The sequence below is a fragment of the Protomyctophum bolini genome (genome assembly GCF_963924005.1).
Source record: "Protomyctophum bolini genome assembly, chromosome: 1".
Taxonomy (NCBI): Eukaryota; Metazoa; Chordata; class Actinopteri; order Myctophiformes; family Myctophidae; genus Protomyctophum; species Protomyctophum bolini.
Window position 1 is genome coordinate 27,243,282 of NC_137862.1, and position 72,089 is coordinate 27,315,370.

The 72,089-nt window shown below is 42.9% G+C and overlaps 3 protein-coding genes across 5 annotated transcripts in view; 1 reads left to right on the forward strand and 2 right to left on the reverse strand.

Moving 5' to 3' along the window:
• The window catches only part of znf280d (zinc finger protein 280D), a 19,710-nt gene extending 18,904 nt beyond the window's left edge, over positions 1-806 (reverse strand). For both annotated transcript variants that reach the window (XM_080759603.1, XM_080759602.1), the window contains exon 1: positions 666-806. The gene's annotated coding sequence lies outside the window, so the exon portion shown is untranslated. The remainder of the gene's footprint in view (positions 1-665) is intronic.
• A 9,838-nt stretch (positions 807-10,644) lies between these two features.
• Positions 10,645-41,942, forward strand: shcbp1 (SHC SH2-domain binding protein 1). 2 transcript variants are annotated; one of them, XM_080765397.1, is made up of 13 exons: positions 10,645-10,928; positions 12,344-12,553; positions 13,384-13,499; positions 14,232-14,440; positions 16,981-17,076; positions 21,914-22,144; positions 24,811-24,988; positions 25,739-25,859; positions 29,491-29,622; positions 33,450-33,568; positions 37,813-37,899; positions 38,514-38,625; positions 40,398-41,942. In XM_080765397.1, the coding sequence occupies exons 1-13, from the start codon at positions 10,799-10,801 to the stop codon at positions 40,820-40,822; spliced, it is 2,166 nt and encodes a 721-aa protein (XP_080621523.1). In that variant the 5' UTR covers positions 10,645-10,798; the 3' UTR covers positions 40,823-41,942. The 2 variants fall into 2 exon arrangements, with proteins under 2 accessions (XP_080621523.1, XP_080621524.1); XM_080765398.1 differs by having other exon boundaries at positions 40,401-41,942.
• A 14,837-nt stretch (positions 41,943-56,779) lies between these two features.
• LOC308319862 (DNA-directed RNA polymerases I, II, and III subunit RPABC2-like) lies at positions 56,780-57,226 on the reverse strand (the record flags this gene model as incomplete). The annotated part of the gene is made up of 1 exon (XM_080770089.1): positions 56,780-57,226. The coding sequence occupies one exon, from the start codon at positions 57,224-57,226 to the stop codon at positions 56,780-56,782; it is 447 nt and encodes a 148-aa protein (XP_080626215.1).
• Positions 57,227-72,089: the final 14,863 nt, after the last annotated feature.

Here is a 72,089-nt window from a genome sequence, read left to right on the forward strand (position 1 = left end):
TACATATTTCAATCAATCAGAGCATTCCATTCTAATGTTCATAGATACACACAATAAGCCATAAAGGTTGCATAACATAACATCTGGGGCACGATGGAATGATCACATTGTATTACAGCTAAAGGGGTGCGTTAGCCTCTGGTCCATACTAGCCTTCAGACTCAGAGCTTGTAGGGGTGCGTGTGGTGTGGCGCGCCAAATATAGCCGATCTACAAGCTCACAACGAGTCGCATCGCGACGCGTTGTGAGCTTGTAGATCGGCTATTTCCGGACGAGCAGCACTATATAATTTAAAGCTAGGTTAGTAGCCGTTAGCTAGCGCAGTTCCACGGCAATGCTAGCGTCCATGCTTAATATGGAACGTTTCCTCCTAGCGCTGCATTAAATACAGCCGAATTCACACGTTTGTGCACCAAACAAAGCTCATTTCTGTCGACATCCTCCCACTTTTGTAAACATAAGCAAACGCCAAAAGGAACAAGAATAGTCCTAATAATTATAGGCTAACGTTAGCATTAGCAACACTTTTCGAAGCTAGGTCTACTAGCATTATTTGGGGCAATGGTGGCTGCTGGGTGGGTAGGGTAGAATGCGTCTTATTGTGTCCCTAGTCCGTATCTAGTCTCCATCCTCCAGACAAAGGAATAGCGTTCTAATTTCTTACCTCGCTCATTGCCCGGTGACCCGGCGGCGCGAGGTACGACTCAATGCCGAGCGAATAACGTTCCTTTAGCCGCCGCCAAAAGAAAGTAAGAAACGCATAGGATTCAAGGTTTGTGGTGTATTTTTTTTGACCCACCAGGCGGCTAGATAGACTCTCGGTTGGCCAAGAGAAGTATCCTAGTAGGAAGAGAAAAAAATAAAAAAAATAAAAGCGGGGAGGAGCTAGGGGAGGAGGCGGAACTAGACGCTTTCTGGCGGAACCAATCACAGTGAGGAAAAATTAATTCCATTCGTTTTGCTGTTTGCGTATCCGGTGTGGGTAATACGGAAACGGCCTAATAGGCCTATATTATTGCGAATGCACTGAGCACTTACTATGAGACCCAGCGGATCATGTCTGTCTGTCTGTCTGTCTGTGTGTGTGGGTGTCTGTCCCGCATAACCATATAAGGAGTCCCCAAAGCAGCTATACTTCCAAATATGGAGTGTGTTGCATCAATCACAAACAAATCACTCAGCTCCATATATGGGCACAAAAGGGGCCAGGTCCACATAAAACTTAACTTAAAAAAAAAAAAAATCTTAAAAAAACCCAAATATGTACGAGCTGCGTTCGCTTCCCGCGTTTGCGCGTCTTACTGGTATTAGTACATTGTATGTGTTCGTAGAAATGAGCGGATACAGTAGGCGGGCTTTAGACCAGATCTGAGGATAGCCCAGTGAATAGAAACTATAGGCCACTGTGGTTCCCAAACTTTTCCATGTCAATGACCCCCAAATTGACACTCATTCGGACCCCCATTTGAAGAGATATGCCAGGGACACCCATAAGAGAAGATTTTTTACAGCTCTAGCGTGCAGTGATTCTCAACCCGTTTAATTTCAAGAACCCCTTGTTTGACATGCATTTCTAGGCTAGTAAAGGACACCCTATTTAATGGCATTTCTTTCTCTGGGACCCCCAATTTGTAAATGGAACCAAATGGACCCCAGACCCGTAATGGTCCATTTGGTTCCAAACTTATTACAAATTTAGCTGGGGAACCCCCTGGAACTGCCTCATGGGACTCCTGGGGGTCCCCGGACCCCACTTTGGGAACCACTGAACTTTTATAGGCATGATTATTATACATTTTTATTATTATTTTGAATGGCTTTTATAGGTATTTAAATACCATATGGTAAGTCTTTAAATAAATACTTTTTGAAATGTCTATGAGGAAAATGAACAGGGAATCATTTCCTGGGCCCTGGTAGAGGGCGGGACTGCGACGCTCTATGGAGATGTCATCTATAGAAAAGCTGCTCCTTCAGCTCTATGGAGATGTCATCTATAGAAAAGCTGCTCCTTCAGTCCTCAAGCCCTTGGATGAAGTTTATCATTCTGCTCTGCGATTTATATCTGGTGAACCTTACAGAACTCATCACTGCATCCTATATGACAGAGTGGGCTGGCCTTCCTTGGCCGACAGGCAAAATAAACATTGGTAGGCCTATCGGTTTATTTTTAAAGCAATTGATGGGACTTGTTTAATGTTTCTGCAAACACAAACTGCCAAATGAAACGCCATTAACAATAAAGAGACCATATGACGTAATGAGGCACATTATGATGTAAATGTCCCCTTCATTGCCTTTACAAAACAAACATTGAAACATTAAACCTGTGTGAAATGAGGGGCGCTCTTGTCATCGTACATCAATTTATGTTAGCGGACATTTGACATTGCTACATAAGGTACATAAGGTGGTCCCTTATTGGCCAAGTTCTCTCACCAACATGTGATTGGTTAGCCGATTAGTTAGTCGTTTACATATGACGTACGTTTTCATTTCAATGTCAATGGCGTTTAATGTTTGATGTTTCATTTACGTCATATTTAGCGGAATTCTTGAGACGGGGGGGGGGGACAACATTTTGCAGACTTTTGACCAGAATTCTCTTACTGTGGTCAATGGCAAATAATTGAGATGTGGGGAGACAAAAGCTGTTAACCTTAAAAACACTCGCGCATTAGATATAAATATGAATCAATGCAATTACTGTATATGCATCATATATGATGCAATTCCCATTGCACCCGTTGTCATATTATCGTCTATGATGTCATTATGTCATATCATGTCAGGGATCTCCTTATATGGGCTAACCACTGATCCAAACATACTTGGCATGTTTGAAGTTGATTGGTCAGACGGTTCTTGAGATGCGCATAGGATAGATATGCAGATACAGTATGTGGAGGTTTTTCACATTTTTAGAATTTATAGAAGGATGTATGCGTCTGTGACACCGGACAGATTCCTGGTCTGACATCACATGTGTTGGTGGGTCAATTCCATATTAAACAGTGGCACAATGTTGCATTATCATTATCATGTCGAATGATGAATCGGCCAAAGCAAATATCACTCAGATACCCAAATACAAAGCCACCAGGGAATCGTCCCTCGGGAGCTTTCATACCTCTCGGGGCAAAAGGCTATGGTGGAGGTGGAATGAACAAAGCACCTAATGCTATGCATCCCACAACATTCAGACGCTCCTATACTGTCAAACCAACTGGAGGGCATCCTCCCGCTGGGGATTTCATAGCTTTGGGGTCAAAGCGTCAAGGTGGAAAGTCCATAGCACCTGCTGTTGTAGAACCCAAGGGCTTAACTACCAGTCAAATAAATATGTATTCCCCTCTCTTATCTTCGAGCATATCCACCATAGACAACCACCCCAAGCTTTCCCCTACACCTCTGAAGGCACCTGCTGGTATATTGCGGACAACACCTGTAGGCTTAATAGCCAACAACCGTAAAAGAACAACTTACTCTTTGCCATCTTCTGGGTTAAACACCCTAGCCAAACGCCCCAAATTATCCTCCACACCCCCGGGGATAACCCTGGGCCAGCCCATTGCTAATGCTGCAGCTTCTTCGTACAAGAGGGCAATGATATCACCCTCCATTAAAGAGCCATTAGTGGTTCCTGTTAAAGGTCCCCCAGCAGTGCTGCAGATTGACCTGGTCCAGTCCTGTGAGGGGTCATTAGACCTTCTCTCTGTCCAGCGCCTGTGTGAACTCCTTCTCTCCGTCGCGGTAGATGACAACTTGCCAGTTGAACTTGAGGATGAAGCAGAGAGCCATGAGCAGAGAGCCAAGAAGAGCCAAAGGCAAGATATGCAGGGGCAGCTCATCACAAGGCTCCGGAAAATGTTGTCAGGCCCTAAGGCCGATGAACGGAAGACATGTGAAGTTCTGGACTTCTTCCTGCAGAGACTCAAATGCTCTCAGGTGGCATCAAGAACCCTAGCCATGAAGGGCTTGTCTTTGTTGCTGACAGAGGGAAGGCTGAGAGATGGACAACAACAGTGGGATCAGCTCATGGAAGAGGACTCAGCAAATGCTAAGCTCTTACCAGGGTACCAGTGGCTTTGGCAAGATCTCCCAAAGCTTCCATTTGACACTGTGAGGGGCATGGCATCTTCCGCACTACAGCAGGCCATTCACATCGAGACGGATCCACAGACCATCTGTGCCTATGTCATCTACTTATCCCAGCATACACCAGTGGAAGAGCAAGCATCACATACTAAACTGGCTCTGAACATGGCCCGGCTGATCATTGAACGCTCCACCATCATGTTTTCCAAACATTCCTGTAGGCCCGAGTCTCACGCAGTGCTCTCTGCTTTTCTAGTCATCTTCTCCACCTACATCAACAGGATTAGGAAGACCAAGAGGACGAGGAAGACCAAGGAGGCAAAGGACCTCTATAGCTGGTCAGAATCTCAGGACCAGGTAGTGTGTTTACGCTGGACTACAGGGGAGACTGCCACAATGCATATCATGGTCATCCATGCTATAGTCATTCTACTGACCCTGGGTCCACCTAAAGGAGACGCTGAGTTCTACAATCTGTTGAACATTTGGTTTCCTAACAAGAAGCCTCTCCCGACTGCTTTCCGGGTTGGCAGCTCAGAAGAGTCCCCTCTGTTGCCCGATTGGCTGAAGTTGAGGATGATCCAATCGGAGGTTTCTCAAATGGTTGATGCAGCTCTGCAACGCCTCGAGCCTCAGCAACTGCTAATGTTTGTCCAGTCCTTTGGCATTCCGGTATCAAACATGAGTAAACTCCTGCAGTGTCTGGATCAGGCCGATCCACATACCTTGGAAAAGAACATCATGAACAAGCAATACATGGCCGACCTGGTGGAGGTGCAGCATAAGCGAGGTGCCACTGAGGGGTACACTTTCCTCACTCTACTGAGCAAGAGTGCTGAGAAGACTCTGCCGCTACACAGAGATGCAGTGGAAGTGAGAAAGGCCAGAGTTGCCACGGAAGCCCCCCATAGTTCTGTTAAAACAAGCACAGCCAATCAGATGCCTGTGATTGGGCCTAAAGATAATCTCACTTGCATGATGCTTCAGATATTCTCCTTAAAGGCAGACCCCTGCTGGCAGACAGCAGACAGGTCCACTTCTAAGAGTCCCAGCCAGCTTTCCATGGCTTTGCAGCAGGCTCTGATGAAGGAGTTGCTCCGTGCCAAGCAGGGTGACATTCAGCAGGCTGGGTTGACCTTTCGCCTCCTTCAGGCCATGGACACCTTGCTCACCTCTGATGATGGAAAGGATATTGTCTTGGCAATGCACCACAGCCATGCCATCTCCTGTCTGTTGATGCATCAGCTTCGCCTCTACAAACGACTTGTCTCTCAGGACATTGCTTTCTCGTCACTGTTTACCAAGGTCACTGAAAAGATGATGACCAGGTTAAATAACCTCACTGTGGAGGCTGGACCACTACATACCCTGCTCAAATCATTTGCTGTTGAATTTAATCACAAACACAAGCATAGTGATACATACAAAAGTGTACATAAAGGTTTCCTTCATTTGGCCGAGACTCTGGCTAATCGCAGTGACACTGAGGTTCCTGTGAGGACCATCATAGCCATGCTAAAGGAAGGTCACATATGCACTGCAGATGCTGAACTCATTGGCAAAGTGTTACAGGGCCTGATGGAGGTGAAGTCACCCTATTTGGAGGAGCTGCTATCCCTGCTAATGACTAATAGTACACAGAATGGGACAGCTGGCTCTGCTGCCATGATCATTTCACTGCTGCTCCAGGATTCTGAGGAGCGACCTTTGAAAAAAGAAGTAGATTCTAATAATAACTCTGAGCTGGTAAAAACAAGACTGAGTTCAGGCCTGTTGGTTGATTGGCTCGAGCATCTCGACCCAGAGGTTGCTTCAGTCTGTCCAGACATGCAGCAGAAGCTACTGTTTGCTCTCAACAAAGAACGAGGCACACCTGCATATAGACCTTACCTTCTGGCTCTACTGATCCATCAGTCCAACTGGACCACTCTACTGCAGTGCATCAGTGCTCTTCTCGGCAAGCATAGAGACCAGAGTCTGGACCCTTCATCTGTCCTGGAGTTCCTGTGGGCCTGCAGCCATATCCCACGTATCTGGCAGGGCCAGAAAACCATTCAAAAAGAGGACAAGTTTGTCCTTCAGCTGAACCCAGAGGAGCTCATCAGTCTTGTGGACTTGATCCTACTGGAGCCAGAGCACAGTGGATGCAACTCCTCCCATGACACCTTCAATGACAAGGCCTCTAGTTCCCTCATCCAGTCCAGAGTGCCACTCCTTAAGTCCTGCTGCAATGGAAACTTGGAAAACGTCAAGAAAATATCAGAATATCTCATTAACTCGGGGGACAGCGCATTGAGCAAGCCGAGCCAGATCCTGCTGCTTCAGATCTACCTGCACTTCCCCGAAGTCATTCAGCATGACATTGTGATCCCACCTTTTGACATCTTGAACAGTGAGGTGGTTGCAGCAGATGGTACTACCAGCAAGCTTGACGGCTTAGTCCATCACCTGATCACATTGCTTGCTGATACGGAGACTCCTGTGAAACGTATGTCTGATGCCAACCTTGCCTGTCGGAAGCTGGCAGAGTCCCATCCTGTCATTCTTCTCAGACACCTGCCTATGATTGCAGGGCTCCTCCACAGTCACCTCAACTTCCAAGAGTCCAAACAGCAGAACCACCTAACGTTCTTCACAAACGTACTGGCCATCCTGGAGGTACTGCAGCCATTTGTCTTCCACAGTGGCCACCGACAGGCACTACAAGACTGCCTTCTCTCATTCATGAAGATCATTCAGAACTTTAAGAAAAGCTGCTCTCATTTGGACTTCATCAATAACGTCTTGCAGTTCACAGAGAAGTATATCACTATGGATGAAGCTGCAGCCATTCCATATCTTCAGAATCATTCTGACATCTTGCAGGGTCTGTGTTCTAAACACCCACAACTGGTACAACTGAAGACCCTTTTGGTTAGACTCAACGTGCCTGTGAAGAGTTCTTCCTCAGAGATTGCCACTGATGACAGAGATGATGACTCATCCATAGGTTCCTTACCCAACTTTTCAATTTCTTATAACCCATATGAGACATGCGAGGACTACTAAAAACATTGTTCGATATATATGAATATATCATTCACACCACTTATTAGCCCTTTATAGCAGCACATCACTGCTTTGATTACAAACTGCACACCTAGTAACCTGTTATCCATAGGCCTACTGTAGCTAGTAGGTACAGACCGCACAGAGAAGACCATGCCTGCATTGTTTTTATTTCCAGAGAAAATGGGACGCGAGTCCGTCCTTATACTTAACAATAGCAGAACATACCGATTTAAATCGATAACCCAAAATTAATGTTATGACTCACAGGGTGTCTTAGGGGTATAAGTATAGTGTAACATATAAGTGGCTGGGTGAAAAGGTGTTGATTGTGTCAGGCATAATTTGTGTTTATATTTTAGTAAAAGCTAGAACCAAAAGATAGACTTGACTAAGTGACAAAACAAAAGCCGCCTGCCTACTATCAATCGACTCCACCAATATATGGCACCCCCCTCTATCTATCTATAAGGCTTACAGTTTTATATTGTTGTGTTTTATTAATTAATACTTTTTGTTCACATACAGTATGTTCTAACTTCTCTGCATGTTTTTACCTTGCTTATTGTAAGTCAATCTGGATAAGAGCGTACTCCTAAATTGTGCATTGTGTGAAGGCTGCATATCGCCCTTAACTGTCTTAACGGCTGTCAAATTGGGCTGAAACCTTGGACACATGGAGACAATGTTCATTGATCACATTAATTAATTTGTTTTCTCTTAAATATCATTGCTGTTAGGAGAAGGACTATTTGTGTGCCTTTTATGGTATTTATTTTAGCCCAACTTAGTTAGTCTGAGTAGGCCTACAGCACACCAAAGCCGTGTTGATTTTGTCGACGAAAATTGTTCGTCGACTACCTTTTTCCACTGACTAAATAAAAACTAAGCTATGACTAAATATATTGACAATTTCGTCAATAAATAAAAACTAGACTAAAATATTAGGAAGGGACTAGTGGACAAGTCATTTTACATTTGGTTTGCATGCTGAAAATAGCAGATCGGATATTTTCAGAAAGTGTAAAATATATCATTACAACAGCATCAAGGCCGGCCAAAATACATTTTAGTCAACTAAATCTACTGTAGATTTAGTCCACAAAAATCGCATGACACTCGCATGAAACATTCCAGGTGACTAAAATATGACTAAAACTAAATTAAGTTTCAGTAGGCCTACCAAAGACTATGACTAAACTAAAATAGAAATTTGCTGCCAAAAACAACATTGCACCAAAGGTGCATGTGTTATTTGGCCTCCCCAAATCCCTACACAAACCTATACCCACTCCTCCCTCAACGGACAATGTTATTATGTTCACGTTGTTTCGGTTGATTCAATAAATCACACTTGTGTGAAGTGAGGGGCGCCTCACTTACATTGTACCACATGTTGTCACATGACGTTTACTGCTGTAAAAACAACATTACAAGTTCATAGACTTGGCTGCCACAGATATTTGTTAAAAGTGCTTTATAGGCACTGTAAAAATCCATAGACTTGGCTGCCATAGGCCTATATGACGTAATTTCATAAGCCAGACATTGGAGGGCCGGGGTCGATACAAGTAGCTGAAATGAGTTTTCTCAGATGGGTGGCCATGGCATCTCCCTTAAAGATGAGAAGTTCATGCGAGAAACTCGGAGTAGACCCGTGCTGCTTCTTTGATTGGAAAGGAAACATGCAGCTTAGGTGGTTCGGGCATCCATTTAGGAAGCCTCTCGAGCTTCTCCCTATAGGGAGGTCCTCGATGCACGTCCCACTGGAAGGAGACCCCCAGGAAGACTAAGGACCAGATGGATGGATTATAGACATATCTCCAAACTGGCCTTGGAACATCTCAGGACGAAGTTAATGTTGCTCGGGAGAGAGAAGTCTGGAGCTCTCTGGTGGAGCTGTTGCCGTCGTGATCTAACTCCGGATAAGCAGTTGAAGATGCTGGATGGATGGATGGATGGACAGATCTATGGATGTCTTGAGAACCTGCTAGCAGAAGTGCAAAAACGGTAGCCTGGCTAATAAGCCAGACTCAAATCACACTGTCGTGTGGTAGGCATTTTGTTTTGCCAACGGCTGATTCGGTCTGGCTTATTAGCCAGGCTACAAAACGGTGCCCCCCACCACCCAACACAGACAGACGCAGATAGCCAAAATGACATTATCGCACTGATAAAGACAACAATATAATTATTAGAGTTCTAATTAAATTTAATTTATGTTTTGTAATAATAATCTAAATCTACAAAGTAACTCGAAATAACAGGCAAACGTTGATCAAGATGACCGTTGTTAATGGTATGGTCACATTATGCCAGTTATGAAAAAATGTCAACATATGCAAGTTAGCATCCGGCAGTTTATAATACTGGGAACCCATACTCAACATTTCTAACATAAAACCTGTGTATACTCAACATGTCCAGGTTCACAATGGGGCTCTATGGGCTGGCAATTAGACTATTATGGGTCTGTAACTCTGAGAGTGTACTGGAACCAAATGGACCCATTACGGTAATTCTTTTACCCTCTCAGAGTTAAATTAACATTGATTTTACAATATAAATTGGGGGTCATAGAAATTCTATGAAATGGGGGTCCGTAGACTAATTCATATCATGCTCGGGGTCCTTGAAATTAAACGGGTTGTGAATATCTGCTAGAGCCGTAAAAATATTCTTTCATGGAGGGTCCCTGGCCGTGTATCTTTTCAAATGGGGGTCCACGGGCTAAATAGTGTAATTTTTTTATTGAGAAGAAATATAGAGAGTTCAGGTAAAAATACAGTACAAACAAGGACGAAAAACAACAAAACTAAAACAGGACAAGTGTACAGAAAAACAATACAATACAATGACATACAGTAAAACAACAATGTCATCAAGTTTCAGGGAGAAATGACTCATACAGTTGTGATTGATTGATTGATTGATTGATTGATTGATTGATTGATTGATTGATTGATTGATTGATTGTAGCATTTTTATTCTTGTGAATTTGATCTATTCCTTTACTCTAAATTACAATGTGCTATTACAGTAATCCAGAAGATGCTCCACTTGATTAAAAAAAATGTATTAGTTTATAGTTAATTCTTTATAGCCTACACAAACAAAAAAATCGCTAAAACTTTACCAAATTTTACCCACTTTATTTTAGAATTGAAAATGCTCCTCAGTAGTCAGATCCTAAATCAAGTAATCAAGTAAAAGAGTGGCGACACGCTTTGAGTTCCAAACCTATCCATCCCATTGAGATATAATGAGCACTTCCGCATTCTATTGTTATAATGGGAGTCAGACCTTAGAGTAGTCAACGCTAGTGTCGCCCATAGGTGTCGCCACTCTCTTACTAGATGACATCATCAGCGACGTCTGAAAAGGGAAAGCAGCGTCCCCGCTCATTGGCTCCCGAAGTACCGATTGAACCGGGGGAAGATTTTTGAAAGTATTCGGGTGGAGCTGCTAGACTGGAGGCTGTACTGTCAGTGTAGCTTCAAGCTTGAGCTTCACGGTTTGTTTGTTTGTTTGTGTGATCCAGCGAAATAATACACAAACAAACGGAAACAACACACGTTATAGTTTAGTAGTTTGTTTGTTGATCTCTTTTATTTGCTTCCATTTCCATTCGATCCAACCCGGGTCTGTTTAATGGCTCCAGAGACGATGGCGACAGAAGTGTTGGAGTTGTTTAACATGGACTCGTACGTGAACGTCGAGCTGGACACTGACGACAGCGAGCCTGTGTTGGAAGAAGAAGCGCTAGTGGGAGCAGCGCAAGGTCTGTTTTACAATCCATTATTTTATTTTATTTTAAATATTTGTTATCCCACGATTTTCTAACCCATTTTTCACCCCCGTGTCAATTATCTAATGTGATCCTGGGCTCTACACACCCTCCGCCAACCTGGGGAGAGGAACGGACTTGAACTCAGGCTTCCTTTCTTTATAATCCATTATTATTATGATTATTATTACTATACAGATATTTTACATGATTTTAGCTGGTTCTTTTTGGTACGTTGTTTACTTGACCAACACAACAACAACAACGTCTGTTGCATTTGCTGGTTGTTAACCTCATTACCCCATGACGTCAGTTTTGTTTTGTGACACGACGGTTGTACTTGTAAGTAACGTCAAGTAATTTTAGTTTTTTATGAAAATGGGGTGTTTGCATTCTCTGGAGGGACATGTTGTTTGTGTGTTGTCATTTTCTATTTTATTCACTTTTTTGAGGGGCCCCTATAGCTATGTCAGGCTTTGAGGGTTTGTGTAAACACAAACATTGTCCTACACAGACATTGTGTGTGTGTGTGTGTGTGTGTGTGTGGCCCCTTTCGGGACCCTTGTTTACCTTTTCGATCTTCCGAAATACAGAAATGGTACGGGTCGGTAAACAAGGTCGCAAAAAGGTAACCCTACGGACCGGACCGGCAGACAGCTTGGAACTGGATTAGTCTTTATTATTGTCCTTGAGGGACATTAGCTTTCACAGTCTGTTCATAATAGAAACGCATAACAAACATAATGGAACCTAACAGGTCTATTTGGTTCCATTTGTACACTCTCTGAGTTAAATTAACATTGATTTTACCATATAAATTGGGGTCTCAGAGTTAGATCTGCATTAAATGGGGATCCGTAATAGCCTAATGCATGTCAAACTGGGGGGTCCTTGAAATTAAACGACTCAACCACTGCTAGAACTGTAAAAAAAAAACTTCTCTTATGGGGGTCCCCTGGCATATCTATTCAAATGGGGGTCCGCGGGCTAATTAGTGTCAATTTGGGGATCCTTGACATAAAGACACAGCAACATGGACAACCCATTCATAGAATCTCCTAATACATCCATACTCCCTAGCTAGCACACAACATGTCAACAAGGCAGTTTGCTGACATGACAGTTGACTACTCATGATAAGGTGATTATTCCCCCACCCACCCTTCCTTTTTTATAGTGATGCACCGAATATTCGGCCGCAGAAAAATATTTGGCCGAATATTGTCTAAAAATGCATTTTCGGCATAGTGTATGCAATTCAAAAGTGCTGAATAAATGTTTTATGGACCCATATAACAGTGGTTATTATTTAAGTGAAGTTTTGCCATATGTCTTTTGCCATAATGACAGCAATGGTAGGAAAATACCTAATCGGTTTTCTATATTCGGTATTTTTTCTTTCTCTACAGTCCTTTCTGCGAGTGCCGATAGAAGTGATGCAGGAGAGGAGGAGGAAGATGAAGACAGTGGAACAGACTACCTAAACATTGAAACGCCAGGCACTCGGTTGCTAAGAGCCGAGCGTGATGTCGGCAGCAACTCCTCGCTGCCTGATGTCTTCCAGACAAACAACCTTCTTTTCTACGAGCGATTCAAGGCTTACCAAGACTATATGCTCGGTATGTACGGCCCTCTCATCGATTTGAACTTGAAGCATTTTGATTTTAAGTATTTATGAACAGTTTGCAGTTGTGTGGGTACAATACATTTCACATGAAAGCACAACTCGATTCAAAGGCTGTCACTGTTGATGACACACTGATAAAGCATTACACTTGTTTACAACAGGGTCAACGGTCCACCCTTTTCAATTCATCAGAACATTTAGAGACGTACTGTACAGATAGGGAAACTTTGACAGAAAAAGACTCGCTCACCGTATACAAAATAGAAGTAAAACTCCTTAGACTGAGACTTAAGAAGTAAAACTCCTTAGACTGAGACTTAAGAAAATATTTTTAATTTTATTTCATCATGCTCATATAGTGCTCTGTGCTCCAAGTGCAATTAAAAAGCAAACGTTCGGTCCTAAGACCTTCGTCAGTGCTATATCATTATCAGTACAGATATACACTTCTATATAACATCTCTGAATAGATCTGTAAGTCGTACTGTAAAGTGGTGGATCTCACCCCTACAAATTAATCGGTATATTGGCTGTGGACCCCGATCTGAAAAGATTATGTGCCAGAGCATATTTAGCATTTTTAATTGTTAATTTTTTTTATATATTTTTTAAATCTGCTGGTTAAAATGAAATGAATGTTATAATATATATAATATAATAATATATAATCATTTTGCCTCACGGATACACATGGGGGTCAACAAACCATTGTTTTCTCCCAGTATCCTATAAGTGTGAACTGTGAAAGCGTGATAATTGTACTTGTGAGGCTGGTGCATGCATACATGACGTATGAAGGTAATGTGAGTGTTGCTTGTGCAGGTGATTGCAAGACATCAGAGGTGTGGGCCTTCATAAGTGAATACCTGGAGAAGGTTGTGGAGCCATGCGACTGGCAAGCCCTGTGGTCTACGCAAGTCTTTGACATACTGATAGAAGTGAGTGTGCATTCCAAACCAGTCATATGGTGTATAGGTGTAATTCATCATAAGCAACCTTCAGAAGACATGCAGCAAAACCCGCGACAAACAGTGACCAGCCTAGGTGCATGTACCCCTCGACCATGCACCTAGGCCCAGGCCCGCTATGGTTGTTGAAGCGTATCCTATCCAGTATCCAGCCAGGCAGCCACACAGAAGCATACTCCATCATGTGAATGTTTGTGGGTGTTGTGCAGTGTTGATTTTGACTACCTTTTTCCATTGACGAAGACTAAATGGAAACTGAATAAAAAACTAAGCTATGATGACTAAAACTAAGACTAAATATACAGACAATTTTGTCAACAAATAAAAACTAGACTAAAATGTTAGGAAGGGACTAGTGGACAAGAGATCCAGTATAATTCATTTTACACTTGGTTGCATGCTGAAAATGGCAGATATACGAGCTCACGACGCGTTGAGAGCTTGTAGATCTTCTGAATCTGTACAAAATAGCATCTGTCATTACGACGGCATCAAGGCCAGCCAAAATGCATTTAGTCGACTAAATCAACTGTAGATTTAGTCGACTAAAATCTTATATTTAGTCGACTGAAACTAACACTAACACAGTCCAGGTGACTAAATGGGACTAAAACTAAATTAAAACTATTCAAGAGACTAACGACTAAAACTAAAATCTAAATTTGCTGCCAAATTAAACTCTGGTGTTTGTGTTGTCCTCAGGTTGAAGACGTGGACTACAAAGAACTGAAGGCCAGCGTGAAGCTGGCTCGGCCTCTCCATTTCGAGGCCAGAGGCTGTGAGCTGAACGAGGAGTCCATGAAGGTTCTGCTGGACGCCACGCAACACAAGGTGGCGCTGCAGGAGCTACAGGTGGTCTATGACGATTCCGGGGAGTTTGACCAGACAGCCCTCGCCATTGAACATCTCAGGTAGGGACTGGTGGGGTCCCTGGAACTACATATTTTCAGATGGGGGTCGGCGGCCAAATACAGTTTTGGGGGTCCTTGACATGAAAATGTTTGAACGAATGACATAGAAACATGGGGTTTTCAGAAAACTGTCAGGATTTAGAAGACATTTGTAGAATCGTCCTCGGGTCTAAATGGGTTGAGCCAAAACCACACCAAAGGGTTGGGTTTGGACAAAAGGGTTTTTAAGGTAGAACACACAAATGCAACTCAATGAGTTGCATTGATGTGGTTTACCTTAAAAACAGTTAACTCGACCATTTGGTGTGGTTTGGGCTTAAGGCTTCGTAATCAGTAGCAGTCAACATTCAGACTTAAGTATGTGTAGATGAACAATAATAGAGCTATTATAGTGATGGTAAATATATCATCAAATATAAAATCAAATGCATATTTATCAACATTCAAAACCCCAAATTGAGTAATACAACATCAATTACGTTTACTTAATACAATTACAAATAGTTTTCATTTAAATCCTCTCCATATCATGCAATCTTATTTATTATTATGTGTTACCACTAGATGGCAATAGGTGTTCATGGTAGCAATTCTACAAGTGAAGTTGAAATGGCTGGTGACAGTGCAGTGTTGTTTTTCACAGCACATTTTGATTTTAGTTTTAGTCATAGTCTTTTGAATGATTTCCCATTTAGTTTTAGTCACCTGGAATGTTTTAGTCGACTAAATCTACAGTTGATTTAGTCGACTAAAATGTATTTTGGCGGGCCTTGAATCGTAATGACTGATTTTACACTTGCTGAAAATAGCAGATCTACAAGCTCACAACGCGTCACACTGCAAGCTTGTAGATCGGCTATTTTCAGCATGCAACCAAGTGTAAAAGGACTTATACTGGTCTAATATTATATTTAGTCTTAGTCATCGTAGCTTACTTTTTATTTAGTTTCCATTTAATTTTCTGCAGTGAAATCAACACTGTGCCTATTAAATCTAATAAGAATAAAAAGCCTCATCATTTTGGTACATCATCACACATTCAGTTTAATTGTGCAGCCAACAATTGTTTTTTGTGTGTAAAATCTCTTGAACACCTCAATTATATATAAACAAGAACATCTACATTACAATAAGAAATCAGAGGATAGTGTTTATCTTTTTCTAAGCAGTTTTTTTGCTGTGTAGTGGGTGTTCGTCATTGCATGGCTTCAAGGCTCAAGCTGAGGTTTTTCTGAAGGGAACGGCAAGAAACAAGATGGAGAATAGGATGGTGTTGTGTAGGAATGAGGGGCGTCAGACGCATTCCTCCAGTAGAACAAAAGGTTATCAAATCTAAAAGTTAACAGCATGACATTTCCGTCCCAACATTTGGGACATATTGTAATTTGACATAGTCTGTAGTCTGTAGATAAAGTTCATATCAAAATTATCTGAAGGTCATACAACTTTGAGATACATTTTTGACTGACAGAAATAACAATAGTTTTGACCTTTTTTAGATGAACATTGAGAACTGGAGTGCATTTGTGCATACTATTACTACATTGTCAGTGTTAAATGAACTCAGGATTTACTGTTTTCATTTGGGGTCCCTGTCCCAAAGGTGCATCTAATGGGCGTTGCAGGCCTAACGTTCCCCAAACGTTTTAGCTCGATACACAAAACAGAACTTTCATGTCTCCCAAATTCAAAAGGTTTGGGAATCGCTGTTTTAGATCAATGCAGTAGATTCCTGGGTTTCATTTGACAGAGACTGTGTGCGTGTGTGCGAGAGAGAGAGAGACGGTACTGACAGGCAGGCACCCGGAAGGTGGTGGACGTCCTGGACAAACGGGCTCGACTGCCTCTGCTTTCGACTTTCACTTTGACTTTCAATACCCTGCACTTTGTTTAACCAGACCTGAGGATGAGTATAAACCAAACTTTTTCATGCCAAGGATCCCAAATTGACACTAATTATCCCCGCGGACCCCATGAGAGAAGATTTTTATGGCTCTAGGCAGTGATTCTCAACCCGTTTAATTTCAAGGACCCCCAGTTTAACATGCATTAGTCTACGGACAGACCCCCATTTAATGGCATTTCTATCTCTGGGACCCCCAATTTATATTGTAAAATCAATGTTAATTTAACTCTGAGAGTGTACAAATGTAACCCAAATAGACCCGTTACGGTCCATTCGGTTCCATTTGTACACTTACATTTGTCCTAACACTAACATTATATGCCATTGACAATGAATGGACAATTTTGAGTGTTTGTGCAAACCGAAACATTGATGACTAAGTGATTATAATCTGGTTTATAGACAGAACGAGGGTGTCACGACTCACGAGACAAGACATGGCCAAAGGCCATTTCCTGGGTTCCCCAGCCAAAAAAACATTGAGAATGAACCACTGTTCTAAAACCACGATATATACACAAGACGTTATCTGTACTTTGTTGCCACATTTACATGGCAAGGAAGAGACCTTGGGCAGCAGCAGAGAAGATAAATGTCATCTATTTATTCTCTTCCATTTTCGTCTTCTCCGCAGGTTCTTCTGCAAGCACATCTGGAGGAAGTGGGACGAAGAGGACGAGGATGACGAGTTTGACTACTTTGTCCGCAGTCTGGAGCCTCGCCTCAGACTGTGAGTGCAGCACCTGTGTGTTTGTGTGGCTGACCTGAGGGGTAAAAGCTATCTATCCTTATATTACAATTTAGGCATTTAGCAGATGCTCTTAATCCAGAGCGATTTACATTAAGCAAGAACAAAAAAGCATCATACATCACATAAAATCACATAAAAAGCATTTATCATGAAACATGCGTAAGCTAAGAACGTAACAGTGGAATATCTATATAATGAAACTATACATATAAACTATGTCCCGGCGTTTTTAGTGAGGGTACTTCCAGCTTCCCTGCGTTGGCTGATCTGAGTGCGCGGGAGGGTTTGTAGGGTTCAATCATACTTGCAAGATATGGGGGAGCCCATACCTTTGGTTGCTTTGAATGCCAGCATCAGAGTTTTGTATTCTGTGCGGGCAGCGACCGGGAGCCAGTGGAGGGAGCGGAGCAGGGGGTAGACATGTGAGAATTTGTGGCTGGTTGAAGACCAAGCGAGCTGTGGCATTTTGGATCAGTTAGAGAGGCTTAAGTGCACATGCTGGTAGGCCAGTAAGGAAGGAGTTACAATAGTCGAGTTTTGACAAGACTGTTGTCACTCTGGATTAGGAGCTGGGCTGATTCCTGGCGTGGGTGAGGAACGGTCTAATTCGTCGTATGTTATAGAGTGTGAACCTACAGGATCGAGTGACAGCTGTGATGTGAGTTTTGAACAAGAGCTGACTGTCCAGGACAACACCAAGATTCCTGGCTGTTGGGACAGACGTTACCAGGGAGTTGTCTACGGAAATAGTTAGCTCCTGCATAGGGCAGGACTTAGCTGGGAAGAAGAGAAGCTCAGTCTTGTCTGGGTTCAGCTTGAGGTGGTTGGAGGACAGCCACTGTGAGATGTCAGCCAGGCATGCAGTGATGCGCTCTTCCACCTGAGTGGCAGAGGGGGGGGAAGGATAGAAACAGTTGTGTGTCATCGGCGTAGCAGTGATAGGATATATTGTGAGCAGAGATGATAGTGCCAAGGGATTTAGTGTACAGTGAGAAAAGGAGGGGACCAAGTACAGATCCCTGTGGGACCCGGGCGTTCGGGGGGGGATGATAGCAGACCTTTCCAGGAAACCTGGTAAAATCGTTGCTGTCGGGAGGACACCTCATAACTCATTTTTTGAGGTTTTGATTTTTTTTGGTGCTATTGAACACCCTTTCGAGGGTTTAGAAAATATTGAACCAATGGAAAGTAGTAAAAAGTGCTTTGGACAAAACCTCTTAACTGCATTGGACCCTCAAAATGTCTGCTAAAGCAACTAACTCCACCACCTCTCCCCCTCTCATGGAAGTAATTGACAATATATAGGGGCAGTGGTTGCCTAAGTGTTAGAGGAGCGCCCTTGTTGCCCGGACGGGCAGGAACATTATGGGTGGGGAAGTGATTGTCATCACTCACCCAACACCGCTGAAGTGCCCTTGAGCAAGGCACTGAACCCCCAACTGCTCTCCCTGGAGCTGCTTAGTGGCCAACAGTATAAGACTGTGGTTGTACTGGTCAGCTCCCGTGTGTGTGTGTGTAGGGCGTTGCTGAAAATGAGCACCTGTGCTCAGCTACTTCCCTGGGTCACAACACCAACTTTGATGTATTGCTTTGTTTTTAAACTATAAGGTTTTCTTTATTTCGTGAAAAATTAACATTTTTAATTTCCTGAAAAGTGAACATTTTGGAGTTTCCTCCCGACAGCATAATATATATATATATGTATATATATATATATATATATATATAGCCCCTAAATCCGTAGACGGAGAGTTCAGTCACATTGCTGCAGTTCAGCCCCGCTTGATTGACGTTTCGTTTTTACCTCGTGGACCAAAAGCATAAGAATATAAAACTACACCCGAATGAGGCAGTTTAGTTAGAGCTGTCTGTAGTTGTACATGTTGACCACTTGAGGGCACTATGTCCTAGGAGAGCACACACATTATGACACTGCAAAGTTATTTCTCTTTTATTTATGTTTTCTCTGATGTTTGGTTTGGGGCTAGGAGGTCGTGGGGGGTGATGATGACATAATGCTTACTAAGGCTGGTGATCTTCTTCTGGATGTGAAGTTGTGAACTTCCCATATGCTCCGTTTGAGCCAAGTTAACCCATTTAGACCTAGCTAAATTCAATTCAATTTCAATATTCAATTCAAGAAGGTTCTAAAATCACTTCTCCTAACTACCAAGTACTTCCCATACGGTCTGCTAAATTAACCTGGTGTACTCAATGTTCTCCTATAGCGGTTTGTTATACAGTACATTTCCGTCCTCTCACTGTCCCTGTATTTTATCTGTATTCAAATGTTTAAGATCTGCATGTTCAATATGATTGTTCTTTTCTTTAAACAAACAAAAACAACTATGAATGTATAAATATGCCTGGAGAAGCCACTTGCAAGCCCCTGGAGGGTTTTTAGGCTTTCTCCTTCACATTTCTATTGACCTTGTGTATCATTTCCGAAATATTTTTGTATGTGAAAATAAACAAACAAACAATCACATAGTGTTTAAAACACCAAAATGGGTTAAAGTTCTCAGTCGCCACGACTGATTTCAATCATTTGGATTCTGGAGATGCCAGCATTTCTTCTTATTAATGCTAAGAGGCACCACATTAACCACCGTATTCTTATTCATCACTATTCGCTGGAAAATATCAGATCTGCGAGCTCACAAGGCTGCGACTCGTTGTTGTAGATCAGCTAATTCTCCCTCAAAAGATTTGGTGTAGGGAGAAAATAGAGATGACCTAGTACAGAGCCAAATGTCAAAGTATTTCCACGTGCTGAAGGTTTAAGTGGTTGTGAAAAAGCATATTAACAAGAATCCAACATATTACAGTAATTGAAACGTTGGTGTATAAAAAATCAACATGAATTTGTATTAACACTGATTGTAGTCTTATAAAGTGTCTATAAACATGTTGTGTAGGGGGGTCCCTGGCTGCTTCATCTCTCTCAGCTAAGGGGTCCTTGACCTAAAAACGTTGAAGACCCCTGTACTGTGTGTACAACACTGGGATTAGATTCTTCACCTTGCCTTCCTGTTCTCTGATACTTATGATCTTGTCTTTCTCTCATCACTTGTTTTTTCCGCTCCCCTGAGCATTATGTTCCCTCTGTGTCACTTTTCATTTCAATCTGTTTTTCTCATTTGACTACTATTTTGTCTTTTTACTTTTCCTGTCATAACCTTCTTCTGTGCTTGTCAGTTGTCAAAATCCCCAGCCTCTCTCTCCACTGCTCTGAACGTTCTTGGTCCTCACTGCTAGGGCTGTGTCACGATCACGAAACTTTAGTTTAGATTTAGATTAGTTGTCATAGAAATAATTGTGTGATTTTATGTAATTGTTTAACTTAACAGTTAATTACTAATCTAATTAATCGAAACGTCTCTGCTTTTGCATGTGAGTAACAGACAAGACAGTGCACTTTCCATTTGATTCTATTTCTCATACAAAGATGCCATTGTCTGGCCCTGTATCACAATTTCGCAAATGGTCAAATAACTATTTGATTATGGAATATAATATGCCTTTTGTATTCTTTCTGTATATCGGCAAAGTGTAGATTTTTATCTTAGACATTGAGGGAAATTCAGCGCGGCTGGTGAATCAATCGACTTATGAATTAAGTATTGATGCATTAATTGTTCATTCGTAAATTCCCATCCCTAATTTGCACCTTTTTTAGGCTTTGTAAGCAAAACTTTCAGGTCAGATATATGATAAATAACGCAAATATATAAAGAAATGTTCCAAGAAATTAAATCAAATAATGTATTAGACAGCCTTTATATTAAAACATTTTATAGCCAATGTATAAGCAGAGCTCATCTAACGCATTGCGACACATTGTCGGCTTAGGTGAGCTGTTAACAGAGAAGATTGTGTGCAGATCTTATGCCTGCAAGGCGAGTGCTGGATATCAGGGCAAGGATAAAAACATACGCACACTGTTTTATAGCTCCAAAGAACGTAGGACAGAGGCCAGATTCTACAAAATGTCTTCCAAATCATGACAAACTTATGTTTTTATGTCAGTGGTTCTCAAACTATTTCATGTCAAGGACAGTCACAATTATATGTAATTGGCCGCCTACACTCATCTGCAAATATGTTGTTCCAGGGGACCCCCCCCCCCCAGAAGCAAAGATTAGAATAAAAAATGTTCGCTGTGAAAGAATATAATTATGTTAAAAGAATTGCACATGTTTTCACGATTCGACCCACAACGTTTCGACCCTTAGGTCTTCATTCATTCAATTATGATTCGTTGAGCCTCCCAGTTTGAACATTTGTCAAAATCTTTCATATTTGTTGCCCACACATGCCCAAAAATAGTGTTTTGTGGACGACCACGTAGGAAATAATTATGGAAATGTGACATTTGTTGTGACACTGACAAACTAGCAATAGAATCCATGTTTAGAACGAAGCTTCTTCTTCTTCGATAAGCCGTAATGCTCCCAGATATTTCATAAAAGCAACTGTTAACACTTTTCTTTTTTGCTAATGACGTGTTTAGACGTACTTCAAATAGTCTTTACATTATACATTCTAGCCATTTGAAAATAGCCCATCTACATGCTCACAATGCGTCGCGATGCGACGCATTGTGAGCATGTAGATCTGCCATTTCAAAAGATCTTTATACATTTGAAAATTTGTGAAATGGGACATTCTGCATAGTGAGTACTTTCTACTTTTAAGTATATTTTGATGCACATACTTTTTACTCAAGTACATTTTGAATTCCCAACTTGTATTTGTAACAAAGTAGTTCTACGTACATTACTTGGAGTAAAACAAAAGTACATTTTCCCCCCAGGTACTATGACATCCTGGAGGACCGCGTGCCCACAGGCCTGGTGGCGGAGTACCACTCGCTGCTGTCGCGCTGCTCGCAGCGCTTCCACCAGTTCTCGTCGCTGCGCAACGACCTCAACAGTGACTCTGAGTCGGAGCTGGACAACGTGTCCATGGTGGAGGGCCTCCGGCTCTACGAGGAGATGGAGACACTCCGACGCAAGCTGCGCATCATCGAGAACCCACTGATACGGTAAGGGGAAAAGAGCTGTGCATCACCGAGAACCCACTGATATGGTAAGGGGGAAAAGAGCTGTGCATCATCGAGAACCCACTGATACGGTAAGGGGGAAAAGAGCTGTGCATCATCGAGAACCCACTGATACGGTAAGGGGGAAAAGAGCTGTCCATCATCGAGAACCCACTGATACGGTAAGGGGGAAAAGAGCTGTGCATCATCGAGAACCCACTGATACGGTAAGGGGGAAAAGAGCTGTGCATCATCGAGAACCCACTGATACGGTAAGGGGGAAAAGAGCTGTGCATCATCGAGAACCCACTGATACGGTAAGGGGGAAAAGAGCTGGGCATCATCGAGAACCCACTGATACGGTAAGGGGGAAAAGAGCTGGGCATCATCGAGAACCCACTGATACGGTAAGGGGGAAAAGAGCTGCGTGTCATCAAGAAGTTAGAACCCGCTGATACGGTAAGGGGGAAAAGAGCTGTGCATCATCGAGTACCCGGTCCAGGCCATTTGGTTTTCAACCATTTTGATACCAGGGCCCACTATTTTAGTCTGCATTTGAGCCACGGACCACCATTTGTTGAGGTTTCGTCTCTCTGAGCCAAAACAACAATTCAAATGCTGTATTGATGTTCTTCTACATTCTCTAATTCTGTAGACTTCTTAGAAATTAAATAGTTCAGATATTCTAACAATAATTTAACTCTTCAGAGCGCTCTCAAGAGTTAAAGATCTATAAGGCAGGGCTTGACAATAACTTTTTTAGGCACTTCACAAGCACACACAAATACATTTTAAATTAACTAACTAAGTTGGTTTTGGTGAATACATGTTTGCATGTTAGTTGAATATTCTCAGTTTACAAGTTAATAGCCCTAGATTGTCTGTGTCGTGATCTAATTTACATTTCATGTATTCCAAATAAACAGCCATAGATCGTTTCTTTGTGTTAATATTGTGTCTTATTGTATTGTTGGTACAGTCTGTCACGCATGTTTAGCTGCTTCAAACCCTGTTGGATCTAAGAGGGTTATTAGGGTTGTCTTCACCCCAGAATAGCAATGCTAAGGATTTTGAGTGGTTAAAATGCCATGCGGTCAAGATAGACCTAGCAGCGGGAACAAACTGACTGAGCAGCAAAAGTCTGTATTCTGGTGGATACATGAAGGGCGAGGCTACACCCCCCGGAACCTCTTGAAAATAGAGAGGAGGAGGAGTTGAATCATGCAAGAGAGAGCTTTTTCTTTTACAGAGGCCATTGGCCTCGACCCCTGTCTGTCCCAGAGTCGGAGAAGCAGCTAACCATAGACGTCTGAATACAACTGAATGCAATCAGACCATTTACTGTCGCCAAGGAAAAGTTACAAGACTAAGATCAAAAGTCAACGTCAATTATTTATCCCACCAGTTGTGAAACTCAAGGTCAAGGTTCCTTAACTCTCAGAGTTATGGAACTGTATGGGTCCAGTTAAAACCCCCTAGGGTCCCTGGACCCCACTTTCTTTTTTAGAAGTTTGCCCTTCAAAGTCCCATGCGACGATATTAACATATTAGCAGACACGGTCTGCATTGTTCCACGTACCCTTTGGAAACACCAGACACCCATTTCACCTCGAGTTACCTCAATTACCGTACTTCAAGACTTATACGAGTTGTATTACTCAAAAACATGACTCATGTCTCATGACTCGTATTATAGTATTTAAGTGCTACCGGCTTAGACTGCTATTCTCATTGTTGCTATTTCAGTCTATTGTTGCTAGGACACATGAAATCCACTATTAAATTAAAAGCAATAATGGTTGATAAAACAAATTATGATGATGATATAATAATAAAATATGAGTACGGACACTTTTCTCTTGCCTAGCTAGTTAGCAAACTAAGAGCTGTTTCTCCGATAGTTTGTGGGTTTCCATGGTAACGGTAAAAAAACCGACGGGCTGGAATGTCAGTGGTGTTACTGCTTGAAGAATGAAAGTGTCTAATGACTACCTCTTTTTGACTAATATGCTTGTGCTGTATCTCGTGTGTGTCTGTCTGTGTCTCCTTGTACTATACCTCTACCAGCAGAGGTGGAAACGTAACTAAGTACATTTGGGGGTGTCAAGGTGTGATTTGTGGTCCTAAGGATGAATACAAAATGAATATCAACATCTTAAAACCAAAATGTTGAATTGTGGGTTTGAATTCACATGTCCTTTCTGACAGGTAGTTACCCCCCCCCCCCAGGAAGGATGATATAGGGCCATGAGTGTCTATTTCAAGCAAAGTGTTTTTTGACTAGGGGGTCATAATTAGACCCCCCTGTGTTAGGATGTATTAGGATGTTGATACTCATTCATCAGCCAACACTCCCCACTGACAGGTATAGTATGCTGGGCTGGGCTACCAGGGCAGTAACCGTAACCTCTGTCCTGTCCTGTCTTGTCTTGTCTGTCCATGCCACCACCAGCTATGTGCTGCGCTACCAGGGCAGTAACGGTAACCTCTGTCCTGTCTTATCTTGTCTGTCCATGCCACCACCAGCTATGTGCTGGGCTACCAGGGCAGTAACGGTAACCTGTGTCCTGTCTTGTCTGTCCATGCCACCACCAGCTATGTGCTGGGCTACCAGGGCAGTAACCGTAACCTCTGTCCTGTCCTGTCTTGTCTGTCCATGCCACCACCAGGTATGTGTTGGGCTACCAGGGCAGCAACAGGCAGCAGTTCGTCCAGACGCGCGGGCCCAGGGATTCCGGGGGCCGCGTGGTGCACGTGGTCACGGCCTCCACCAACGCGGGCCAACTGCTGTGTCTGCTCCAGGACAGACTGCAGCCGCTCTGCTCCGACGAGCACACCGAAATACAGGTAAGCACAGCGCTATAGGCCAACAGTATTTGTCGGGCGCCCCACAGTATTTCCGGGCGCCTTACAGTATTTTCGAATGAATTGCCCAGTCTTAACACAATTTGTGCCCAAGACGTCCACAGACGTCCTAGGTTTGCTCTTCACCGCGGCTCAGTGACTTCATGTTGTAGTTCGGTGGTCACCTCACCACCGAAAATCCAGACTATGAACGCTTAAGGGCGTAGATCAGTGGTTTTCAACCCTTTTCATATTGAGGCCCATTTATTTTTGGTGCCACGGAGTCGGACCACCATTTGATTTAGCCCCTCAGACCCAAAACGAAAGAATGTTGATATTGTTGGATAATATTCTGTCCACAATTCCATGCTGTATTGATGTTGGTATACCATAGGTGAGATAACAGGCTAAATATAAATAATAATAATTTGACATTCTCTTGTGTGTAGACTTCTTGTAAATTAAGTACCGTAATGCATTTGTTTAACAATAATTTAACTCTTGAGAGAGCGTAAAATGAAACCAAATGGACCCGTACGGGTCCATTTGGTTTCATTTTGCGCTATCAAGAGTTAAAGATCTATACAAGAGTCCATTTGGTTACCAACTCTCCAACATTTGTGTCACACACCCACGCCATCTTTAACATAAAGAGGTTTTTAGAAGTGACGAAGAGATGATGAAGTCACTGGAACGTCCTCGTAAGTATAGTAACCCCCTGACACCACCACATGTGTTGTGTTCCATGTTCAGTTCCACAGTGACCCAGTGCTGGCCATAGGTGCGTGTTACCAGGGTGACACGGTCATTATCCTGCCAGGACATTACTGTGTCTCCAGCTCCATCTTCTTACCAGACTCCATCACAATAGAAGGTATGTGTGACTTTCAGTCTCTTAACCCATTAACACATTGAGACCTAATAAGTTCGATTCTACAAATGTCTTCTAAATCAGGACCGTTTTCAGAAAATCCCATGTTTCTATGTCAGTGGTTCTCAAACTATTACATGTCAAGGACCCCCCAAAATTATATGTAATAGGCCTCTGACCCCAATCTGAAAATGTGTTGTTCCAGGGACCTCCCAGAAGCACATTTTTGAGTGGAAAATGTCCGTTCTGAAAGAATATATATTCCAAATGTGCGCCACATTTTCACGATTTTCAATAGCAGATCTGCTATTTTTCAATAGCTAAAGCATAAAAGCATAACATAATGCTTAAAACACCAAAAAGGGTTCGCGTTCAGAATGGGTCAACACATTGAGACCTGAGACCAGCTTCTCTTCAAATGTCTTCTAAATCATGAGTTTTCTGAAAGATGTGTTAAAACCGTTCCCTGGGAAAGATCGACGCAAAAGTGGTTAAACGCTGAGGCGTTGCAGGTCTTAGTGGATTAAGATCTGAGGCTGATTCTTCTAAATCCTAACGGGTTTCATGAAACCTCTTCTCGCCATATTATTTTTCTGTTTTCTTCGGGAAATTAACGCCTTACTTTGATCATACTATAGAGTCACACAGCAGTCGCGAATCCACATAGCTCGCAAACATTCGACGTGTTTTACTTTTGCTGCTTTTTTTTAATTTAACTTCTAAAAAGTAACAGTTCACCAACGCTATACCAAAAACAGTTTTGGAGTTTTCCACCCGACAGACTGAAATGACACGGATGCGTTCCTGCTTTTAATGGCTTAAAGAACCGCGTCATCCCATTTTCAACCCATCTTCATAATTGGTCCTCACTAATGCTCGTTCCGTGGGCACATCCAGGCAGACTGTTTAAAAAAAAATGTCACAGAGTCGTCAAAATCGTCTCGAGAAATATGTGTGTCCACACGGGAAAACAAAAACTGTTTTTAAAGGCTTCCATAGTAATCGCTCATTGCGTTCGCAAATATGAATGCATTGCACACTTGCATGCAGTGGTGCTGCTGCAGTGCGTGCGTGTGTGTGTGTGTGTGTGTGTCCAGGTATCAAAGGTTTCTTCAGTAGTGTTTCATTGTGGTAATGTTGGCAGCAGAGAACTAATTGAGCTGCTCCTCTCCCGGCAGCCCCCCCCTCTTTATCTCAACTCACAGCACTTCTCTCAGTTCTCTGATATCACACACTCTGTGAGGGGGGGGGGGATGGTCTCCAATTACAATTTATATGAGTGTGACAGACATTAAATTAAACGCCACACTTTCAAAAAGGGGATTAATGCAAAAATGAGCTGAACTTAGTTCCACATTGGTACTATAGCTGTTTATTTATCACCTAATCCCTTATAAATCTTTTACCAAACACTGGATTTGTTTTTTTATAAAAAAAACATTTCCCCCAAAAAAGCAAAAGAGTGATTTTCAGACAAATCTAAGAATTCCAAAAATGAGAAAACAAATGTTTAAGATGTAGTGGGGAAAAAGCAAATCTACAAGCTAACACTGCATTGCGTCACACCGCGTTGTTAGCTTGTAGATCTGCTATTTTCACTAGTTTGGGTCTCAGGTGATTATCTCATAATTTCTGTTTTGGGTTGCATGCAAAAAAAATGTGGGAACCACTGCTTTAAATCAGCCATTCCCAATCTGTGGGCCAGGGCATTGACGAGTCTGTGGGGCCCGGGGGGCCAGGGCCGCAACACTGTCCTACACCGCCCTCCCCTGGCTAAACCAAGCAGCAGCAGTGGTTGTGTCGGAGCTGTGAAACCTTCACACAGACTAAACTGGCGGGGGGGGGTTCACGGGGCATGGACCCCCATGAGGATTATGAAAACTATTTGTCCCTGGGCCAGGGTGCGCTGAGGGGCCATGAGGGTATTGCAAGTGGCCCCTGCACACTAGGAGTAAGACACTAATGACAATTGACAAATCTCAGCCCCCTCACACATTAGAAGGACATTCTAATCCTCACCATACCGGCGTGTTTTGGGTGACCGAATATGCACATTTTTAAACGGGGCCCCGGAGAGTGAAGAAATATGCAAAACTTGACTCCAATGTGTACAACCAAATACGCATATTTCCTGAACCGATGACGCCATAGCCCGACCCCTCTGTTAAAAAACTTTAAAAAATAAATAAAAAATAATACTAAAATAATAAAAAAGGTGTGTGTGTGTGTGTGTGTGTGTGTGTGTGTGTGTGTGTGTGTGTGTGTGTGTCAGACTGCCACAACAGCTTACTTGTATATCTATGCTCGAAACATGCTCCTGTCCTCAAGGATGCATACACACTTACACAACGAAAATGTATATATTTGTATTACAACTGTACATTACAACTGCATTAAAATGCATATAGTATATCGTCGTTGTCGGGCTCTCTTCTCCATGTTTTCTTAAATGAACGCCCTACTTGATCACGCTGCAGTGTCACAAAAAACAAGCGTCAAAAGTAGCAGATCTGGTATATTGGTGTGTGTGCTGTTGGCCTGCCGCGTGTCCCCCCCACTGTAGTGCGTGCATGTGTACATCCGGGGGTTTTCCAAATCACCCAAATCACTGAATGCTCCTTTAAAGGACCTATAACATAAAATTCAACTTTTCCATTTATTTTGTGTTTTTGGGGGCTATCCCAACTAATTTTGAACAATCAGGCTTTCATATCATATGGGTGCTTTAATAGAAATTGCTCTCAGGAACAGCTCAACTGATTTTGTCCTCATCGTGATGTCATCAATGTCACCCTACTTTGTATAATTCATCCTTTTCAGTCTTCAGTTCCAAATTAGCATTTCCACATTCGCACATCCGCCATTGTTGATTTTTCCAAGCTGGCATGGAATGGAAACAAGCCTGGTTTTATCTAGCATCAGTATTATAATGACTAAAATATTAAATAATCTGCATATCGGCACCCCCACCACCTCAGGACACTGTGGTACTGCAGCTAAAACTGCTTTCAAAGTTGGCATGTCATTTGTGAATTTGAAATGTGTTGGCAAGATTTCCCCCCAAAGACTACATGTCATTGACTTGATACGAGTTTAATTAACTCTCTAAAAGAGTTTAATGAGTTTAATTAACTTTACTAGGGAGATTCATTAGTTATTTAACAGATTGACAAATGAGCACAAAGTCTGCTTTTTTTTTCTCTCCACAAAATGACACCGATTTACCAGTGAACATTTTAAGCCAGACAAGAACTTGAATAGAGGTTTTATGTTCTCCCTCCCTCGTCTTTCTCTTATCCTTTTCTCACAAACGCTCAACCGATAAATGGTACATATTTTGTGTATCTGAAACGTTTGCATGGCTTCAATGTGGATTTATCTGATTAACAGTGACTAAAACATCACTGGAGTTATTCCAAAGTCAACGTTTTGTCTTTAATTTAACCCACATTTATTTGATACTACTGGTTCACTGTATATTACAGTGAACCAGGGAGAAAAACACAGCTGAAATCTTTGTTTTGAATAGGTGTTCCTTTGCGCTGGTTTAAGGAACGGCTATAAGCTGTTTCAGCCGATCAGATTGCTTCCTTGAAACGACCTGTTTTATAATGTGCCATTCTGTCTGGTCAAGGGTTCGGGCTGAGTGACGAAGTGGTGATCGAGAAGAAGAACAAAGGAGATTCGTTTGTGGAGTCCATGGGAGCCGACGTCAAGATCTCCAATATCAAGTTCATTGAGCATGACGCCATCGAAGGCATTCTGTGTGAGTCTACTGGCCACTAATTAATTACAACACACATTTGAACTCGCAGCCAAGGACAAACATCCCACAGCGTTGTGGTCTCGTACATTATGAATTGTCTAAAAAATATGAACGTGCCCCCCCCCCCCCCGATTTTTGGTGCACTGAGGTGTTTCCACATCGGCGCTAAAGAGCTCATTATGAAGCAGTGATATTGTTTTTACTATATTGCCCCCCCCCCCCCCCCTCCCCATAAAAAAAACATAACAAAAAATGTTTCGGGGAACATCAACTGACAGAAGACTGACAACAAGTGCTTGACTTAAGCCTCTCTCGTGTAGCAAAAACATAAGCGTAACTAAATGGAATGGATGAACTGGACCCAGTCTAAAAGGTCTTTGCTACTGTGGGTGTTGTTATGACCATGACCTACGGGGGTACAACCAGACGCCATCAAAAAACAAGGGAGATGTAGTTAAAAAAGCAAAAGTGATACATACTAATTAAATATCTAAAAGTGAAGCTAAACTGGTGCGATGTGTAAACTGCTTGCAAATGTATGTTTAAAGCCGTGGGAAATGTATCACTCATTTCATTGCTTAACAAAAGATTACTGGGGTGGGCGAGTGGGCAATTTACGCCCCCCCCCCCCCCCCCCCAAAAAACGACACCTCAGTAGGCTGCACAAAATGGAATGAGTCACCGAAAAGTTCTGTCACCTAGCATTTAGAGAGACTGAATTACTATTAAATTATAGACATTTTCAAGTCATTGTCTCATGCTGTAGTGTGGAGGAGGTGGACGTGGGCTTTTAGTTGCACAAGTTTGAACATTATTTGAGTTAACTTTGTTTGCTGTTGTAGTCAATTTGAAATAATTTGCGCAGGACGCCGTGGCTATCTGCCTGTAATGCCCTCTAACCTACTGTGCTTCTTTCTATGAGAATTAATCATTTGTAGGCCAGGTCATCTTTGTAATGAAAACCAAACATGAATTGATAATGGTTGCATATATATATATATATATATATATACAGTGATTTAAGTGGGGTGCGTTTTGCGTCCCAAAACACACTTTATAGTTTTGGGCCGCAATACACCAACAACCTCTGCGTCGACGGGATGCACTAGACCAGTGGTTCCCAAAGTGGGGTCCGGGGACCCCCAGGGGTACCTGAGGGAGTTCCAGGGGGGACCCATCTATTTTGTTCATGTTCATAAAGTGCTAAAGTGTTTAAAGCAGTGGTTCCCAAACTTTTTCATGTCAAGGACCCCCAAATTGACACTACTTAGCCCGTGGACCCCCATTTGAAAAGATATGCGAGGGACCCCCATAAGAGAAGACGTACACATTTAGACGTCTACCTTTAGACGTCTACATTTAGACGTCTGTATACATTTAGACGTCTACATTTAGACGTCTACATTTAAACGTCTACATTTAGACGTATACATTTATTTGTTATCCGTGTTGCGAGGATGAGGGGGTACCTGGAAAAATATCTACCCCAAAAGGGGTACCTGGTCCAAAAAAGTTTGGGAACCCCTGCACTAGACTACTGTACTCAGCATACACCGTAATAATAATCCTCTTGGAAAAAAAAGAAATCGCGGGGAAAGAAATGCGGTAAAACAATAATCTACGGACACGATCATTTTGCATGCCCGCATCCGACCTCATCCTATGTTATAAAAAATTAAATCCACGTAGGAATCGTTGTAGAACCACTAGTCTGTAACAACACTGTCAACACAGCGCGCTGTGCGCCGCCATGTTGCTCAGAGTACTACTTGGCTATGACCGGGGAGCGGAGCGATGCCTTTAGACTAGAGCTGTTTAGATTTGGCTATTCTGAGTGGCCAGATGGCATTGATCACGCCTCCAGGTCTTTAGTTTACTCAAGTTAGGGAATAAGACCTGGTACTTAAGACACGCAAAATACAGCCCAGAGAGTGACGGCAATGGAGTGATCAGTGACTCATGCAGCCCCACGAATAAGCAGTGAACGGAGATGTTGCAACTCTCTCAACTAAACGGCGCTGCCCCCCCGCGAACCCCCACACGGAGTTGCACTACTCACTTCACACAGGTGTGATTTATTTTGGGACTCATACGAATTTTTTGGGACTCATTTGAATGACCACCTGTGCATCCCGGGACCCATTACATTGAAAACCTATTTACATCACTGTATGTATGTATGTATGTATGTATTTATGTATTTATCTATTATAACAAGTGTAAAGTTGTCACGTGCGAAAAAGATGTGTGCGCACAAGGCAGCCAACGAAAAGATGTGCCCATAAGATGTGGCCACAAGCCAATGAAAAGCCAACATGTGCGCACCCGTCACTAGCTCTCAGCCCCTCCCCTTTTGTGATCTCCCTCTCCGCAGAGAAACCTAACAGAAGGAGGAATTGTCGCCTCACCATTTCGCTTATTCCTTCTAAATCTCTGTATATAAAATATCGCTCAGTCAGCGAATCTCTTAGTTACATCAACATTGTTCTTCCACAATACTTGGTTTGTGCCTAACTATTACGATTAAACAACTCGCATTGGCTATTTCGCTACTGCCGAGTACTTGTGATTGCACGCCCACACACACGCCTGGACCCACGCCCACTCCACACACAACCCCCCCCCCCCACACCCCCAGTACCCCGTGTCCCACACACACACACACACACCAGGAACTGCGCGACCACTGACTACGGCTCTCCCACACACACACACACACGGACAGCGCCGGCGCACAGTTAAATGCGCGACCAGTAACTGCGCGATACTTCTGACTAACTCACTTGGACACGACGTTCACAGGAATAGCCATGCAGGCTATACACGGCGGTGCCGCGCCAGCGAGACAGGACGTTATAATCTTGAGTTTCATTAAATAACTCCAATATTGGGCTAATATAGGCTACCAATATGTGGGTATAGCCTACAGGGATTTACCGACGGAATGAATATATATAATCATCTATACCACGGCTGCCCACACTTTTTTTTACTTGAGAGCTACTTTCAAAACGACCAGCTCAACAACATATACCCACCAAATAAAACTATCATCCCATTGCTGAAAATAGCCTTTCATAGGCTACATACAGTGGTGTCCCATGTATATATATATTTTTAGCCCCATGTCATGTGGTCTACCTGCAAAGCCTTTGTGATCTATACTGGTAGATCGTGATCTACCTTTTGGGCACCGCTTAACCTCAGATCAGGGGTTGTCGGCCAGCACCAAAAATGCTCCCCGACAGCATAATCGGAGCAAATACCGGGCAGTGTGTACGAGCCATAACGTGTTGACTACACTACACTACACTAATAAGGACACATAATAATAACTATTAACCCATCCCTTACTAGATGTGGAGTCAACTCCCGCAATTTCCTTCTTCCCATAGTGCGCTGCAACCTAACTCTGGGATGAGCGGCCCGTGAGGGCCGCGACATTCTAGTATATATATTTTATTTTTCCCACAACGGGTAAGGGCTAGTGTTTAAAATTTTAATCCTGAAAAGTAACAGTTTTCCACCCGACAAACTATATTCATCTATACAAAAATATATGAATAACATTTTAAATGTTCTATATCAGTATTTCTGCCAATACAGAGGACTGTATGGTATTAAAAATATATTGTTAGGGTATAAAAATATACCCTAACAATATTGACATTTCAACCACTTTGAACCTGGTATCCTATTTGGTCCTATTAAACGGTTATTATTTACACACATTTTCCAAATTGCTCATTGGTGTGCCTCGTGCACCACTGCTCTAATGAATATGAATGTTTTACACGTCGAGTAATCTCTCCTCTCCTCTCCTCCAGGCGTGCGTCAGGGGAGACTGGAGATGGAGAACTGTGTGCTGCAGTGTGACACCACCGGTGTGATCGTCCGCAGCTCGGCACAACTCTCCATGAACATGTGTGATATCTACGGCTCCAAGGTGACTGTTTGACCCATTTGGTTTAACCCATTTAGACCTTTATGTTTTTTTTTTTCGGCTTTCGCCTTCATTTTATATTTTTGAGTGGTGCAACCACTCCAAGGAACAGCAATGTCCGTGTACACCTATGTGTTGTTAATCTATGTATGTGACGTTAATGAGCACCAGTATATGACTTATGAGTACCAGTAGGGGGCGCCAGAAACAGAGAGAGGGATAGTGCTGCACTGTTGCCTGCTAATGAGAGAGAGAGAGGTGGGGGGGGGGGGGGGGGGGTGTGAGTTGCACCACTCAGTTCACACGGGTGTGATTTTTTTATAAGAGACAGACAGTAGGGAGTCGAACCCACAGCACACTGCCAGACTCGGACTACCGGCCAAGGTGCCTGGACCGCTGAGCATCATGCCATCATGACAGTTTTCTGAAAAACCTATGTTTCTATGTCGGTCATTCTCAAACATTTTCATGTCAAGGACCCCAAAAACTATATGTAATTAGCCACCGACCCAGAAGCAAAGATTTTAGTTAAAAATGTTCGCTGTGAAAGAATAAAAGGATTTGCGCCACATTTTCAAGATATTTCAAAAATGGCTCATAGCGCGGCACCAAGTGCCGCTCTATGAGCTTATAGATTTTTCAATAGCTAAAGTATAGCATAATGCTAAAAACACCAAAAGGGGTTCCCGCTCAGAATAGGTAAAGAATTCAGATTTTCTCAGAATGGGTAAAAAACCGGAGGGGAATCTGTTTTTGCTTCTGTTGACTCTGCTTGGGACCCGGAACCGGTACGATTTCAGACCCGGTTCCAAGATCGAAGAACCTGGAATCTGTTCCATCGTATTTGGAACCGTTTCTGGTACTGTTTTGCCATCACAATTTTGTCGGATCTGGTGTGTGGACTTGATGTCTGCTATACAATTACTATACCAGTGGTTTTTAAATGATTTACTTTCACTCTGAGAAAGTGTACAGTTCCATTTGTACTATGTCAGAGTTACAGAAGTGTAAGGGTCCATTTGGTTCCATTTGTACTCTCAGAGTTACAGACCTGTAAGGTTCCATTTGTACTCTCAGAGTTACAGACCTGTGAGGGTCCATTTGGTTCTATTTGTACTCTCAGAGTTACAGACGTGTAAGGGTCCAATTGGAATCCCCTATATGTACTGTACGGTGTTCTCTCAGCCCGGCTTCAGCTCGGCAGTGAAGCCTGGCAAATATGCGGTAGTTTGGAAGAGACACAACGTAGGACGACTTCCAAGGAGGAACAAGACAACCTCTGAAATATCTGTCTTGGTCACCGTTCACAAACCAAACCTATCACTAGAAATGGGAAATGCCTCCTTCTGTCACACAAATTCCCCACAGCGTGTCGCGGTCTCAATATCGAGGTATTCATTTAACATCTGTTCCACTTCCAGCAGTGCTGCTGGCACTAGTGTTGTTGGCTCCACACTGCTTGGATGGAAGTTTATAAATAAGCTGCCAAATGACCCCAACGAGCTGTCTATTTCTCCGGCCCCAACCCCTGCGCTACTGCACACGCGCACACACACACGCACACACGCACGTGCACGGCACAGAGGAGAGCCGACCACTGCAGAAACTGTGTATATCAAACATACATAGGCTACCATCGAATCTCAACACCAACATTGTTCAAGTGAATTGATTTGTTAATGCTTGTTTATTGAAATGCCAAAAATTGATTTTGTCTTTGGATCTCCCAACAAGGGTGTCCTGTGGGAGTCCCATTTTGGACTGAGACCTAAACTTAAGTTTTCTGAAGAACTTGAAATATTTTCAAATTTTTGAACTGTTCTGTACATACTGTACAGAACCCCAAGAGAGGTTCCTGTCCAGAAGGGTTATAATGCCAAAAGGGGTTCCCGCCCAGAATGGGTTAATGCAACAACTACGTGACATAATTCACTATTCATCAGTTTGTTTAGACACGAGCTGCGACACAGTCCAGCAAAGCGTTTCTCTCTCCAATTGTCCCCCTCACGCCAGTCTGTCTCCATGTGTCCCCCTCACGCCAGTCTGTCTCCATGTGTCCCCCTCACGCCAGTCTGTCTCCATGTGTCCCCCTCACGCCAGTCTGTCTCCATGTGTCCCCCTCACGCCAGTCTGTCTCCATGTGTCCCCCTCACGCCAGTCTGTCTCCATGTGTCCCCCTCACGCCAGTCTGTCTCCATGTGTCCCCTCACGCCAGTCTGTCTCCATGTGTCCCCCTCGCGCCAGTCTGTCTCCATGTGTCCCCCTCACGCCAGTCTGTCTCCATGTGTCCCCCTCACGCCAGTCTGTCTCCATGTGTCCCCCTCACGCCAGTCTGTCTCCATGTGTCCCCCTCACGCCAGTCTGTCTCCATGTGTCCCCCTCACGCCAGTCTGTCTCCATCTGTCCCCCTCACGCCAGTCTGTCTCCATGTGTCCCCCTCGCGCCATCTCTCCAATTGTCCCCCTCACGCCAGTCTGTCTCCATTTGTCCCCCTCACGCCAGTCTGTCTCCATGTGTCCCCCTCACGCCAGTCTGTCTCCATGTGTCCCCCTCACGCCAGTCTGTCTCCATGTGTCCCCCTCGCGCCATCTCTCCATTTGTCCTCCTCACGCCAGTCTGTCTCCATGTGTCCCCCTCACGCCAGTCTGTCTCCATGTGTCCCCCTCACGCCAGTCTGTCTCCATGTGTCCCCCTCGCGCCATCTCTCCATTTGTCCTCCTCACGCCAGTCTGTCTCCATGTGTCCCCCTCGCGCCATCTCTCCATTTGTCCCCCTCCAGCCACAAGCATTTCCATATCGAGGACAAGCGACTTCTGCGCAAGCCGTGAGCACGAGCCACTGTAGTATGAAATTACTTTTTTAGAGACTAAATAAAATCGAGTTGGACGAACAGATTATCATTCGTTGGTTTTAAAATGCATTGGCCTTTAAAGGGGAGACTACATCAGTGTGGTTACCCTGAGGGGAAACAAGACTATAGTAATTGCCTTACTATATTTATTTATTCTGTATAAACGTTTTTAGTGTCCCTGTGACATCATGTGGGTCAATGCATCATCATCATACTGTACTTATGCAAGACTTGAAGCTTGAAAATGTCTGTGCAACCACATTTGCAATTTCCCATAAATGTGCCTTCCTAGTTAATTACTATTAACTTGCCTTAAAAAGTTTTTGTGTACGGGGACACCCCAATATTGCTATTGCGACAATATTGTATTATGACTATCTTCAATATTTTGTTTTTGGTAAAAGAAATATATATTTAATGGCCTTAATCTACAAGCTCACAACGCGTTGCAACTCGGCGCATTTCGAGCTTGTAGATTGGCTAGGAAACGGCTTTCGTAATCAAAACGGACAGATTATGACACCCCACTGGGTGCTTGTCAATGCACATGGGGCATTCTGTCAATGAAAATGTACAGTGCAATGCACTGACTTCACATGAACTGTATGTGCACAGATCAGAAAATGTCAAAAAATAAAATAAAAGTGACATGTCTGTCTGAAATTGAATAGGGAGAATGCTTAAAATATGCATTTAACTCATTGAAACCGGGAAAGCATCTGTGTCAGTTTAGATTTTAGCTATATTTTTTATATAAATTAGGTTGGCTATTCAAAAAGAGCAGATATACAAGTTTAAGTTATAGTGTGTCACTGGTGCCATGCTGTGTATGTGTGTGTGTACTAGGGCATTAAGCAACTGGTCAACAATTCAACTATTCAACTAGTCGACTAGTAAATCCACTAGTCGACCTTGTTGGTGGTACTAGTTGATAAGAAGACAAATATTTATAAAAAACTAATCAACTAGTAAAAATAACTAGAAGTGAATGCCCTAGCGTGTAATGGTAGTGTATGTGTGATTGTGTGTACACTACAGTGTATAATGGTATTGTATGTGTGTACACTACAGTGTGTAATGGTAGTGTATGTGTGTACACTACAGTGTGTAATGGTAGTGTATGTGTGTACACTACAGTGTGTAATGGTAGTGTATGTGTGTACACTACAGTGTGTAATGGTATTGTATGTGTGTACACTACAGTGTGTAATGGTATTGTATGTGTGTACACTACAGTGTGTAATGGTAGTGTATGTGTGTACACTACAGTGTGTAATTGTATGTGTGTACACTACAGTGTGTAATGGTAGTGTATGTGTGTACACTACAGTGTGTAATGGTAGTGTATGTGTGTACACTACAGTGTGTAATGGTAGTGCATGCTGTGTTGGTGCAGGGTGCGGGCGTGGAGGTGTATCCTGGGAGTGTTTGCAGTCTAGTAGGGAACGGCATCCACCACTGTAAAGAAGGAATACTGATCAAGGTGACCACACACACACACACACACACACCAGTGTTGTTTTTGGCAGCACATTTTGATTTTAGTTCTACTCATAGTTTCTTGAATAGTTTAAATTTAGTTTTTTTTAGTCACCCGGAATGTTTTAGTGTTAGTCTGCTTTTAGTTGACTAAATGTCATACGATTTTAGTCGACTAAATCTACACTTGATTTAGTCAACTAAAATTTATTTTGGCGGGCCTTGATGGCATCGTAATGACTGATTTTACACTAGATCTGCTATTTTCAGCATGCAACCAAGTGTAAAATTACTTATACTGAATCTCTTGTCCCTTCCTAACATTTTAGTCTAGATTTGATCTGTTGACGAAATTGTCGGTATATTTTGTCTCAGCTTTAGTCATCATAGCTTAGTTTTCATTTAGTTTCCATTTAGTTTTCGTCAGTGAAAAAAGGTAGTCGACGAACATTTTTCGTCTTAGTTTTAGTCGACGAAAACAACACTGACACACACACACACACACTTTGGTGGCCTTCTCTAATCCGATCTAAAACCGTCTGTCGTGCCGTGTCGCTCTCAGGACTTTGCCTTCTCTAATCTGATCTAACACTGTCCGTTGTGCCGTGTCGCTCTCAGGACTTTGCCGACGTGCTGGACGTAATGCCTCGCATCACCATGGAGAACAACGTCATCCACAACAACGAGGGCTACGGTGTGATCCTGGTCAAACGCAACAGCGCCGCAGAAGGTGAGAGAACCTGTCCCCTCCGCACATCGGCCCCACAAAGCCCCAATTCTGTACCGTAAAGGCATAATTATTATACAACAGGTCGTTTCGAGGAAGCAATCTGATTGGTTGAAACAGCCTTCTAGCTGTGGTTCAAACGAGCACCACTCCACACCTAATCAAAACAAAGAATTCAGCTGCTCTGTTCTCCCAGAGTGCAGCAAACCCGGTGGCTAGGCTAGCTAGTTTATTGGGACATTTGTGGTCGTAGTGACTACCGGTACATCTGTCATTAAAACATTTTTTTTCATCGATTTAGTTTTAAGGGTAACTGTTGTATAATTGCAATATTACACTCGAGGGGGTATATTACACTTCTGCGTTGCTTTAGGAACTCGTCCTGCGGGCTCGCAGGTGTGCATTAATGATGTTAAACCACCCCCTCGAGTGTAATATTGCTTAATTCATAGTCCCAGTTTTCGGTGAAGAGGTGACCACCGAAACGGTGGTTAGTAAAAAAAACAGATGTGTTGTGTGAGTGGTGACCGCGCGGTGTGACGTCACGTTATAGTTTTCGGTGGTCACCTCTTCACCCAAAACTAGACTATGATTACGCCCTATTAACACATTACTGCCCAGCCCTCTAGGCGAGATTGTGGCGAGAGGTCACTTCCGCCCGAGCCGGATCTGCAGTGTAGGCATAGGGAACGGACGGACCATCGACCTGGTACCCTCCCAGGGGTCCCCGGACCCCTTTTGAGAACTGCCTTAATACAGTATGTGTGAACCAGGGCTGTATCTGACAATAATTTAAGTGATTCACCTATGTATTTTATTTCTTAAATTAATCTGTGATTAATTTAACAATATAATGATTGTTAAATTAGTAAATAAAATACATGTGTAATAAAGATATTATTATTTAATGTTATACATATAAGTACACTATGTATTCTTTTTACTTGTATATAAATAAATATTTAATATTTTACCCATTAATACTACTAATATTTTAAGAATAATTTAAATGAATTCACAGAGTTTCAAAGACTCTCTTGGTCTATATGATTTTGTGGATTGAGGCACTTGTACATTTGTTGGTTAGAGTAGAGCTGGAACAAATTGAAGTAAAAACATGAATCCCCCAATCTTCCATAAAACTCATACGCAGTGGTATTTGCACAGGTATTTGCATATGCAAGATTAGTGAATGAGGCCCACAGAGAGCTCTTAATCAGATTTAGTTTTGCTTCATTGCAACTTAAAAGGTAGGTGTTTACTGTTTAATATTCTGTTTAAAACAGAATCGTAAACATTACTTTTTATTAATGAATTCTCTTCAACATCTAGCTCAGTGTCTCTCAAAGTTGGGTCCTTGGGGAGCTTCCAGTAAAATATTTTAATACAGCATCACAATCATTAGAACCACTTGATCCATTTTACATGTTGGATATTCAAAAATAGCAGTTGTACAAGCTACTCAGTGCGGCACAAAGAATCTTTGAAAAAATATCAAATGTTTTTGGAAAACGTTTAATAATTCTGTTATTTTTTCTTTTACATTAAACATATTCTCTTCCAGGGGGTCACTGGCACAAAACATTTTCAGATGTTCTGCGGTCAAACATATGTTGGGCATCGCTGCCGGGATGAAAAAGTTTGAGAACCACGGATCTAGCTAAACATGAGTGGAGCAGATTCATCAGTTTGCTTATAGTTTGAAACTTGAAATAATAAATAAAAATAATGATTTGTACTTTTCCCCACCTCTTCTCTGGACGACTCCGCAAAAGTAGAAGCTAAACCGGCAACCCAAGACGTGTTCGAAGCAGCCCGAACAGGAGAGGAGAGCACAGCAGCCCCTGCAGAAAATCCACCAGCCGTCACGACAGAAGAATGTCCCTCCAAGACGTCTTCTACTCTGATGTCCTCAGACCCCACCACCTCCACCTCCTCCATCTCAGCCGGCTGCAGCACGTCTGAACTCCCGTCCGGGTCCATGGAGGGAAGCGGCGCCGCCGCCACCGTCCGGCGTGAACTGGTCACCTCCACGTCGAGCCGGAAGCTGCAACTGGTCCGACAGCTGAGCCGCAACAAGGAGCCCGTCTCCACGCAGGCCGACGAGGGCCTGATGGAGCGGCAGGAGATGTTCGTCTCCATCAAGGGCAACGAGTTCAAACGCAACGGCTTGGCCAACTTTGGAACGTTCCTCTATTGATGGATGGAGGATGAAACGGGACTTGTTGTTGGTGAGGTCCTTGCAACACGGGGAGCAGTTGGTTTGATTATTTTTTTCATTATTTTAAAACTGCTTTTTGTGTGTGTCATGAGTACATCCACACAGAACACAAATATTTTATTTACAAAATGAGGCAAATCTTTCCACCGCAAATAAAATAATTAATCTATACCGACGAGGCTTCACAAAATGAATAGTTTGATGTGAAATATTCACAGAGGTATTTTCAGATCATTTATTTGTCACACTCCTCGTGGGTAAGGACCTGCATGCTTGATTTTTTACTTGGTTGTGCGCCCGTGTTGCGCACTGAAAATGGCAGATCAGCAATCTCACAACGCATCGCAGCGACACGCGTTGTGAGCTTATACATCGGCTATTTTCAGTGCGCAACCGTATTACTCAGGCTTTGATGTCTGTCAGTGGAGTCACATGCTGTGAATGGTTTCCCTGTCTTACATGCACAAACACACTTTGATTTGAATTCTCTAGGCTCTCGACTAAAAACGTTGGCTGCACTGGCTAGTTGGGTATATATTATTATATTATATTATTATATACACTGGCTAGTTTGGTATATATTATTTAACTGGCTAGTTGGATATATATTTTTAACTATAGATCTTTTAATTCGGGATGTTCCATACTCCCATTGTTATGTCTTAGTTTCGGTTATTGTAAATTAATTGCCGTCCGATATGTTCCGATCTGATATTTTGACTCTGTGTACAGGAGGGGGGATTGACCGGACAGCACATAGCTGATAGAGATTCATTGAAATGCACCTTGATGTCTATTTCGGGACAACCCTTTATTTGTGTTTTTTTTATTTCTTTCTTCGATGTGATACACTTGTAGTTTTAAAAACTTATTTTTTCAGCTCTCATCCAGTTTGGGTATAATAAACTGAACTACACTTAAAATGGCTGCCTGTTTCCGCAAGTGCAATTGAGTTGTCTCACGATAGTCACTGTTCTGGGTGATGGTTTATGTGGTGATGGTTTATGTGTTTTGCATGATGGAGATTAAGAATTGCACATGTACTTCTATTTTCCTACTGTATGTTCTCGTTCCACAATGGTTTTGTTCTCTCACTCTTATGGGCTTTTGTGTGAACGTTACTGGCCAGGTATGAATAAAATGTACTAAAAACCAATTGAAAATGTTCTCCTTAGTTTGGCCCTGGATGTCGTGCTCTGCTATTGTTGACACACAAACCTTTTGATGGTCACTTGGTGGCCTCAGGAGAAGGTGCATATTTCATCTGAATGATTGACAGGGTTCACAATCAATGATGTGAATAATACTCTGTCATCACAGCAGCAGGACATGGATTGTAGAGTGCAGTATCTGGATGGCCATAACGAACATTATGTTGGTTATTGCCATAAAAGGCAGCACAATTTACTGCAGAGGCTCATATCACACAGCACGACAACGGGGTGAGAGACACCATCCCACACTGGATTTGTTATAAAGAATCAAATACGGTATACATACGTATGTTGAATATATTTATCCGCCTTCTGACATTTACCATGTCACCATTCCCAACAATATAAAAACATGGCATATTTTGGACATGGTTTATTGGTGCTTTCTTTGAACGCCGGGCGGTAGATGCGGTAGGACAGTGATAAGCTAAATGTGCAACATGAGCAGAGAAGAGGTCTTGTTGTTTTCAAACCCCCGGCTCTGCTGGGGCCCAACGAGGCCTACTAGCGATACGATCAGTGTTTTGATTAGCGGGAGCTTTTTATTTTATTATTATGCTTACTTCATCTCATTATGAGCCGTCAGTAAAGGGGATTTTGGCTGTTTCTTAGGTGGACGTATAGCGGTGGCTATAAAAAATGTAAACGTTTGATTAATGCTAATTAATCAAATCTTATCTCGGGCTTGGCTACCTGTGCAAGGTAGATTAATCTCGTTCTCCTGGACTCTTGGACGTGGTGTCCAATCAGTTAATCATGATTAATTAATACACATTTTAAGCAGTGATTTATCTGATTATTTTTTAATCATTTGACAGCCCATATATATATACACACAAAAACAAATTGGGTTTTGCCTGTCTCTGCTCTGTCCGGTTTTCACTCTGTCCCAGATGGGCTACTCGATGCTTGTGGTTTTGAGGTTATTATTCTGTGAGGTTAAGGTTAGGTTTAGGCATATAACCACGCCCATCGAGTAGAATGCTCTGGGAAAGAGGTAGTTCCGTCCCCCCAGGGAGAGGAGGAGAGGGGCTGGGATTAATGGACATTGACATCGAAGTCCCTATAGGGGCCTGCACCTTTCTGATTTTCAAATTATTCAGAAAACCACAGAAAATCCACTGCATGTTCAAAGTTCCTTTTTTTTGGGGGGGGGGGGGGGGGGGTGTAATTGAGGTCAGGAAAAAAAAGTGGGTAGAATGAACTGAATGGTCATTCTTATACTGTACACTACATTCTCTCTACGTTAAATTAACCACTTTCATCTTTATTTTGTGCATGCCATAGGCCAATGTGCAAAAAAAGAAAGAAGCTATTTTTGTATTCGGGCTGCAGTGGTTATACTGTTCCTCATTTCTGTGGGGGACCGCCTAGGCCTAGAACCCTATACTGTATTAATCAATGTCAATTAAAATTATTATAGTCTTATTTTATTTGAAGATCAGTTGTGCAACTTACAGTTTACAGTCAATATTTATGGAATAATTGATTAAATTCAATCATCTAGATTCGGTCTAGTTTGTAAATGGGCCCCTACATCAAATATGAGATTATAATCAATGTCTAATGGATGGCCTGGAGAGGTCATCAGGTGGTCCCCAACCTACTTAACCACGACGACACTCTCCAGTTGGCAGGTCAGCAATGATTGGCCAAATCACGGCTCCTCTCATCCAGGCTTCCAGCTATTGTCCTCTCTTATGCCATAGCCAACAGCAGCCTCTCTCTGCCTACAGTACATTATACGGATTATAGACTGACTACTCTAGGCCAGCGAATTTAGGTCTATACATAAACCACACGTCTAACATCTCAATGAGCTCTCACAGACCTCTTTGAGAACCGTACTTGTCTCTCAAATGCTGTAGTCTCTCCAGACAGATTGTTGACTCTCGCAATTTTCAAAAGCTTTTGCGTTTTGTCTTGCAGTCGCATACATTTGTCCTATACTGTAAATCAAATTACTAAATTAGTTGACTCAGTGGTTAAAAGAAATACAGCACTTGTGGCAAGAACATGAAAGCTGTACTGTACCTACAGCACAACTTTCACATAAACTACACTAGAATAGTGTTTGTGGTGGAATGGAATGCCTTGTGAGCTTGCAAGTCGGCACAGTCCCGCACGACACCGTTGTACGACAAGGTATAAAATAGGGCTTTAAAGTGATTACCTTCACATGATTAATTTCTCCTACATTAAGAAGCAGCTGTTCCACTGAGCCGGTGTGATTAATGACATCATTGTTCTCAGCGTGAGTCGGTGTTTGCTCGGCTGCGCGACTCACCTTGTGAGCTTCCGTTTAACTGCCCCGACTAGATCAATGTTCTCTCCATCAAACGCAAAAGTGAATTAAATATAGTTGCACATATGAATTGTGGCAGAGAGAGATGAGCAGAGCACGATCTGCCCAGAGGAACACGGACCTGAATACCGGCCTACGTGATATATATTGGAAGTTGTATTATTCATTTCGTCAGTCAAATACTGTACGAAACCCAAAACGACGAGTCCAAACCTCAAAACCTTATAAATGAGTAATTGCTAACCCGAGGGGCACATTGTGAGCTTGTGAATGTTTCGGCTTAAACAGCTTACATTTAGAGGGAGAAAACGTAGAGTATAGACCCGTGGAGGACCCCAGGGCAGCGGAGACAGTGTTTAGGTATAGTACCATGAGGCCTGGAAGATCAGGAGGTTCTTGGTTCCATCCTGCATGACTCCGAGCAGTGTTGTTTTTGGCAGCAAATTTCTATTTTAGCTTTAGTCATAGTCTCTTACTCTCTTGAATAGTTTTCATTTAGTTTTAGTCACATTTTAGTCACCTGGGATGTTTTAGTGTTAGTCTAGTTTTAGTCGACTAAATCTCATAAGATGAAATGAAAATGTATTTTGGCAGGCCTTGATGTAATGACGACGTAATGACTTGCTGAAAATCAACATAGTCCACGCCTGCTGCCTGCCTGCCTGCCAACCAGCCAAACCTATACAGCCCCTCCATTCCTATAATCTTTAATTTAAAGGTTGAATAAATAACCTTTGCTTGTTAACCTGGTTCTGAGTTCTGCTTTAGCCTTTTGGGTCCTATAAACACTCTAACACTTTCTAGATTTTGCTTAATTTTACAAAACATACAGTGCATAAACCACTTCAGTATTACACACCGGCAATTTGACAATAGCAGATCTACAAGCTCACAATGTTGTGAGTTTACAGTAGGGGGTGCATATGCTGGTTAGACAGTAGATCTTTACTTTTTTACTCAAGTACATGTTTAATGCCAGACCTTTAATTGTAACAAAGTAGTTCCACATCGTGGTAAACCAAGGTCTGGTCATGAATGTGACTCTGTGACGGTTCCCTATATTGTGTGTTATATATATAATACTCTTAGGTTGTCTGGTTTAGGTATATGTGGTGTTTACTGTTTGCCCTATAGTAACCTTTGTTCTTTGTATCCAATAGGATTGGGGAGCAGAGCTAATCATGATGATCAGCCTAAGTGGCTCGCACCTGGGCCCGGGTGTCGACGCCCTATAAATGCCTGCTTCCCCAGTCCTTCTCCAGATCTGTTCCTTTCATTTGCCTCCTGCACTCCACCATGCACACTTCTCAACATTTCTGTTAATCCTTACAACACGCACACACATACATTTCACTCATGCATACACGCACTACACCACTGAATACTGATCTCCACACTTCATCTGTTCAATCATGATTTATTCCTTACATTTACTATTTTTGTTTAGTTAATAAATTATATTTCTTTGGTCAACTTGTTTTTTGTTGTGTATCTTGGCACCCCCTAGGCCAGGTACATAACAGACTCTAAAAAGCAGGCTGTGGCTCGGTTCAAAAGCGCTGTGTGTTTTATAAAGAGGAACGAGCAGACCTTGAGAGCAAGCTCAATGGCCAGAAAGCTGCAGCAAAAGAATGTCTTTGATTTCTGCAAGAAGTCAAAATTATAAATAATAGTAAAATTCCGTTGCCCTCTAATATTGACGGGATCACAGGGAGTGCAAGTATTGCAGGATTATGGAAGACACATGTACTACAAAGACCTTTTTAATTGTGTTAAAAGTGTTTCGCATGATAATGTGGTTATTAGGCCTGATGAAGTCAGTAAAGCTATAGAGAAACTAGCTCTAAATAAGTCCTGTGGACCTGATCAGATAACTGCTGAACACTTGAGATATTCCAGCCACAGAGTCTTTGTTTTACTTGCTCTGTGCTTCTCTGAAATGATGATGCATGGAATACTTCCTGACTATATCTATGCTATCAGTTCTGTTGGTCCCAGTAGTCAAGGAGAAAACAGGGAATATCTAAGTATGGACAACTACAGGCCTATTACCTTGGCTAGTGTGTTGTAATAAATATTGTTAAAATAATATTTCTTACTCTAATATCTTGCTACTGGTTGCATTAAAAAAAAGTAAAGTAGCAGATTCACATTGTTGTGAATTTGTAGATCTGCTATTTTTGCTATTGTCATATGAGGAAGTATATCTATGCTGTCGGGCAGGAACCAGCAAGGTCCAAAATATTAACTTTTCAGGGGAAAAAAATAAGAGAAAGAATTTGGTGACTTCATTGTTCTATACTTGAATGTGTCATTATTTATCACTTTACCCAAATACAGCTCAAGCGGAGTAGGTTTCTGACCATTCATTTATTTTTTCGTCTGACTTTGTCATTCTAATCTAATCAATAATGGAAACAACAACTATCTCCTAAAGACAGTTTGAGGATCCAATGGAGTTAGGAAGTAAAAGTCAGAAGCGCTTTTCTTTTCTTTTTTATAATTTTTATCCCACGATTTTTTAACACATTTTTCACCCCTGTGTCAATTATGTAATGTGATCCTGGGCTCTACACACCCTCCGCCAACCTAGTCCCCATATATTGGGGACATGGGGAGAGCAACGGACTCATGCTTCCTTCATGCCTGAGTGTCCAAGTTGCTCCTTTACACCTGACAGGGGGGAGTTTCCCTGGTTGGACGTAGCGCGTGGAATTCCAACCAGTTCCTTTCCCCTTCATCAGGCGCCCCGGCTGGCCAGAGGGAGGCAGTTTAGAGACCAGGATTACTGCATGTTTTTTGTGAGGGTACCTACGTTAGGGGACACGGGGAGAACATGCAAACTCCACACAGAAAGGCCCTTTCGCCAACACCGCCTTGGGTATGGGCACTGATGACGCGGAGGAGGAAACACGCCGCCAGCAACCACAGCGTTCCCAGTGGGAATCAAACCTTTTCACGCTTTTCAAACGCTTTTCAATACATTTCAGTGATAATACAAAGCTTAAGGTGTATTTGTCACCAATCATACCGATACAAGAAGCAACATGCAATTGTGTGACGTCCTCAAGGTACACACCCTAATAATAACATATATGTAAGCCTTTCAGCATTGTCAGCCTGACATAATAGAGAGGAGGCGGAGTTGTGTTCTGTGGTTAAACATGTTCAGGAAAATATAGATGCTGTTAGTTCTTCTAGGATTCTATGACATTGTGATTTGCACTGTTCACCTTGGAGAGAGTGCAATACGTGTGTAGTGTGAGGTTTTTTTGTTGAGTTTGATTGAAATGCTTGAAGGACCACTTCACCATCCGAACAATTAGTGAGGACCAATTATATGAAGGTAGGTTATATAATTGGTCCTCACTAATTGTTCGGATATTCAGCGTGTCGTGCTTGACCTCCTGACCGGCCGAAGACTAACTAGATTTTGACTAGATTAAAACCCGACTGAATGAACTATAAGTGTCTTAATGATTGTTTATAATTACTAATTCAAACGTGCCTTTGTTTTTTTAATTCATTCATTACAGAAAACAAACACATATATACATAAACACACTTCTTAATCACTCTCACAGGCAGATGAAGCACGGCCGAGAATCAAAGCCATCGTGGTCGATGGCTATCCCTCCACTGGAGATGACAGAGATTGGATGCTATCGTCTCTCTCTCTCTCTCTCTCTCTCTCTCTCTCTCTCTCTCTCTCTCTCTCTGCGCGTGGCTTCTCTTCACGCCACATTTCTGGCAGATCATCGCACATCTGCACCGTAATGTGGTTTCGGAGGAAAACGGATCGATAGCAATCTATTTGCAAAAGTGCCTGTGCTGCTCCTGACAGCCTGTGGGTATACACACAACCATCCTATCCTCCCTTTAACTGTGGCGAAGACAGTGAGGTGTCACTGACTGTAGAGCCGTTTGCTCCGCCACCCAGAAAATAACATCTTGATCAGATGTAGTTAGATGCATTCTGTGTGCCACAATCTACTGATGGGATTTAACCCATTTTGAGCGGGAACCCCTTTTCTTGGTTACATACATTATGTTATAACTAATTAGCTATTGAAAAAAAGCAGATCTACAAGCTCATAGCGCGGCACTGAGTGCCGCGCTATGAACTTGTAGGTCTGCTATTTTTGAAAAATCGTTAAAATGTGCCTCAAATCTTTCCGAAAATTGTCATGATTTAGAAAACATTTTATTTTATTTTGACGTCAGGCCTGAATGGGTTAAAGAGCTCAGGGATGCTGGCACCTGCCAATCAATATAGCCTAGATATTTAATGGGGTTACTTTGTCCAGCACCACAAATCTCACTTTTGCAAAATTAGGCAGGAAGTCAAGCAGAAGTGCCATATATGGAAGCGCTGGCGGCATGCTGCGTCGCTGCACAAGTGACATCACTCAAGTGACTGCTGGCCAATCACTGCGCCTCACTTTGATGTTATGCACGTGGAAGCTTGACAAGCTTCCTTCCGCTCATGCTTCATACCTTCAACTTTCACACGGAAGAGGTGTCTACATTTATACTGTATGTCTATGGCTTTTAGATCCAAAAATCTGAACTAACCCTTTAAAGATGACCCTGATTATAAGATTATCCTCACTTTTTAAACACCTGTTTTGGGTGAAAAGTAACTTGGACTAGGGTTAGGGTTTCTGAATCTCATGCGCCTTTGGTCTGGAGACATCTGTATAGCCCTTTTGCATACTATGATATATATATATATTCTTTCTTTAAATAAAATCTAAAAGTCTCTTGAACACTTGAATATAATCATTATGACATTGTTGGTAGAGTATATGCATTAGGTTAGTGTTCATTTTGACAGCAAAGTTTTGACTAACAACACACCATTTAGTTTTAGTCCTATTTTAGTCATCTGAAATTAAGTTTGGTGAAGGAGCCCTTGTCAGGTCCTAGGTGGCTGGAGAAGGTTGCATGGCTGAAATGGTGCATAAAGGTGTCAAGGAGCCCTTGTCAGGTCCTAGGTGTCTGGAGAAGGTTGCATGGCTGAAATGGTGCATAAAGGTGTCAAGGAGCCCTTGTCAGGTCCTAGGTGGCTGGAGAAGGTTGCATGGCTGAAATGGTGCATAAAGGTGTCAAGGAGCCCTTGTCAGGTCCTAGGTGGCTGGAGAAGGTTGCATGGCTGAAATGGTGCATAAAGGTGTTGTCGAGGGCTGAGAAGAGAAGGCAAGCTTAAAGAACCTAATGCATTAGTCATGAGGATCGGAGTTAAGATTGAGGAGCCAGATCGTCCACTAACAGATGGTGAGTAGAGGCCTCCTACGGTGATGTCAAATGACTTGATTAATCAGATCTTTACACCTTATAGAATCTCCCCCTGCTGCCTCGTAATGTACTCAAGTTAACCTTGACACCAAACACAAGGAACTGCCATGTATGATCATGAAGCATGATAAGTGAAGCATGATCAACAGAGCAGTTGGGTTGTGTCATGCACATTTGCATGCTAACGTTTTGCACTATTAGCACAGGAGACAACTACTGTATATGAAATTAAACCGGTGATTATTGCAGATATACAGATGGGACTTCCAACTAGAGTTAGCAAGCAAGCACATGCGGACAGGCAATCAGGGCATCTATCGTTCAATCATTAAAATGAAAACCAACACCTTTGATCAAATTATATTTTATTCAAGATACTTTATCCGTGCGTCCTGTATGAGGGACGGTGATTTTGAACATTCCTATTTCGTGACGTGAAGTATTATATAAGCCTGGGTCAGATTTGCCCAGTTACATTCTAATTTATAACAGTATTTTTTTGTGTGCCTATCATTTTTGTCATAGCTTTGAATGTTTTTCCCCCAGAGAAGAATACAGATTTAGAAGAAGATACGAGCAAACAAATAACGGTACATAAATACCTATAGTAGTAAAAAAAACCTTCATTCAAATGGGATTATACCTGGCACTTGACCAAAGGCAGGTTTTGAGCTGTAATTTGAAGTTTTGTGGAAGATCTGAAGAATAGCTTAGGGGTGTGTTACATAATCGGGGATTGTATTTATATATTTATTATATATATACATATATATTTATATATATACATTATTTATATATACATATATATATATATACTGTGTATATATATATACATATATATATAAATATATACTATTGTAAATTGTATTTACTATACCTTCTGTCTATACATTGACACGAAAACGCGTATTCAGGGCGGAGTCACCACCCCCCGGGTAAACTGTGATTTGCTCTCGTTCACTGCAATGCAATTTGCGGCATTTCCAAAACAATATTGCGCAGAGTAGCGATTATCAAACTTATTTGCAATGACATACGTTGAAAGATCTGTTGCCCGTGGACAAGGCACGCTACCTCCGCAAGTTAGATATTATCGGCATAGATGTTTGTCCGTATGTTATTAAGGATTGGAAAAAGTTGCATTGGCAGCCATAGAAAATTCTGCCAGGGTAAATGTCCCGGATGTGACGTTTTGGGGCGTTCCTGTCTTGTTTCGTGTCAATGTATTGTATATACCTTATTGAAGCTCCGTGAATAAACAACAGTTCACTTGCCAGCCTTGTTGCATCCTTTAATAACCCCTAGACATAAGGGAATGTAACAGGGTGGTTGAACACTGGGTGTGTATGTATAGTGTCTGTGTGTGTGTGTGTGTGTGTGTGTGTGTGTGTGTGTGTGTGTGTGTGTGTGTGTGCGCGCGCGCGGCTGCATGCGTGCGTGTGCGTTTGCATGCTGGGTGCTGCACGCTGGGTGTGTATGTAGTGTCTGCATTGTGTGTGTGTGTGTGTGTGAGAGAGAGAGAGAGAGAGAGAGTGTGTGTGTGTGTGTGTGTGTGTGTGTGTGTGTGTGTGTGTGTGTGTGTGTGTGTGTGTGTGTGTGTGTGTGTGTTTGTGTGTGTGTTTGTGTGTGTCTGTGCGTGCGTGCGTGTGTGCGTATGTTCAAGGTTTCTTTATTTTGTCTCCCAAGGTAGAAATTTGTCTTGGACTCCAAGGACCCGCCCTGCACCATACACACGTGTGCGCATACACGCGTGTGTACACGGATTCATATGCAGCTTGTAGATGGGATGGTTGTATCAACCATCCCATCTACAAGCTGCATATGAATCCGTGTACAGCTAATCTCCTGGCTCCGTTGACCCGGTCGATGCCAAACTGTGCACACACACTCCCTGGATGCTAACGACGAACCTCAGGCCAGAACGGACTGTTATAGCGCAACCATGAGGCCCGGCGCAAATCGCCTACCTCTGTATTTAAAGTACCGTAATAATTTACTTCCAATGCATCAATTACATATTATGTCGCTGCACCAGAAGTACATTATTGAAGGCACTCTCCTTTTAAATAAATATACAGAAGAATAGATGCGCCACCACCACCACCTCTCTCCATATTTGGGAACAGTTGACATTTGGAGATAGCCTACACGGTTTCTTCCCGACTGCCTCATCATTCGTGTCAGGGATACTGGGTTGAAAAGTGCTTAAATATTCTGTCCTCACCATTATATGCAGTATACGTCAGACCTTGTGCATCAGTCACAGACATGGCAGCATTTCATATTACACAAACCTTTCTGCCACCTCTGCCCTTGACGAGGCCGATAAAAGCAGAAGCAGTGGGGCATACCGGGGGCGCTGACAGGAGGACAAATGGACGCTCTTTTTCCTCGCTCTTTGAGCCGCTGCTTTGGACAATCTCTCCTCCTTTCTCCCCTCATCCCTCTTTCTCCACATCCAGCGTGTTATAGGGAGAGAAGCAGGCATTCCATCACTCCTGAGGAACACCTGCGGTTCTGTCCGGCTGTTGCCTGTGTGTCCCCTACCCCGGCCTTTTGCTCCCAGAGCCTAATCTCCATCTGGCTTCTTCTGGCCCTGTGCTCCATCCTCCTGGCCCCCACCATGAAGAATCGCCCTGTCAAGCTCCTTAAAGTCCCTCTCCAGGAAATTATTTCTCTTCATGCTTTCCACCAAATTTTCTCACCAAACTGCATGCGTCATGCAGCACCGTATAGCAGTCCTATTGCAACCAGGCAGACATGGTCCATTCTTACAAAATGGACCATTAGTAAGAGACCACATGCAACTGCTCAAGTTTAGGCGCACAAGTGAGATGTAGGTGTATTGATGAGGAGCCCGAGGAGGGTGAGACTCAGGGTGGGGGCGTATAGTCTCTTGACCGCCGTGCTCTGCTCGGGAGCGGTCGGTCGCCTCGGCTCGGAAGCTGCCCCCCCCTCGGGGCTCCTAGGAGAAGGAGACAGAGATAAGTGTTAGTGGGACAAGGCTGAGACATCAGAGAATAGTTTTCAGGAGGATGTCTATAGACTCTCCTCCACCACTTAAAACCTATACACTTATGGGGTCCCGCAGGGGGTCAGCTACAGTGTAGACTCTACACTGTACAAGTTGTGACAAGCTGTAGATCTGCTATATTCTCAACAGGTCAACAAAATGTTTGCCCCCGAATAGAGATGATATAGAGTTCAAGTGGTTAAATCAGATCCAAATACATTTGGGGGTCCCAATGTAGACAAGAACAAATTAAACTAGTAGTCCGGCAAAGTTTAGGGTTACTGCAGTAAAAATAATAAAGTGTTACAATTACAATAGTCTGGTTGCGCAACCACACTAATGTGCAACCACACTAATACGCAACTACACTTTATAAGCCCAAAGAAACACAACCAGCAACTACCAATATTCACATGTGATTTTGTTACTAGTAAAGGCACGCATACTCCAGCTTTTGACGTATGATAAGAGCGCCCTCACTTCACACTGGTGTGATTTTATGTGAAAACCTACTCACTGTGGTGGTTGGAGAACTACATCACTTAAACCGCTCACCTTTTTGTCTCCACCAGGCCGAAGGACTATGTTTTGTACTTCATTCGTCCGTGTGTCCATCACATCCGTGTACAGCTAATCTCTGGCACCGTTAACCCGGTCGATGCCACATTTTGCACACACACTCCATGCCAACGATGAACCTCTGCCCCACATTTTCCAGAACGGCCTGTTATAGCGCCACCAGGAGGCCGACTTTTGTAAAGACACATTATTTTACATTACTCCTCCAGATTCTGTCCAAAAATCCCGCAAATCGTTACACACTATCTCTATAGTCATGTGTTCAAGACGGATCTGTCCGTTATTTCATATTCCATCCTGATTGGCTAACATTGGCTTTCAAAGTTTGCAGGATTGGTCCGTTTTGAACAAAAAGCCTCGAATCATGAACGCACCGTGTAATTTTCCTACTAGGCTGAGGAATATATCCGACGCTTTTGACATTGGCCTGTTGTGGTGGTGGATTTTTGCAAAACACATTTTTGGAACAAAATGCCTCAAATCATCCAAAAGGCGTATAAGAACACATGGCACCCTTTTCACATTGGCCTATTATAGCGCTACTAGGAGGCCACAACCTGCAACCTGGCCTGGTGGAGACCTCGTAGCGTTATGAGCTTGTAGATCTGCTATTTTTCAATAGCTAAAGTATAACATATGACGTATGTATATGCTTAAAACACCAAAAGGCGTTCCCGTCCTGAATGGGTTAATACCAAATTGGCCAAATTATCAAATATTACGTAAGAAAGAGGACCATCTCATCTGCTCATGATCTGAATGAAATTGCAAGTATTTTCTCCTCAAACATAATGAGGACGGTCTATCCACCCACAAGGCAATTTGTTAGATGCTGTGTGCATGGGTCTTACCTCTAAATATTGTGTGTGTGTGTGTGTGTGTGTGTTGTGCAAAAACAACTAAAAACTGAAAAGCTTGAAGCAAACCGATGATCACTGGAATGTTTGTTGACCAAAGCTCACTCCAACAACCCTCCAATTTCAGCTCCATCGTGTGTTGAGGCTCGACGAGTCCCACCGCGGTGACACTATCACTCCCAAGGAGGAAAAGCAATTTGTGTTTGGAGCTCAGCAAACCCACATGCAATTTGATGAGAGGAAGATTTCTGAGAGTACGGGCGCATGACCGAGTCATCTCCTTCTTTCTCAAAATGCAGGTATGACATTTCAGAGATTCACTACCGAGAAGATAGTCTCTCTCTCTCTCTCTCTCTCTCTCTCTCTCTCTCGATCTCTCTTCCTCTGTATCCTCTCTCTCCCCCTCTCTCCCTGTCAACCCCCTCTCTCAATCTTTCATCATGACGCCCTGATCCCCCCCCGTCCCCCTTCTCTCTCATTCTCGTATCATGATTCCCTCTCTGCCCTCCTCTCCTAGTCCTCTCCTGCTTCTTTTCATCCGTCAGTTTCTGTCATGACTAATGGATGCCGAAAGGAATTCTTTCGGGTTGCGGCGGGAGAAAAAAAAGGAAACACTGCGAGACATACAGTATACACCTCATCTCTCACCTCTCTAATACCTACTACAGTAATTCAACATACCTCGCTCTGCAGGTAGATCATCTCTATACCCGTTCAAATCCTTCAGTGTTCATTTAACTAATTTAGGACTGAGACCATGATTCTATACAAATGTCTTCTAAATCATGACAGTTTTCTGAAAAACCTACGTTTCTATATCAGTGGTGCTCAAACTATTTCATGTCAAGGACCCCAAAAATTAAATGTAATTGGCCACCGACCCCCATCTGAAAATATGTTGATCAATTAAGGGACCCCCCCCCTGAAGCAAAGATTAGTTAAAAACGTTTTCTGTGAAAAAATATATATATTCAAATATTTTCGTCACATTTTCACAATTTTTCAAAAATAGCTTGTAAATATAGGACTGGACCTAAATTCGCGCATGCGTGTGTGTGCGTATTCGCGTAAACGTGCACTGAAAATCCTGGTGTAGCTTGGCCGTCATGGCTCCACTGGACGCGTCAGCGTGTTATGTGTGAGCTCAATCAGGGAATGTTCCCTTTTTAATCAATGAAGGGTGGCTCCACTGCCTGCGATGCGTTGCATTCGGTGACTGCTTTAAAATTGCCCCGGTTCGTTTTTTGACCCACGTCACACACATCACACATGTCCAGTGGAGCCCCGCCGTTAGAGGCCGATACTCCATAACGTTGTCTACAATATAGCTGGCATGCAGCCATGCAGCTAAATCACTTTTGACCAGTGAAATAGGAATGATTGGCTAGCCTAGCCGTCAAATGGAATCCGAAGCAGAATAATCTTTGCAACATCACAGTTTTACAAGTAAAACCCAAGTAAAAAAGGATTTTTGAGATAAAAACGTTCATTCTGAAAGAATATATATTGAAGGATTTGAGGCAACAATTAACGATTTATCAGAAATAGCAGATCTACAAGCTCGTATCGCGGCACTCAGTGCCGCACTATGAGCTTGTAGATCTGCTATTTTTCAAGAGCTAAAGTAAAACATAAAGCTTAAAACACCAAAAACGGTTCTGGCACAATAATTTGAACACCACTTAAGCCCACTTAAGCCCTTTTGAGCCTGTAGTGCACTGTAAATGCTATTTTCTCTTCGCTATGTTCTAATAATCAAACATCAAAACTACTTCTGCAGCTAAAGTAGTTAATATGACAATCATTTCAACCACTTTAACCATTATTGTATACTTCACGTTGACTATTCAAAAATAACAGATAGCGCTCATAAGCGCGTCAGCTTGTAGATTTGCTACTTTTGAAAAATCGTGCAAATTTGTGCAAATCTTTGAATGATATATTTTTAACCTTTTTTCTTTAAGGTTTATTTTTTGGCTTTACGCCTTTATTATTATGGAAAGAAAAGTAGTCTGACAGGAAATGGGGAGAGTGAGGGGGAGTGATACGCAGCAACGACCGCCAGGACCGTGACACACTGTCAGCCTACATCGTAGCAGAGGAGTGCCCGGACCGATAGGCCAGCGGTCCTGGTCAGAGCCATTTGTTTTAACTCAAAACTCACACCCAGTTAGCATGTCCGTGTCCCTTTTATGCCCATATATGGAGTTGTTTGGCAGGCATGCCCAAATTTGGCATCTATGCAGATGTCAGAACAGGCCAGCTCCATAATATAATATACTGGTGATCAGGTCCTCCAGAGCCCGGGCCGAGGCTTTTGTGCTGGGTCTGGACAACCGGCTATCCGACGGACTCGACGCCGGGCACTGCCCTCCCTGTGGTGGCATGAGTGTCGCATTTGAAGTCGATGGGGCGAACGGTTCTCAGAGGATTACAGACGTGCACACATACGCATGTACGTACGTATACGTACACACAGAGACTTGGTGCATTTATAGATAGTTATAACTCTGAGAGTATACACATGGAACAAAATAATGGACCCATTATTTTGTTCCATGTGTATACTCCCAGAGTTGGAGAGATGTATTATCTATATTGGCACGAAAAACTTTCTTACATGAAAACACACATAACAGGGTCAGTCCCAAGCTCAAAACGTTCTCCATATTAGTCGGTATTAATAATGAGCTCGTCGCAGCCCCAGTCCTCGTAGCTGCCGTCGGGGAGGTACCGGCGGATGATGATGGGGATCTTCCCCCTCTTCAGCTCCTTCATGGCGATCTGCAGCGGGTCCGTCTCGCCATCCAGCTCCACCATGACGGGCGCACACATGGCTATCTGGAGGGCGCGCGTGCCCAGCACCCGGGCCCTCTCGTACTTGGTCATGTATAAGGTGGTGATCCTCTTCTGGTTGGCCCCGCCGCCGCCGTGCCCATGGCCGCCGCCGCCACCACGGCCGCCGCCGCCCTCCCCCACCGGAAGGATCTGCACGCCGTGCTCCTGGAGGTCCAGTTCGTCCTCGGCATTCTCCAGGTCGTCCAGCCCCTCCATGCTCTCGTCCTCGGCGTCGTCAAAGTCACCGTCGTCGAAGTTCATGTCCTCGTTGTCCGACATTTTGAGATGGTTGAAAACGTATATGTTGTTCTAAATGATTTGGGGAACGGCTGGCGTAGTTATTGAACCAAGAGAGAGAGAGAGAGAGAGAACAAAGAATGATGGATAAACGGAAGCTAATATACGGCTGACCGAGCTGTGATCTGACGTCAGACAACAACGACACGAGCTGTTGCCGCACAACGCCGATTTGTGCGGGCTTGTGCTGGTAGACCTTATAGCGCCGCTAGTGGGCAGTGGTTCTCAGACTGAGAAGAGTATGTCAAGGAACCTCAGAATCACTGTTGTTTTTGGCAGCAATTTTTGATTTTAGTTTTAGTCATAGTCTCTTGAATAGTTTTCACTTAGTTTTGGTCACATTTAGGCACCTGGAATGTTTTAGTGTTAGTCTAGTTTTAGTCGACTAAATATCATACGATTTTAGTCGACTAAATCTACAGTTGATTTAGTAAAATGTATTTTGGCGGGCCTTGATGCCGTCGTAATGGCTGATTGTACACTTGCTGAAAATAGCAGATCTACAAGCTCACAATGACTTATACTGGTTCTCTTGTCCACTAGTCCACTAGCCTGGAACTCACTTATGCTTTCTATGGCATAGGCAGCTCCCGGCAGGATCCGCCGGGAGAAACTGTGCGCAGCTGCCGAACATGAGACTAATGAATTAGAGCGACAGAGAGAGAGAGAGGAGTGTGTGTGTGTGTGTGTGTGTGTGTGTGTGTGTGTGTGTGTGTGTGTGTGTGTGTGTGTGTGTGTGTGTGTGTGTGTGTGTGTGTGTGTACGGGTGTGCGTGTGTGCATCAATTTAACAAAGGTGTAGACGATCAGAAATCAGCAGAGAGTGATCGACGTTTGTGCTACTCTATGCCAAATTGAAGTGGACTCGGACCCAGACTTTTTTTCTCTCCCTGGAAATAAAAACGTCTGGGTTTCCGAGGCTACTAGTCCACTAACATTTTAGTTTAGTTTGTATTTGTTAGCCATAGTTTTAGTCATCATAGTATTAGTCGACAAAATCAACATTGAACATGTATTCGGCCGTGGAACCCCTCCTGCATAAAGTACAGCAGCCTTGTGTTCATACAACCGAAAGATTGTGTATTGGGGTAATATAGTAAGGTGACCTTCACACCAGAAAGCTTTACTGCGATTAAAACGAATCCTGCTGCACATTGTCAGAAAGTGCGCTTCGTTTGGAAGGTGTGAAGCATCATTCGAATCCTAATGAGCATCAAAGAACCGCATTCTAGTCCGACCAAAAATGGGGGTTTCGCTTCGCTTCCAATCACACTTGATTACGATTCGGTGCAGGTGTGAATGCAAGTATGAGTTACCTCAATTTCACAGATTGTGTTTGAAGTTACTGTCACATTTTTGAGCAGTGCATGCCGCTCCAACATTTGACTGTGTGTCTACTGTATTTGTCCATATCAGCAGGATTTAGTTTGTCCATAATTGTCCGACTCCATATCACGGCAACAACAGCTGCAGCCACAGAGCGGTGCTGTTGAGCAGCCTTGGAATGAATGGACAGGGATTTTAACTGTTTAAATGCGGGAACGGGAGATTCACGTGGTTCGATTCCCAGTGATCCGATGCGGCAACGGGAGATTTACGTTTACTGTATGTTTTTATTGATAACTTTTAATCGCCTTTCTACACTCCCTAGCATTTTATCAACTAGCACTGGGTGTTAGCACAACACTCCGATCACGTGATCCCAAAAAAAAAAGAAAAAGATGCTTCTTCCCCCTCCCTTCCTGAAAACTCAGGACGGGAGGGGCTCAAATGCTCACTATCACACAATGGCGGCCCCCATTGCGAGCGTAGCTACTAGCTAGCCCTTAGCCAGATCTCATTTCATGTCATCCGATCGTATCTATAGGCAGCTACTGTTTCTCACTCCCCCCCTGCATGTCTCAGGGGAGGGAGGGAGGGCCCCTGTTTGCTCCCGAGGAGGCGTCTTTGTGTAGACTCTGTTTCTGTCGGAAAACATACTCGGACTTGTTCCTATAATGGACACCGCACGGATCTAAAGTCTGGTCTCCCTTCCTTCATCAAACTCGGATTGTATTGCCGGATGGCACCGAGGGACGGCACGGTTATTTTGTTATGATGATGTCTTTACAAGACGAGCCAAGTTGGAACGATACACAGCGACAGATGGATAAATAATGACAATGCGTCTTCGCATCGTTCCATCTGCCCGCCGGGGGTCTTGATCCGTCATCATCATAATCTTCATAAAAAATAAACAAAACAGTAGTAACGTAGCCCCAAGATGTTCCCTCAGTCCCATATACTCATTATTTAGCTCATACAAAAGCCATTTAGTAACAGACATTGACAGGCAGATGAACACAAATAATATCATATACATACCATACACTGAATGAAAGCCCTGAATGTCTACTTTTAGGAGTAAAACAATATACACATTGATCCCATGTACAGTTTGTCAGTAATTGGCTATTGAATGCAGCTTGCGCCCACCAGAGAGCACTTTAGAGAAGGCATGGACCTGAACAACTATTATTCACAAAATAAGGCCTATAGCGACATGTACATACTATATACCGTATGAAACAGAAGACTCTCTGCTTTCATAAGAAAAAAACTAATACTGTAATAATAATAAAAATCACACCCCTGTGAAGTGAGCATTGCAACTGTTGCACTGCTCACTTCACAGGGTGATTTTTATTATTATTACAGTATTATTTTTACTAATACGCTATATAGGTGGTGGTGGGTTGTTCCAGTGGCCGGTCAATCCCTGGATTATGGAACATTATTAATCTGTCTATACTGAAACAATCCCCGGAGGTCAGATCACATCCACTGCAGAGCTACATGTCAAGTCTAATGATGTGGCCATGCAGCTAACATGATGCTATGAATACCATCCTTAATGGAGTCTTCAGACCCCCTGGTGAGCCTTCCATAGCACTCTTAAGATCTTTGTTAACCTGTCAGTTCTTCAGACGGTCTCTTTCAGCTCTGAATGGACTCCTGGGGTAGCTGCAGCTTCATACGCATCTGAATTCAGCTTGAGTGTCTTTATAATAACATGACCCCCACAACACTTTTATCATACAGTAATGACAAGGTATAATTATGTTAGGGTTCCCAACCGTCCCGTAAAATACGGGATCCTACCGTATTTGGCAACTAAAAGACCTGTCCCGTAATGAACTGATACGGGACGCACTTAGTCCCATATTTTGTGGTCGTGGAAGAATGACAGCGCTTTAGGACCTAAAGCCTAAAGTTTAGGTGATTCACAGTCACTCGCACACACGTATATCTAGTTTGCGTCCGAGTATAGACATGCCTCTGATTGGCCTACCGACACTTCCCTGGATAATAACACGGTATGATACGAGAGATCTGTAAGTTTTATTTTTGTAGAAGAGGCAAAAATAAATATAAATATATAACAATAACAATATAAAATTGTTTATGCCGTATTATTATTTCCCACCACGGAGTAACTAAACCTCTCATATCGGAGGACAGTCAAGACGGGCAGTGTCGGTAGGCCAATCAGAGTTACCATGCACACATGCAGACAGCCGGACGGCGGACACACACAACATTTTGTCTATATCGGCACAATTGAGTTTGTCCATATCAGCACGGCAACAACAGCTGCAACCACCGAGCAGCCTTCAGGGATTTAATACGGGGTGAAAGGGTTAATTTGAGCATTTTATTTTGAAGTTTCAGCCACAAACGGCAGGATGTGAGTTTCTGAACCAATCAGAGGGATGGCTTATTTCTATAATGTTAGAAATAAGCCATATCATGGCTTATTTCTAATAATAGCAAACATGTAGCAAACATGCTCTGCCTGTAAACAAACTCCACGCAGATGTATCGTAGACACTAACGTCCCATAGCCTGAAGGGATGCGACGCTCTGATTGGTTCAGAAACACAGAGGCTTCAGCTTCCGCTTCAGACTGAAAACGTTGCACCCCATCTTTAATGAAATTAAGCACCGCTCACTTTGCACTGGGTGTGATTTGTCATGACACACCATGTGGGACTATGGTGTCACACCCTGAGACATGATAAAGACACATATTGCTGTCTCCTTTGTATTATCCATGTGGGACTATGGTGTCACACACCTGAGACATGATAAAGACACATATTGCTGTCTCCTCTGCCAGTAAAAAGATGCTGGACATTTGTCCTTCCCGGTGGGACGATGAGGTGGAACCCTGCCTCATCCAATCAGAGCGCGCAGCAGAATGCTGTTGTGACATCAGGAGGTCACAGCAATTACTCTGCGGCCGCTCTGCGGAGAGAGCAGTCCTTCTTTTTTGTCATCCATAATTCATAAGCAGCCTTTCAAATTAAACATGAGCACTATAGCGAGCACAGTCGCCATTAACCAGAGAACCAAGAGAAAAGGAAACTGGACATGGATTCAACAGCGTGTGTGATTAAGAATGAAGAGACATGTGTTATCCTCCACACACATGATGGGCACTCTCTTCAGCTGCAGTCCTCTTACACATGAACACACTCAACAGTCACACACGCACACACGCATGCACGCAAGCACGCAAGCACGCACGCACGCACAATGTTCTGAAGACATGACGAATGCAACCTATCTCTCTGTGGGTGATGAGAAGATGGAACTCTCTCAAGGTGAGTCCATGGTCAAACGCATTAGGGCCTGCATTTCAGGGGCCATTATAAGGCTCTTATTTCCTCCCGGAGCCCATTCCACTGGCTCCGGCATGGATCCTCCTGTCCCGTAATGACGACCATGATGATCTGGAATGCTTCTAGGAGGGAGACGAGAGAAAGTGATTGATTGCTTAATGGGAACGTGATGCGATCATTCCTCATGCCGAGGGACACTCTCGTCCATCAGGCCCCTCGTTACTCCCACCATGAAGTGCATAAAAGCAGCATATATGATGACTTTAACCACTTTAAACCCATGTGTACTTACTATATACTATACTACTCCCACAGGCCAGGGGTCTGTATTTAAAACCCTGTGTACTTACTACTCTCACGGGCCAGGGGTCTGTATTTGGTCCCCTACTCCTCCCCCCCCCCCCCTTACATCAAAGCTCCTCACTCTTACAAGCTCACAACGCACTGTGTAATGTGTATAATTGTTTATAAGCTTGTTCACCTGTTATGTGTCACGTGTAGGCGAGGTAAGAACCCAAACACAGGACAGCCAGGCATGGTAGTGTTCAAAACCCATGAATTGACAGAAGACATGGTGAACATGACTGAAACAGGTGACAATTAAGATACAATGGACTCAATAAGGACTGACTGGGGAACAAGACTGATATACACATGAGGGTTAATTACACAATGAGACACAGCTGGAGCAAACAGACATAGAACCATGAAAACTAGACCAGGGGATACAAAGAAAAATAAATACAAGACCAAGACTACAATGAATGACACAGTCTGTGACTGTGACAGTTGACGTGCCCAGAATTGGGACACTGGGATTGTTATACAAGTTAAAATCACATGATAATTCGCTTTGTCAGGAACAGGTTGAGTCACGTGACCCCATTCCACAGATTAACTGCTGATTTCGTCGACTTAGGTCACATTCATACCAGAGAGCTTTGCTGCGATTAAAACGAATTCTGCTGCGCATTTGCAGAAAGTGCATTTCGTTTGGCAGGTGTGAAGGCTCATTCGAATCGTAATGCGTATCAAAGGACCGCATTATACTCCGAGCAAAAACGGGGGTTTCGCTTCGCTTCCAATCACACTTGATTACGATTCGGTGCAGGTGTGAATGCAATCCGCAGTAAATAAAGGAAATTAAGCAAACAATGTGGCGGGTGAGGAGCTGAACACAGTTGGAGACGGAGAAAAGATGTCCCGTTACCGTGGATAGACTTGGTCGAATGAGGAGACTGAAGCCCTGATCGAAATGAGGACGAGTACATTAATCAATTGCTTAAGAAAACACATAAACACTGCAGTGCAGTGTAATAGTACGGCATTATAGCCTATACATAATATTCTGTCTGTCTGTGCGTGCTGTAAACATGGAGTGCTGTCACTGTGTGCAGTGTGTGGGGAGTCTGGGGACTAGTGGGGACTGGAACTTTCATCTCAATAAACGTGTAAACATTTTGCGCTGCTGTCTTATATCAGTGCGCTCAGCGCAGTGCCTGCATGCCCAAAAGAGCAGTGTGTGGCTGCGTGCGTATAGTGAGAGCTAGCGAGAGAGGGGGGGGGGGGGTCCAGTCTCAGACGGCACGACACATGCACGTTATGAGTATAATTTTATCACCATAGATTTCACTGTGTTGTAGGCTGTGTTGTAGGCTAGGTTTATGAATGGAACACATTGATAAAGGTCCCACCTGCTGCGTTTCCAATTGCTACGGATGACAGTGTAAAGGCAAACCGCAGCAAATTAAATATGCAAGAATCCCAAAATCTCCGCCCATACGCATGAGTCTACCGAAGTATTAGATGAGAATGTGACCTAAAACTAAGACGAAAAATGTTCGACAGAACTTCGACTACCTTTTTCCACTGATGAAAACTAAATGGAAACTAAATAAAAACTAAGCTATGATGACTAAAACTAAGACTAAATATAGGCTATTGACAATTTCGTCAACAAATAAAAACTAGACTAAAATGTTAGGAAGGGACTATAGTGGACAAGATATCTAGTATAAGTCATTTTACACTTGGTTGCATGCTGAAAATAGCAGATCTGCTATTTTAAAATAACAGTTCTAAAACGGGTAGTCCCAATACTTGATTCCACTGATAACCCACTCCTTCAATCACTTTATCATTCGCAGCTGATTCCACAGCCTTGTAGCTGAACTGGGGAAGGGGAGTGCTTGATTGCTTTACAAACACATGCCGTGCGGGCGTGTAAGCACCGCCCGGCTCATACGACTGTGAATGTGTGGCTCCAAGCAGCCCAGTAAAGACATCAAGCGCTATTCTCCCGACTACTTGCAGCAAAACAAGGAAGTGATGTGGCTCACTCTGCCTATACGCCCCCAGCCATTGTAAAATACCAGGTAACCTGAGACCTATCGTGGCTTATTGCTTAAATCTATTTTATTTACCCCTTCAGAATGAGACAACAAAGGAACAAGGAATCCTGACAAATTATACTCTTGGAAACCTGGGCAGGTTAATTAAAAACTTCAATGTAAAAATGTTGTGGTAATACAACTCAGGTGTGAAGCCTTTAGAAAGCTGTTTTGGGTCATGTACTGCCTCAGTACAGGTGTGGGTCATCTTCTGTCTCAGGTGTGACTGATTTCTTTCACGTCTTTTATTTTCTTCTTTTGGAACAGGTTCATGTTTTCAGGAAGGAAAGATGACTCTTGAGACCATTGCTGACGGAAGTCATCAAAAGTTATGAAATGGCTTTTACAGGATATTTTGCTCGCAAATCAGTTGCGCCCAAGCCCCCAATGAGGCTCTCCAACGTTGAGCACTGGGCCCTACTGGTCAGAGCAGGGACTGCAGGCGGACCCGTGGAGTAATGACGAGGAAACCCTGCATGTGCAGCTGCAGGGTTTGAGACCGATTTTGGTACGCAAATCGAAAAAATGCGGAAGTAGACTGTTCTTCCGAGTGCTTCAAAACGCCACTGAGCAACATGGTTGCCAGATGATTGATGACAGCGTGACAACGAAATTCCGTCATATGGCAGCCAAGTCTATGAACTTTTAAAGTTTGTTCAGAGCACTAAACGTCATGTGACGTCACGTGGTACAATGCAGGTGCCCCTCAATACACACGAGTGTGATTTTATGTTTAAAAGCCATTTTGCAACCACAGCCAGACCCGGAAACCGTCTGGTTCCAGATGGCCTCTCTGCCCAGTCAGTTACAACCGACTGAAAAGGGCCACTTCTACCAGAGGAAAAAGAAACTCTATACTTTATACAACTGTTGCAAGAATTGTGCTGCTGTTTCTCTCTCAAACACATGCACGCACGCACGCACGCACGCACGCACGCACGCACGCACGCACGCACGCACACACGCACACACACACGCACACACACACACACACACACACACACACACACACACACACACACACACACACACACACACACACACACACACACACACAGGTGAATCATCCCTGACAAGCCTGCTGGAGATAATATTCTAGATGGAACGGTAGAATGCGTGAATGAACATCGCCAACTTTGTAGCAGACAGGGGAGCATTTTAATTTTTATCTTGTAGATAGAACTGATTTAAGACAATCTATATGCTTCATATTTACACATACCGGTGCAGTTACATTTAATTTTCAAAATATCAACTTCTACAACTTGGCACCTCTAGCTGACAGGACCACTTCACCACTTTTCAACTTCTCTTCCTATAATTGGTCCTAACTAATGTTCATGATACAATAGTAAAAAAAAAAATCTACTCGGTCTGTGTCTCATAGGAGGGCTGTGGGCAGTTCAGAAACCCGTCCACCTGACATCATCGATGGGGAATCCAAGCTAATAGAAACTGCAGGCTTTCTTTTCCTGAAAAGTTGCAATGCGATAATGGAAGCCATCGTTCTCACGAAATATATTTCACAACAAATCTTGTTTAAGAGAAATCTGCCTAACGATTATGTCACTGGTGGATGGGTGTCTGAACTGCCCACAGCCCTCCTAAGAGACACAGAAAAATGGTAGTGTTTTATTATTAGTGAGGACCAATATGAAGAGATGTTGAAAAGTGGTGAAGTGGTCCTTTAATCCATGTCCTAGCACCTTAATGTCCTTAAGTAATGTAGGTATATATACCGTATATTTAATTTCATGTACTATGTGTAAATACGTTTTTTCCCCCTTTTTAAGCTAAGAGACCTACGAGCTAAGCTATGGTTGTACATTTTGTAGCCAAGCTTGCAAATAAGCAGCTAAGAGACCTTTTGGTTGTACCAGTTTGTGGCAAAAGCTTGTAAATATATATGAACCACACGGAAGAAAACCTTTTACCTGTACTTTTTGTGGCAAAATATTTCAAACTGGGGGTGGGAGGGGGGTGGGGGGGGTGGGTGAACACAACAGAGAGGAGCATGGATTGGAAACAGACAAAAAAGTTAAACACGGCAACCAAAGGACACAGTTTCATACTGGCAAGTTTAAGATCTGTTCAGCTGTTATATTGTCCAGACCGCATGCCTTATTACCGTATCTGCTTTTTGAACTTCAGCACGAGTAACAATTAACTCATCATTAAAATCTACATTTCCACTAATAACAGATTACATTTTACACAGCTGACTAACTGCATGTGAAATTTCATCAGATCCACTCACACAATCTACATTTTGATGGAAGAGATGTTTTGCAATTACTTATCTATTTGATTTCCTTCCAGAAATCATTCAAAATATTATTTTTCAGCTTCTTTGCCAGTGAATCTGAGTTCATTATATTTTTGTTTATCATATCATGTCATATCATCATACTATAATTAACTCAATCATATCATATCATCATACTATAATTAACTCAATGTCTGAATGTCTTTCAGAAACACCGCCATATCTCCTCACCGCCTGCACCAATCGCTCCCACTTTTCACACAGGCATTGACCATAATAATATGGAGGTTTTTTCCAATTTAACAAATTAGAAATGAATAAAGAATGTATTAGTGAATAGAAAACGCACCCAGGGCGCAGTACCCCCCGCGGCAAGTATTTTTCTTAACAGCAATTAAAGATATTTATGGGGGGGCAATATATCACAACGGGTAGGGGCTAGTTTTAATAAATACAAGAAATATTCACTACATATATCCAAATGAATTTATATCACTTGACTCCTCCTATCACCTGTGTAAAATTCCATTATAACTGTAGCAACCATGTCCTCTAAACTATGTCCATTCGTTCACGAACTCTCATGAATTGTAATTGATGTTAATCTGTATTATTAGCGATCCTTATTTAATAAGAGTGGAGAGGTCAAAAGATCCAGTTGAGTCACAGCTCACAGGGGAAATCATGTCCTCTCCCACAACACCATGTCCTTTAATTGTAGCCTACTTGAGATATTTTAATGGCTTGATTAATTCATGGATCTTTGTGTGTCGGTGCCGGTGCCGCCTGGGTAGTGGTGACATGAGCCAGAATACAGTGGTCTCTATTATAGACTGGGTAGTGGTGACATGAACCATACAGTGGTCTCTATTATAGACTGGGTAGTGGTGACATGAACCATACAGTGGTCTCTATTATAGACTGGGTAGTGGTGACATGAGCCAGAATACAGTGGTCTCTATTATAGACTGGGTAGTGGTGACATGAGCCAGAATACAGTGGTCTCTATTATAGACTGGGTAGTGGTGACATGAGCCAGAATACAGTGGTCTCTATTATAGACTGGGTAGTGGTGACATGAGCCAGAATACAGTGGTCTCTATTATAGACTGGGCAGTCGTGACATGAGCCAGAATACAGTGGTCTCTATTATAGACTGGGCAGTCGTGACATGAGCCAGAATACAGTGGTCTCTATTATAGACTGGGTAGTCGTGACATGAGCCAGAATACGAGTCCTCTTCCTCCAGTGGTCTCTATTATAGATTGTAAAACAAACAGCGGTTCTCAAAGTGCAGGGGGCATGCAATGGTCGGTCAGTGGTGGAAAGTAACTAAGTACTTTTACTTAAGTACTGTACTTAAGTACTGTACTTAAGTACTGTACTTAAGTACAATTTTGAGGTATTTGTACTTTACTTGATTATTTCCCATTTCCACTCCACTACATCTCAGAGCCAAAATGTGTACTTTTACTTCACTACAATTATTTGAAAACTTTAGTTACTAGTTACTTTGGAGATTGTAATTTTGATTAGAAAACATCCATTACTACTCCAGCCCTATATACCTTTTGGCCATTTGAAAATAGCCGATCTACAAGCTCACAATGCGTTGCGATCATAGACTGTAAAAAATATGGACAAAGCGTTCCGCGGGTCTAACATGAACGTAAAATGAAGTCTGTCAGTCCTTGCAATGGAAGTCGCCATCTTTCTAGATCCATTTGGGCCCAGCTGGCCCATTGGCTGGCCCAGACAACGAGGCGGGACTTCCCCCCTTCTTCTTCGTTGGTTTTTATTTTGACTCGAGTGGGTGGGGGATCCCGTTCATAGACTGTAACGGTGGCCACGCCCCTCAGAACATGCGCGACTTTATGGTCATTTTTTTTATAAATGGGACCATAATTTTCCAAAAAGAATATTATGACATTAGAAATTAGACTTTAAACTAGTGACTGGAAGCAAAAGGTATTCATGACCATGTTTATTAAGGTAATACAGTCTAGGTGAAGTTGGGCCCAAATACATGGACTTCTATGGGGCTATGGGTTTTTTTGAGCTCAATGACAGCGCCACAACAGGCCATTATGAACTTTCATTTCCTTAGTGGCTTCACAAAATATCTGTCTGACTGCCCCCCTGGTTGCGATGCGACGCATTGTGAGCTTCTGCTATCTGCTATTTTCACAACATTTTGTACACTTTGAACTTGTGAAATGGGACATTCTGCACAATGAGTACTTTAAGTAGGCTACATTCTTATGCCATAGTTTTGTACTTTTACTTGAGTACATTTTGAATACAGGACTTTTACTTGTAACAGAGTACATCTACATTGCAGTATTTATACTTTTACTTAAGTAAAACATTTGAGTACTTTTTCCACCACTGTCGTCGGTACGTACCATGATCCATCAAGGGCCATGTGCAGCATTTGGGTGTATAGGAGACATCTGACTTCTTGTACCCTGGTTTTTAATTGCCAGACACATAACGTGGATTCACTGGCGCCTCTTGGGTGTACCGTAGATTCTCATGGGTGTTTTGCTTTAACGATCAATCGATTGTGTTGCGGCTTGGATCAATGGAAGTAATATACCGGTAGTATATTTTAATTTATTTATCGGTACCACAATGAACGTCATATTTGAACTCGCGATCGACCTCCCACACTGACAAGCACTTGAAATTGTCAAACATTAGTTTGACTCCGTTCCACAGATAATATTGTGAAAATAGTCGATCTACATGCTCACAGTTGTGTTATTCCATTTTCTTATATTATTTGACAATTTTGGTCAATGCTTGACCAGTTTTTATAGTAGTTTGTTGATTACTTTAGATGCAGTAATGACCCTTTTTCATTTAATTTAATTTGTTCCCCTTTCTTTTTCTTAGGTATTTAAAAAGGTCTCAAACGCCCTTAAATTGCAGGGGATCCCGACCCAAGGGCTATAAGAACCCCTGGTCTAGATGATGTAAGCTATTTGAAGTCATTCACCGTTTTGAACAGCGTGCCATACTCAGGCCTGCTGCGCCTGTGTGCGAGACCTATTTGATAATCGGGCACAACGGGCAAAGTGGCGTAGTGTGTTTCTACTCCAAGATTCAAGATTGATTCAAGATTCAAGATTGCTTTATTTTGTCATCGTTTCCAACTGTAGCAGCAGAAAAAAACGAAATTACGTTTCTCCTAGTTAAAAGACAGACAGCACAGGCTCGTACAATAATACATTATCAGTGCAAGACAATACTAAGTATAAATAAATAAGTCTTAAAAACTACAGGGATCCATAAAAAGATTAATAGAATAAAAAACCATTTTAAACCATTTTAAAAAAACAGAACATGGATCACAGTTCATGTCCTATCTGCCAGGGAGGCTAGAGTTCAGGAGCCTGATTGCCTGGGGAAAGAAGCTTCTCCGCATCCTTTCTGTCCTGGCACTGATGCTCCGGGTGTTTTATGTGACAGTGGGAGTTCTTTATTAAAACACAAAATAATGCATAATTCTTATGAAAAAGTGCTGTGTTTGCCACAATGACACCTATACATTATACTCCAATAACTCCATTCGCTACCCTGGCGTCGGTAGCGAACTCCTCAAACCCCCAAACTCCACCCGCCCGCTTCCGCTTCACAAACAAAACGAAACCAGTGACCACCCGTTGCCTGGCGACGTTCTAACCAATCAGGGTGCGACCCACCGGCCGGGGTATGGGAGTCTTATCGCCGCGATTTTAGTGGCGTGGCAGGGCGGGTCTAAAGGCTCTGTGCTACCTGTCACAGGTCAATCAGCCTGTCAATCATCTCCTCTGCTCGGTACGCAGTCTACGCACATAATCATCCTTCTTTTTCTTCTCAACTTTGAAGAGGTAAGCTCGGCGAAAAGACGAAGAGCACAATTTATTTATGTAAATGTATGTGTTATAATATGCGTGACTTGGTGTCGAAATACTTACTGTAGATACAAAACAGCAGGGTTTTAGTGCAGAGTTTGACTGTTTGGACGTCACGTCGTCACGTGAATGTAAAAGTTGATTGATGTCATGATAGGCCGCACCATGTGGAAGGCAGAATGTCGGCCGCCTGCAACAACCAACATGGACTGGTAGCCCTCTTTCGGGGCTCTCGGTAACGCCGTCCAAAATACAGAAAAGGTATAACCGAGGGCGAGGGTGCCGAGAGGAGCTAACCAACGTGGTTTCGACGAACATGGTAGACGCACTAGACGGTAGGGTAATCATTGAGGCTGGAACAACGCACCACGTGTGGCGACTTTTACACGACATTTTCTTTTACCCTAGTAAAAAAAAAGTCTTTAGTTTGGTTTATGTTCAATAAATGCATGCTTCGAGGGTGACTGCGTCCAACTTTATAGCATAGTATTTCGATAAAATGACACAGGACGTCCACAATGGAAACAAGCCATAGCCTTAACACGGGGCTCCACCGGCGTTTGGGAGCGTTGCGTGCCTCAAAAAACGAACAGGTTCAATTTTAATGGTGACGGAGACGCGACGCAACGCGGGCAGTGGAGCTGATTAAAAAGGGAACATTCTGTGACGGTGACATTCTTAGTTTATCGACGTTTTTAGCATCCTTTTGTATGAAACTGTACCTCTGTACTTTATTGGGTTTATGCATAGCTACACAGCAAAATCCTGACTGTTCGTTTAACTATGACTGAAAATGAACCCTTTGCTATAACACTCATTTACGGTATATTGCCATATACTGTTTAAAGTAGTCATAAAAAAAGAACATTGCTACCATTGACTTGATGGTGTACCTTTATGTATGTAACAGTGGGCTCAACAGACAATAAATATTGTTATCAGTTGAATTATGTTCATAAGGGTGACTGTGATGTATGTTTGTGTATTTTAGGGAGCTCCTGGAAAGGAGGATTTGGAGGAGGGGGTGACAATGACAGAGGTAAGTATGTTATGGGAAATGTGATTCCTTAAATTTGTTCTCCACCACTGGTACTGGGCCTGATAATAGTTGCATGATGTCTGAATCGGCTCAATTGCTGCCTTTTGTAGTTGAATGTCTTACACTTTGCTCTGACTTTATGGTAAATGCAAGATGGGTGGGGTGGGGGGGGGGTCCATTGAACTACTGTCTCAAGGGGCAAGTTAATTGTGTTGGACGCTTGCGCATGAATAAAAATTACAGTTCTGTTAGGCTTTGTTAACTAAAGTTTCACAGTGCAGATATGTCAAATAACACACATAGTTAATAACTTAAGCACAACAATAAATATCTAGCATTAGATGTCATTTACCAAATTGAGGTTGCCTGTGTTTTATACAGGTCGTGGAGGAAGAGGAAGAGGCAGAGGAGGACGAGGAGGAGGATTTAGGAGCGACTCGGGTAAGAACACATTTGGGCTGCATACAAATCTGTGGTATACTATCGATATTACTGCGCATGATAAGTAAAGACAGTTGCCAAGGGATGCCCACTGGCCAAGTGGCCCAGGCTCATGCTACATGGGCTCTGGCCTGCCAGGGCGTCATG

Excerpts from the sequence above, each read along its gene's own strand:
- shcbp1 (XM_080765397.1), top strand. The coding sequence starts at position 10,799 with ATGGCTCCAGAGACGATGGCGACAGAAGTGTTGGAGTTGTTTAACATG. Across the intron at positions 24,989-25,738 it reads ACGAGCACACCGAAATACAG|TTCCACAGTGACCCAGTGCT; the intron begins GTAAGCACAGCG and ends TTCCATGTTCAG. Across the intron at positions 25,860-29,490 it reads AGACTCCATCACAATAGAAG|GGTTCGGGCTGAGTGACGAA; the intron begins GTATGTGTGACT and ends TGTCTGGTCAAG.